Source organism: Centroberyx affinis, unplaced genomic scaffold, assembly GCF_046629955.1.
Source record: "Centroberyx affinis isolate AG114_WGS23_722 - 3 ecotype Tasmania unplaced genomic scaffold, CSIRO-AGI_Caff_v1 ptg004628l_1, whole genome shotgun sequence".
Lineage (NCBI taxonomy): Eukaryota > Metazoa > Chordata > Actinopteri > Beryciformes > Berycidae > Centroberyx > Centroberyx affinis.
Window position 1 is genome coordinate 50616 of NW_027282234.1, and position 71392 is coordinate 122007.

General features: G+C 42.8%; 3 protein-coding genes and 1 non-coding gene across 9 annotated transcripts in view; 3 read left to right on the top strand and 1 right to left on the bottom strand.

The window, feature by feature from the left end:
- Positions 1-2928: 2928 nt before the first annotated feature.
- On the top strand, positions 2929-55617 carry lsp1a (lymphocyte specific protein 1 a). 3 transcript variants are annotated; one of them, XM_071544673.1, is made up of 14 exons: positions 2929-3345; positions 18667-18813; positions 26631-27111; positions 27359-27495; positions 28141-28381; positions 30939-31076; positions 33124-33165; positions 37390-37433; positions 40542-40623; positions 42757-42891; positions 45323-45418; positions 46584-46670; positions 47432-47540; positions 54664-55617. In XM_071544673.1, exons 1-14 carry the CDS (start codon positions 3287-3289, stop codon positions 54681-54683), a joined length of 1818 nt encoding a protein of 605 aa, XP_071400774.1. In that variant the 5' UTR covers positions 2929-3286; the 3' UTR covers positions 54684-55617. The 3 variants fall into 3 exon arrangements, with proteins under 3 accessions (XP_071400774.1, XP_071400775.1, XP_071400776.1); XM_071544674.1 differs by having other exon boundaries at positions 28144-28381; XM_071544675.1 differs by lacking the exon at positions 33124-33165.
- On the top strand, positions 15618-15698 carry trnas-aga (transfer RNA serine (anticodon AGA)). The gene has a single exon. It is a non-coding gene; the product is annotated as a tRNA-Ser (tRNA).
- Positions 50392-53450, bottom strand: prr33 (proline rich 33). The gene has a single exon (XM_071544678.1). The coding sequence runs from the start codon at positions 53418-53420 to the stop codon at positions 50829-50831; it is 2592 nt and encodes an 863-aa protein (XP_071400779.1). The 5' UTR covers positions 53421-53450; the 3' UTR covers positions 50392-50828.
- A 6456-nt stretch (positions 55618-62073) lies between the features above and the next one.
- The window catches only part of LOC139665595 (troponin T, fast skeletal muscle isoforms-like), a 14258-nt gene continuing 4939 nt past the window's right edge, over positions 62074-71392 (top strand). The window contains exons 1-11 of one of the 4 annotated variants that reach the window (XM_071544666.1): positions 62074-62123; positions 64338-64378; positions 64502-64515; positions 65674-65682; positions 66303-66466; positions 68468-68483; positions 69464-69482; positions 69618-69663; positions 69775-69891; positions 70476-70553; positions 70914-71027. In XM_071544666.1, coding sequence (XP_071400767.1) covers positions 64359-64378; positions 64502-64515; positions 65674-65682; positions 66303-66466; positions 68468-68483; positions 69464-69482; positions 69618-69663; positions 69775-69891; positions 70476-70553; positions 70914-71027 — 597 coding nt within the window. In that variant the 5' untranslated portion in view covers positions 62074-62123; positions 64338-64358. Of the gene's footprint in view, positions 62124-64337; positions 64379-64501; positions 64516-65673; positions 65683-66302; positions 66467-66681; positions 66708-68465; positions 68484-69463; positions 69483-69617; positions 69664-69774; positions 69892-70475; positions 70554-70913; positions 71028-71392 lie in introns of those variants that run through there. The other 3 variants (XM_071544667.1, XM_071544668.1, XM_071544669.1) reach the window with 3 other exon arrangements.

Here is a 71392-nt window from a genome sequence, read left to right on the forward strand (position 1 = left end):
CAGTTTGTTCATCATTTGTCTTCCTGGATTTTTTGACAAAATCGCACGTGAAAGCAACGCTGTTTAGCAGCCGACTTGGAAGTCCTAGATGTTGGTTTTTCCTACCGGCACATGAACGCAACATAATAGTTATGGCTAAAAAACGATAATGGTCTCATGGTGGATCCAGATCATCATCTAATCAACTGATCTTTCCTGATCTGTCCATCCTAATCAGTTTGTTACCTTTTGAGAAATTTTGCTAACAAACGGACAAATAACTTCTTTCCATTTCTTTTCTGAGCCCAAAGACAGACTCTATGTTACACCAGTGTTTCTGAATGTGGGGTCCGGGGACCACCAGGGGTCCTTGAGGGGGTTCCAGGGGGTCCCCAGGCAAATTGATGAATTGCTAAACTTCACCATTATTTAATTTACAAGAAGTTAACACAATTAGAAAATGCAGAGGAATGACTGTTTTGATCATAGTTTCTCTGTTATCTCTCTACATACAATACAGACAGTCATGGAATTCTGGACAAAATCTGGACAATAAAAATATTTGCATATTTGCGTCCGAGACACAAAATCTCATCAAATGGGGGTCCGAGGCCCAAATATGGACTAAACTAGGGGTCCTTGATATGAAAAAGGTTGAGAATCACTGTGTTACACAACAGACAAACTAACGGAATTGTATCCAATTCCGGACACTCGGTCACTCGCGTAATTTCCGGTGTTTTTATACAGAGTTCCCAACCGAAAGCTAAGTCACGTAAATTCATACACATTTCAGAAGCTAGGTATCAAATTTCATAAATATCTATACACATTAAAGCATATAAAACACTAAGTTAAGAAATTAGTCACGAACAAGAAGCGGGAAGCCTTAAATCCCACTTTGGGCGAAAAGTTACTTCATGTAGAGAATCTGTATCGGCTGATAAATGGAAAAATAAGAGCTTTGAGTACAGAGCCTGCACTTCTTACAAGTCTCTGTAACATTGTGAAGGTACAGGAAGGTTAATAAAGGGTTAATATCGAGTATATGAATACACCGACACGGACAAAAGTAAGTGTCCGGAATTGGATACGAATTTTGAATCTCAAAAATAGGTGCGCTATCATCCATTTGCAGGGACTGGAAGAAAATCAATTACAAGTTCAGGTGAAAACGATATTAAACTTTAAAAAAGACAGATGGAGGATTGTTAATTTATGAGAAACTTCAGCGAAAACAGTACAGGATGAAATATATTTGTATATGATTGTGATTTTTTTGGTCATATGCTGTCCGGAATTGGATACCCTGATGTTATATATCCAGTGGTGGAAGAAGTACTCAGATCTTTTACTTCAGTAAAAGTAGAAATACCACAGTATAAAAATACTCTGTTACAAGTAAAAGTCCTGCATTCAAAATGTTACTTAAGTAAAAGTACAAAAGTATTAGCATCAAAATGTACTTAAAGCAACAAAAGTAAAAGTACTCATTATGCAGAATGGCCCATTTCAGAATAATACAGTATATATGATATTATTGAATTATAATTATTGATGCATTAATGTGTAAGCATCACTTTAATGTTGCAGCTGGAAAAGGTGGGGCTGATTTCCACTACTTTATATACTGCTGGGTAGCTTACAGTAATCTATAATAATACATCACAATTTATTAGTTGATTATATTTTGTATTAATAATCTGAATCTGCAAAGTAACTAGTAACTTAAGTTATCAAATAAAGGTAGTGGAGTAAAAAGTAGAATATTTCCCTCTGAAATGTAGTGGAGTGGAAGTATAAAGTAGCATAAAATGGTAATACTCAAGTAAAGTACAAGTACCTCAAAATTGTGCTTAAGTACAGTATTCGAGTAAATGTACTTAGTTACTTTCCACCTCTGGGCACAGATCTCATTTTGGAAAGAATCTCTTCATTTGGAGTTCAGATCTCACTGACTGTACACACACACACACACACACACACACACACACACCAGTAACAGCAGTGTAAAATCACCCAAAATGAGCTGAAATGAGCCGAGTGAGTGTTAAAGAGACGGTCAGTCTAGTGAAAAATGTTCATGTTTTTCTTTAGTATCACTTCTATGTTCATCATCCACCAGGAGCTGAGCGTTCCTAATATTCAATAACTGTAATAAAATGGAGCTTTTGGCTGCTGCGTTTCCTATAGTGATCCGGTTCAGAGAGCTGCAGGGTTTTCCCTCTGCTCCGGCTTTTCTCAGCAGAGAAAATGAGGAATTGCATAATTTAGTTAGCTGTCCCTTTAAAGGAATAGTTCGCCCAAAAATGAAAATTCTGTCATCATCTACTCATAAGTAGCATAAAATGGTAATACTCAAGTAAAGTACAAGTACCTCAAAATTGTACTTAAGTACAGCATTCGAGTAAATGTACTTAGTTACTTCCCACCTCTGTATATATCTGTGCATTAATATCCCAAACACAGAAGGCCCAGGACTGAAAAACCAAAACACTTGAGTCTGAGTATCAAACAGACTCCTGCTCTCTCCGGGCTTTTCCTGCTAATCTGCTGCTTTGGCAATCAGAGAGAGATTGAAATGTTGGGGAGGGGATGGGGGGTGTAGCGGGGGGGGGATTAGTAGATGTGGGGTAGGAGGGTGTATCGTCTTTCACCCCCCCCCTTAGCCCCCCCTCCACACCCCCTCGAGGGAAGACCACATGACCCAGCAGAAGGGAGAAAGGCAGCGAAAAGAAAAAAAAACAGAGATGTTGGGCCTCGCTCTGAGCACTCAATGAAAACCACATGTAGGACAGAGGGGGGGGTGAGGAGGAGGAGGAGAAAGGGGAGGTGGGATGGGGGAGGAGGAGGAGGAGGGGGGGGGGTGAAGTGACTAAAACCCAGCCTCCAGGAGAGAGAGAGAGAGAGAGAGTTAAAGAGAGGCTCTGAGCTCCGCTGACACTCACAACAGGCGTTGCAGGGGGGAAACTCTGCTGGGTCGAGAGGAAACTGTGTGTGTGATATAGAGGGTGTGTGTGTGTGTGTGTGTGACGGTCGGTCGATCTGAGGGCGTGTGTGTGTGTGTGTGTGTGAAACCAGAGGAGTGTTAACAGCATAACACACACACACAGAGACAGACACACAGAGAGAGAGAGAGAGAGCTTCAGGACGGCTGCGGGACAGAAAGCCTCCGCTGTTGAAGGGGAAAGAAAGAAAGAGAGAGAGAGAAGAAGAAGAGGAGTAACTGGAAAACGGCGTGATCTGTTTGCGTTCTGCCAGAGGGAGAGAAGAAGAAGAAGAAGAAGAAGAAGAAGAAGAGAGCGACATGTCGAGCGCGATCGTGAGGAGGAACTCCAGCAAGCAGGGTCTACAGAACCTGATGAGGTACGAACACACAGAGGGATTTATCTGTTTTCTTTTGTTCACACACCGAGCAGCAGCTCAGGTTAATGCTCACACACACACACACCTCAAACACATACACAGACACACAAACACACACACACACTCTCTCTCTCTACCACACACACACACACACACACACACAGCAGCAGTTTAACCCCGTGTCATCCTTCCTCTCACACTGTTTTGAGGATTTGAATCATTTTGCCTCGGAGGAGAAATCCAGAAAAGTTCTGCATGGATTTTTCTGAGATTTGGGAAATTACTGCATCATGTGAGTGTGTGTGTGTGTGTGTGGATAAATCTGTGTGTGTGTGTGTGTGTGTGTGGATGGATCTGTACATGTGTGAATTTCCCGAGATTTGGAAAATCACTGCTTCAAAAAGTCATCAGTCTGTATCTGTAGCCAAGTGGAGTGTTTTAAAATTTAAAGTGTGTGTGTGTTTGTATGTATGTGTGTGTGTGCATAAATGAGTATTTGTGTGTATTTTTGTCCGTGTTTGTGCAATGTGCATGTGTGTAAATGCGTGAATATGTGTGTGTGTGTGTGTGTATGCATGTATGTGCCCGTGCGTTGTGTGTGTCTGTTTGTGTTAATGCATGTTTGCTTACGTGTGTGTGTGTGTGTTTAATGTGTTAACACCTGTATGTGTGGGTTAATATGTGTGTATTTGTGTGTTTAAGTACATGTGGCTGTTTGTGCTTGTACTAATGCATTGTGTTTTTTTGCAGTGTGTTCATTGTGTGTGTGTGTGTGTGTGTGTGTGTGTGTGTGTGTGTGTGTGTGTGTGTGTGTGCGGTAAACATGTCAGTCTGATGGGAGCTGTGGGATTACTGGGTGTGTGTTTTGGGTCAGGCAGGGATTCAGGCTTTTCTGTCTCCATTACCGCTCTCTCTCTCTCTCTCTCTCTCTCTCTCTCTCTCTGCTGAACCCACTTAATACCAAGAATAACAATGAAATAATACAAAAAAATAACAAAATAACAAATCTTTGTTTCTATACCTTTCCAAACAGACAGAAAAAGTAATGAAAGTAAAGTAAGAAATAGAGCAAGACAAGACTGATGAATTTAAAGCATCAAAGGTCGTAAAAGGAGGTAAAAAACACAATTAATAAAAGATAATTACATTAAAGTAAATCTGTAAAAGTGACTTTTAGGAAGTGATTTAAAAGCCTCTTGTCTTTAAATCTATGTGCAGAAGCGCATGCCTTTTTATTTTTATTTGTATTGTATATAGTTTATTACATTTTTTACATTTTACATTTATTCTTATTAGATTTTATGTTGACACCTGCAGCAAGAGAAATTCCTTGTACATTGTATTTGGCGAATAAAGTTTTGATTCTGAGGGAGGGGGAGAGAGAGAGAGAGACCGACAGAGAGACACCGACAGAGAGAGAGAGAGAGACTAGTAGGGAGAGAGACACCGACAGAGAGAGAGAGGTAGGGAGAGAGACACTGACAGAGAGAGGAGAAAGAGGTAGGGAGAGAGACACCGACAGAGAGCTGGACGCCCGAGGCTCCCCTGTTTGAATCAGAGGGAAGTCGGGTCGCTGACCTGTGTCAGAGGTCAAAGGTCACATGAGCTGCTCTTTTGTTTCCTGGCGGCTCGCGGGCGGCGGCTCGTCCGTCTCATGTGACTTCTTCCCCTCACTCTTTCTGTTCGTTTCTGTTCATTCTTTACATGTTCTGTCAGGTTTCTACAGAGGCTTCCAGAGGTTGGACTCGAGTCACATGACCTGGACTCAAGTCACAGTTTTAATTTCTTGAGACTGGACTTGGGTTCTGGTGACTTGGGACTTGACTCTGACTTGTACTCTGATGACTTGAAAAGGTTTCTAAAGTCTTGACTTGAGATCTTGTGTTTGTGTAAATGACTTAGATTGAAAGTGATGAGATTTGTTCCAGCAGACGACTGAATTTAAATTCTGTTTTCTGAATTTGTATGGAATGATTGAATTTATTGAAGTTGAAACTGATTATAGAAATCAAACTCATGATGCTCTTACCGAGTTTTTATCCTATTAAAACCATATTGCATTGAAAAGTCCTAGATATTTAGTTTTCTTTAAGATATTAAATTGATACTGGACTCTTGATTTGTTCTGACTTGCTGTTCTACATTTAGACTTGAGACTTGACTTTAATGACATGGACTTGACATTTAGACATTTAGACTTGAGACTTGACTGAGACTTGTGCCTCAAGACTTGAGACCGACTTGGGACTCGAGCGAAGTTGACTTGGTCATTCCTCTGGCAGTTTATAATGTTGGCTCTCGAACCTCAAAGCCAAACTGTTGCCCCACATTTGCACTGACTCTGTTTACATGGACAGCAATAATCTGAGTATTGTCCTTATTCTAAATCAGACAGTATTCAGATGAATGTGTCTCCATGTGTTGCTTATAGAACTGTTCCATTCATGTTCCTGTCTCCAGCTGCGGAGCAAAGTCCGGTCAGCAGGACAGAGGAGGATCACCGGAGACTCAGACAGTTTCAGACTTTACCGAAAACTTCATGATCTCCGTTTCCCTCTAAATCCTGAGCATGCTCAGTTTCAGCCTCTCCTTCTGCTGTCAGTCTCTTTCTCCTCTGAAACCAGTTCAGCCTCTGGAAGGCAGAGGAGCGTCAGGCGGTCCAGAGAGAGTCCTGGTTGGATTTAGGTGTTTAGAGTCTGAACCGCTTCAATAATGAGACTGAAACCAGAATACTGCACATGTCTTAATGAGAGTCTGCTTACTGACTATGAGCTTATTCAGGTTCAGGGGATCAGAAAATGCTGTTTACATGGCAGTTTCTTATTCAGACTGTTGTCTTAATCAGGTTCATATTGGATTATTGGTGTCCAGGTAAACATAACTACAGTCAAACACGGGCCTCAGCACTCTGATTGGTCCGGGACTGTACCGAGTGTGTCTTGGTCCTGTGTATCACTCTCCCTGAGGTGTGAGGAGGGATGAGCTCAGTGTGGATCTGAGTGAGTTTTGGCGTGAGTCACAGGGAGAGAGGAGGGAAGTGCCGTGAGTTTAGGAAGCAGATAACAGCTGGAGGAGCCGGCGTCCGGCTGGAACCCGCTCCGCTGAGCTGATGTCATGTCGCTGAGCGGGCGATGACATCACCAGCCGACTGACGCTCCTCCAGCCCCAGAACTGCTGCGTGAGTCGCGTTGCGTCAGCGTCTTCTTGCCTCACACGTCCGTCATCCTGTGAGTCACAGCTGACAGCAGACTGATGATACTCATGATTCATTTTTCACTGTTAGCTGATGCTTTTGTCCACAGCGACTTCTTAATGAGAGAAATGAGAGAGTCTATGGCAAGCCGTTTTAACATTTAATAGCTAGACTGGATATTAGGGCTGTCCAGAATACCATTTTTTGGGCTTCGGAGCTTCGGTAGTAATCAACAGCGAATATTCGAAGCTTCGGCCGCGGGCGGGGGGGTGGGGGGGGGGGGGGGGGGGGGGGTCGTGTTAAGAGTCACGCACCTTCAAACTGCTTTGGCTTTTCCATACACGGGCAACAGTTCACCCGACAAAGTTCACACATAGTCACAGTTCCTCCTCACAAAAACACAGCACTGAAAACATACTTAACATACATATAACTTCAATTGATAGCGGTAGTAGCGAGAATGCCGGTGAATCAGAGAAATAAAACGTTATTTTCTGATTGTTTCACAGCAGTTACGAGAGAGAGAGAGAGAGAGAGAGAGGGAGAGGGAGAGAGAGCCCCGTATCAAAATACCGGTAGCCTACCTTAGAAAAAAGATTTTTAAAAAAAAGATCAACAGAGAAATGTCTTGCTGCTGCTTCTCCTGAGTTTCAGTAACACTTGAGGGTTTGACTAATACCTGGAACAATCATTACCATCCCATAAGGTTCTTATGCAACGGAAACGTTGTTCACTCCTCCAGTAAATAGGACGAACCTTAGATAGGACTTGGCAGCAGGAGATATTTCTAGTCCACTCAGCTCATAGAAGCCTTTGGCTCAGCTAGGAGCCAGAAAGCTAACGTTATGCTAGCAACATTCAGAGTCAATAACAAACAGTAAATATAATCTGACAGTATGTTTAACAACAAGACTAGCTAGCTATCAGCCATGTCATTGTCCCCAAATCGATATCAAGATTTTCACGAACATACAAATTGTAAACGGAGGCTTTGACTGCGTCCCTGTTGCTATGGTTACTCATTTTAGATCCAGGCTGATGCTACGTAGCCAGCGCATTAATTTAGAACGGTGAACAGACAGTTTCACTGGAACTACTTAGTAGGTGTCCATTATCAGGAATTAATGGACACCCTGCAGCCAATCAGAATCGAGTATTCACCCAGACCATGGTATAAAGTCAAATATACCTGTGTCACTCTTACAGTAGTTGGGAAACTTCACACCAACAGTCGACACAAACTAAACACAAAACGATCAGAAAGTATGGCACAAATCTCTTCTGCGGCCGGTCGGCTCGAGCCCAGAACAAGTTTTCATCAGATCGTCTGCCAGTCAGCGCGGCGGGTCGAGGCCGGCGTGCGGGCCGGTCTGTTTCCAATCAGCACTGCGAGGGAGAGAGAGAGAGAGAGAGAGAGAGAGAGAGAGCTTTTCCCCGCTGACGTCGTCCGGCTCGCGCTGATGATGTCATGCGGGAGGCATCCAGGTACAGGCAGCGGCGTGGGAAGAGCGGAGCGCCGTTCGACTCCGCTAACCGGCATCAAAAAACACACTGCTGACCCCTGAACCCCCCCCCACGCCTGAGCGGGGGAGGGGGGGGTCTCTGTTTACGATACAAGGAGATAAGGCACTGAGGAATGCTGGGAGGAGGAGAGGCGGGGCGGGGGGGGGGGGTTAGCGCTGAGTGAAGGGGGCACTGAACTCTCCCTCCGCTCCCTCCCACCAGGTTTTTACCAAAGGTCGCCTGCATTAGGAGAACAGGGGAAAGTAAACAGTGTGGAGTTTCCTGTTTCCAAGGGTCAAACCACTGATCTCAGAGCAGCAGGAGAGAGACCGACCGCCGTTTATCTCTCTCACCTCGGTCAGTTAAGTGGCAGCAACACTGATCCATCAGAAAACAGACAGAGTTATTGCTGATAGATGTGTGTGTGTGTGTGTGTGTGTGTGTGTGTGTTGGTTTGTTCTGAGCGTCAACATGGCGGCAAGGCAGAAGAACAGGAAGCTTTGCTCATAAAGAAGAAACAGACTCTACAGTATAAACTCAATCAGAAACTGATCTGGAAAACCTCCAGTCATTATTTATTTATTTATTTATTTATTTTATTTTACATTTATTTTACCAGGAAGTCCCATTGAGATCAAAAATCTCTTTTACAAGAGAGACCTGGCGAAGGTAGCAGCCGTACAGAATCACAACATATTAAAATGCAGCATATACAACATGATATACAAAAATCCACAATAAAACAGAAGAACAGCTGTTCAAACACAGCGGCCTCTCCAGAAAAACAACTGCATGTCTCCATCACCACATTCTTTATGATGCCCTTAAATTCATCAATGGATATAAATGTGTCTAGAGATCGTTCATTAGATCATTTTGTAGATTATTCCATGCCCAAGGTGCATAGTAGGAAAATGCAGTTTTCCCCAGATCTGTCAAAACCCGGGGTACATTAAAAAGCAAACACTTGGAGGAGCGTAGCTGGTAGCTACCAGTTCTGAGACAGAAGGTACAGAGGTAAGCTGGAAGTTTACCCAGTATCGCTTTATAGATCAAAATAAACCAATGCTGTTGTCTACGGGTGGACAGTGACCCACCAAATCATCCCAACGCTCCACCAGGCTTTCTCTGGTTTCTCTTTGTTTCGGTCGGACCGTCGGCTCTGTGTTCGCCGCTAGCTTCTACAGAACAAACATCGGCGAATCCGTCTGTCCAGAAAAAGTTCAGCTGGTTGAACTTCCTGATGCAAATCTGACAGAGGGAGCGTCATCAGTCTGTCTGACAACACATAGTTCAGATCAGTGATGACATGTGATGACATGAAGGCCGATGGGATCTGAAGAGCAGTGACTCTCCTCTCTCTCTCTCTGACATGATGGTTCCACGGTCGCAGGAAAACCTTCAGGGCTTTAAGACTCTGACCTTTCCGTCTCCTTATTTTTGTTTGCTTGTAATTTTTGGACGATCTTGAAGAGGAACTGAAGCTTATGGGGTTCAGTCAGACCTGGAGTTTGTTTTCTTTGGTCCAAACTATAGTGGAAATTTTGACTTTGTTGCATTTTTGTATTTGGTTCGTTTAGGTTCACACCGACCAATCACAAGGGAACCAGGGCTTGAAAACAAAAGTCACATGACTCAGAAGTAGCTTGTTTACTGGAGAGAGGGTGTGTGTGTGTGTGTGTGTGTGTGTGTGTGTGTGTGTGTGTGTGTGGGCATGAAGCTGAATATGAGCATCAGTTCAGACTTCATTTTGTGCTGCATGAGGAACTGCATCTGTAACCTTCTACCCATAATCCCTTGCGTTTCGAGGTGGTTTCCTTTAGTTGGTTGGATTAACGAACTGCACCACAGTTCTACCGAGACTCTTGGTGCCGTTATTTGGTGCCACCAGAGTTCAAAGGTCACCAGCTGAAGGACAAAACACTGCAGAGTTCATAGTGGGCTATAAGGACACATGGTGGGCTATAAGGACACATGGTGGGCTATAAGGACACATGGTGGGCTATAAGGATAGATAGTGGGCTATAAGGACACATGCAGTAGTGGGTTATATGGATATATTCAAACTACGATACAAATTCCCACAGTCCAACAGCTTTCATTTGGTTGGATTTTGTCAAATAATCTATGAAATAATTCCAATTTAACTACAGTGTTCAATCCCTCGGTCCTGGCTGGTGAGCTGCTGACAGAAACTTGTTCATCAGGTCGTTCAGCTGTTGGAAAATAACATTTCACCTCCCAGACTCAGACTGAAAACCCAAAAGCAAATAAACCTGCGAGGCCCCGGGTTCCAGACTTTTGGCACTTTAGGAAATGAGCTGCGGCCCATTTGTGCTTACCCAAAGAAATGTATATATTACTCATTCCTCCTTGGTAATTAGTTACTCCAATTAGTAACTCTACTCGTTATATTACTTCTCCATTCCTCCTCCTCCTCCTCTTCTTCTAAACTCAGATCAGTCAGCTTCCTCTCCTGAACGATCAGGAACTCAAACGGCGTCGGTGTCCGATGTTCCTGTCGTCCTTTACCTGGACGAAATCAAAGCAGAGGGAAAACAAATTGAAAATGGGGGTGTGATTTAGTTTTTGGATCGTTCAACTTGATCAATCTGATTTAGAGGGGGTAATAAAGAAAGTTTTCAAAAACATTTTGATCGGTAACTAATATTTTGTAATTGAAAATTAGTTTGGTGTAATTCGTTACACCACATGTTACTGGGAAAAGTAATAACTACTGAAATATGTTTCTACTCAACGCTGCATGGAGCAATGTAAAAGTGACAGGCCATTTTGGAAAAACACTGGATGATGAGTTTTACAAGCGGAGGTCGTGTTTCTAAAGCGCAGTAAAACAAGACAAATAGGAGACAAAGACGAGGAGCAGTTCCACTTTACAGGCTTGTGTGTTTTTTTTAAATCTCAGTTCAGGTTCTCGGCAGACTTTCCTCGGAGCCTGTTTGGTGGCTGTCGTGTCTGTTCTGGGAAGTCGTCGGAGTGATTCAGTGCCCTCCGCTGTCCCGACACGTCTCAACACAACAATGACTTCATCCCTCAAACGTCTTCCCACCATCTCCTCCTCGCCCCGTCCCACAGAGCCTGGCGGGCTTTCAGCCGCTAAAGGAAACCATGTTATTATTGTGTCATTCAACCGAGTCATCCAGCTGATGACAGCGTGTGTTTTCTCACAAAGAAAAACTCTCTGAGGGCTTAATGCTTTTAACCTTTCTCCTCCTGACAGCGAATCCTTCTTTCACTCTCTTTCCGGCGAAACGTTGCCGGACGACAATAAAGCGAAGCCCGGACAAGTGCAGACAGAGAGACGAACAATATGAGGTTTAGTGGCTCTGCTGGCAGGTGCTGCTGGTAGAAATGTTGTTTGGCTTGTGGGTATGTGTGTTGTGTTACTGTATACGTTGGTTGCTGTTGGTTGCTTGTAATGTTGGTGATCAAAGAATTGAAGCTTATTTCACTGTAGAGGCTTTGCAGTTGCATCACAAATCACCTGTAAACCAGCTGAGTCTCCATGATGGAGGAACACTGTAGAACTGTGTGTTATGTGTATGAAGCAGCTAGAAGCAGAGAGCAGCTGATGCAGCTTGTTGTGGTGTGGCTGTAGATCCGGAGTCATTCCTATGTTCCCCAGTTCTAGGGTTAGGGTTAGGTTGGTTGTGTGTAGATGTTTACCCAGAGCTCTGACCACAACTGTTTCAAAGAACAGAAGGGCTTTTTGTCAGAGCTATCCAGGTTAGGCACTGGCCATCCACCGTTATTTGATTGCACTTCTGATCCTTCTGACTTTTGAGTAGAAAGTAGTATTACCCCAATATGGGATGAGGAGAACTTAGCGAGAAGAACCCCCTGGGCATTGGGTTAGGGTTAGAGACCTTCAAAATCAAATAAAATGATAACCATTGCTTTTGTTGTGTTTATATAGCTGTTTTGAAGCCATGTTCCAATAAAAAAAACTGGATAATATTTATGAAATATTTTAACTTGAAACGGGTCAAATTTGACCCGAACACAATAGGAGGGTTAATGTGTATTAACAGAATATTGAACTGGGGAACATAGGACCCTGGGAACATAGATACGCTCCCGTAGATCCATTCAGTAACGTTCTCAGTAAAAGTGAATAGTGTGATAAGGTGGATTTGTTTCCAAATGTAGGTTACTGTGACACAGTAAACTGTCTTGTCTTTAGCCCTAGTCTCTACTCCAAAACATGAAGAGTTGGAGCTTGAGAAGAGTCAGCTCAGTTAACCTGAACAAACTGTTAGCTAGCTAACTAGCCAGCAAACAGCTAACTGATGTTAATGTTAGCATGCTAACGCTAGCTGCTACTAGATACGTTAGCTAGTGTGCTAATCAGATGTGTTAACAACAAGACAGTGATGGTTAGCTGACCAGATGCTATGGTTAGCTAGCTAACAAGCTGACATTATCTAAACACTAAATCAATCAGATGGATCAGTGATGAAATGATCAGTTCAGTCAGAAACAGACAGAAATTAACCGTCTGTTCAATTCTGTTGAGACGACAGAAACACAGTCAGCTGTTCACAGAGCTGAGGACCTCCAACATGGCCGCCAGAGGGAGGATTAAGTCACCTGAAAGCGCTCTATTGTCCTCATTACACTCTCAATAAAGATTTCAGCTAAATGCCTAAAATGTAAAATGGTGTGTGTGTGAGAGTGACAGCCTCCAAACAGAAGGAGTGACTCATTCTGTTTGAGCAGAAGTTTCCCCTGTGGCAGGAAACCTGTTGGGCCCTCTGCCTCAGACGTGCCGCTGGGGTCAGAGGTCATGTGTTTTCCTGTCCTCCCATGATGCCTTGGTGTGCAGCTTCGCTCTTTAACATCCAGGTGTTGAAATTAACAAGGGAGTCTCCTGCATTCACTGGAAAAACATTCAGCACTTCCACAGTTGTGGGTCGAAGGTCGTAATGTCGATAACGATGATGAAGTGATTCCACTGTTCAGGTGAAATTAATTTGGTAACACTTTACAATAAGGGTCACTAAGTTAGGGGTTAGATGCTTAATAAGGGTTAGTTAATGCTTATTTAGCATTAACTAACCCTTAATTAACAGTTAACTAATGTGTAATTTACTAATGGTGTTCATGTTAACTAAGGTATTAATTTATACATTATTTAATAGTTTATAAAGATGACTATTAAATAATGGGTAACACTTTATAATAACCATCATTAATAAATGGTAAACTGATAGTTAATTAAACTTTAGTTAATAGTTATTTTACTGTTAACAAACAATGAAATGATCATTAATAATGTTTACTAATTATTAGTAATGCCATAATTTATGTTATTTTATCATTCGTTTGTATAATATAAAATCATTTGTTTATAAATTATATATTGTATCATAGCTGATAAGAGACGGTAAAAAGGGTAAAAATCTATGATACAATATATAATTTATAAACAAATGATTTTATATTACACAAACGAATGATGAAATAACATAAATTATAGCATTACTAATAATTAGTAAACATTATTAATGATCATTTCATTGTTTGTTAACAGTAAAATAACTATACTACAGAATGTATAAATGAATACCTTAGTTAACATGAACACCATTAGTAAATAATTACCAGACATATTAGTTAACTGTTAATTAAGGGTTAGTTAACTAACCCTTAACTTAGTGACCCTTATTGTAAAGTGTTACCAACGGACCTGATGATGACATGAGGGAGAGAAAATGAGCTGCTTTTTATCCTCGATGCAGATCATATAAAACGCTACAGATCATATAAAACTCTGCAGACGAAGAGAGAGCGAAGCCGTTTGTAATCCCGGTAATTTAAAATCTCTCTGATGGAGATTAATCACTCGTCTGAATCAGAGGTTTGACTGCTGCCAGCGATGAGAGAATCCCACAAGGCCGACTGAAGAAAGAGAAACTAATGAGAGGGCAGAGGAGGTAAAGTTTGCTGAAATAGCCTTGAATCCTTCTCTCGCTTTACGAGCTGGATGGGACGGGAGGGGAGGGATGGGATGGGATGGGACGGGACGGGACGGGACGGGACGGGACGGGACGGGACGGCACGGGACGGGACGGGACGGGACGGGACGGGACGAGAGGGGAGGGACGGGACGGGACGGGACGGCCCGATCGCCCAGTGCTTTTCTTAGTGACTTCTTTTAAATCACTTCTTAAAACCCATTTTTTATAGACTTGCTTTTATGTGATGTCATCTTTTTATCATCTTTTTATCTTTTATCAGCTTTTTATCATCTTTCTAGTGTCTTTTTACATCTTTTATCTCAACTCTATCTTGATTTTATCTTACTTTTATTCTATTGTATTTATTTTAGTTTTCATCCTATGATTATACCACTTTTTACTTGAATGTTTGCTCTTTTCCACCTCTGTCCTCCTATGAATTTAATCCCTGTTTATTAATGTTTTATTGCCTTTTAAATTCATAATTTGACTATTCTGCTTTTATGTTGTCTGTCAAAGCACTTTGTAAAGTCTGTTTTTAAAGGTGCTATATAAATAAAGTTATTATTAGTATCATTATTTTCATCAGAGAACAAACCAGTGACCCCAGAACCAGTCACACCAGTTACTGTCTGCCAGCCATGCCTCACATAGGATTTGCAAATAATTATTTGTGTTTCAACTAGGGTTCGACTGATATGGATTATTACTGAAGCTGCCAGTAGCTGATATATTGTGTCAATATATAATCTTTAAATTTCTTGGTTTTCATGCCAAAAAAAAAACACCCAAAGTATTAGGTGTTTCCCCAGAATTTTCTTCTTCAACCCTCTGAAACAGAATTTAGAGCATCATGGGACACTAAAACTCTCCACTGAAACTCTGGGATACATTACCGCCTTCAAATGAGGAATTAATTGACAAAAAACAGAGCTGAACAATTCAATTATTAAATAAACTGTGTAAAACGTCTGGTTTTCCAGTCTGTTTTTCTGCAGTTTTATTTCAGGAGGAGCCTGCATCATACCAGAAGAGATGATATCTGATATTTAATAAAAGGTTGTTATTGTCCCGCAGCAGATTGGTAGGACAAGACAGTGAAAGCCAGAAATATTTGCTAATGTAAGAGAACTTTTCCTGTCGTCACCGTCCCACCTGACCTGAACTGTCCCGCGGCAGGAAGCTCCGCCTATCTGCTATCTGCTGGGTTCAAAACAAACGCTGTAAATTATCTGAAAATACCCGATCGCCCCGGAGTCGCCCCGGAGTCGCCCTGTTGGTCAGCCGGTCTCTCACCAGCTGACAGACCAGTGACCCACATCCAGCTGCACGCCGGCCTCTTCACCTCCGTCCCTTCCTTCTCTTCCTCCCTCCTCGTCTCGTCCCGACCCTCCCCACCCGCCCCGCCCGAGTTTTGACCTCATGCTGCACCGGTAGCCATAAATATAAATTCCAACCAATAAAACATCACAGGTTTTTGAACAGTCCCGCCCCTAATAAAACCGCCTTTCTCTCCCACCCTGACTGATATCCCATTGGTTTAGACTTTTGAACAACATGAAATACATCAAATCGGGGGAGTGAAGTTGTGAGATGTGTCGCGGCCGAGCGGTTAAGGCGATGGAGTAGAAATCCATTGGGGTTTCCCCGCGCAGGTTCGAATCCTGCCGACAACGTGGAGCTGGTACGATAATGATGTCATGTGTGGAGAGCAGGAACACAAGTGCTAACCAAAGGAAATGCTGCTGTGTTGATGGAGTGACAACAAAACAGCAGATTCTGTTGTTTTCCCTGGGAAATACAGAGAATATCCAATTACTCTGCACTTAAATGTTTCCTGAATCTCCACCGGGGGATCAATAAAGTGCAGTCTGATCTTATCTTAAAGATGCTGTTTCATTAAATTGAAACAGGAAGTTGGGGCGGGACATAACGCGAGCGGGGATCATTCAGTAGTGCAAACCAATAGGAGATCAGTTAGAAACACAGTTTTATTTAATGGGAGGACTGTTTGAATCTTATGTTTAGTTGGTTGGACTGGTTGGTTATTGGTTAGTTTCTTTTGCTGATGGAGAGACACAAAGTCTGTCCTCTGTAACGGATTGGGATCTAGAATGTAGTGAAGTACAATACTTCAGTAACAATGTACTTCAGTGAAATGACTGACTTTAAAAAATACACAAGTACACAAAAAATCACAGAAACATGAGTAAATGTAATCCCACTACTATAATTGGAGAGCGGTTTGTGTGTTTGTGTGTCCCACCATGGAGGAGAGGAGATAAGAAGAGGAGAGGAGACAAGGAGAGAGGAGACAAGGAGAGAGGAGAGGAGACAAGGAGAAGAGAGGAGACAAGGAGAGGAGAGTAGAGGAGAGGGGAGAGGAGATGAAGAGAGGAGGAGAGGAGACAAGGAGAGGAGGCGGTTATAAATTCTAGTTAGTTAATAATACTCTTGGCAGTAATAACAATGAATCAGAGGTCATAATAAAACATTGCAGGGGAATGAAATGCAAAGAAATAGATGACAAAGCAGACAAAACAGTAGCCAGCAGTTTACAGACGACCAGGTGGCAGAGAGGCTCAGGTGCTAATTAATGGACTGCAGGTTTTATTGAAAACAGATTGAGGTGTTGTGGTTTGTTCTGTGCTGATGTATCCACTGATAAGACCATACCACTGCTGTATATAGAAGTCTGGTTTTTGTTTTTCCAGTCATTTTTTGGCCAGAACAAAAAGGATCCAGTGTTTGTTCTCATCGCAACTGGTGGGCTAACTCTCCGATGAGAAGGCAGGAAAGGAAGAGAGAGTAAAAGTTGGAGGAAGAGCCGGGGCTGCGGCTCGTTACGGCTCAGAACTTTCCCTGAAACTCTGCCGGGATTAAAGGTCTGATGCTGCTGATGCTCGGGGTCAGAGGTCGCGGGCCGTCCCACCTGCACTGATCCTTTAAGAGCCGGCTGTAAAGAAAGCGGAGAGAGTGGGGGAAGCAGATGGGAGTGGTGTGTGGGGGTGGGGGGGGGGGGTAACGCTCCATCTGGGAGCCATTAGAGATCTATTAGTGACCCGGGACGCTTTAATTGGCCCAGAAGCTAAATGTGAGTGTAGTAACCCGACACCTCGACGCCCACCTGGAGCCGCCGACCGCCAGGCTCAAACACACTGGAGTACAGACAAAACTAAATGTCAAAGGAGTTTTCATTTCATTTGAGTTTTGGCAATTGAGCTGAACAATTAATAAAAAAAAAAACATCAAAATTGCAATATGAACTTGTGCAATTTCCAAATCTCAGAGGCTGCAATTCATTTCTTCAGAGAGAGTTTGGTCCAAACTGGATTTGTGAACAAAGAGTTTTAGAGCTGCAGGTAATCTTTGGTCCATGAATCAAAACCTTTCATCAGACTCAAACTCAGTAAATCCTGCCCACTGACATCTAGTTCATCTAGTTAATCACTTTTCATTAAACAATTTTAAAGTTCTAAAAATCTATGACCAGAAAAACTTGAATGAACGTAATTGTAATATTCTGTCAAATAATCGTAGTTAGATGTTTTTGTCAGTTTCGTTCAGCCCTGTTTGGCAGCAGCAATGCATTTTCCAACATGGAAATGAAAATTGGATTATTTCATTTTAATTTTGTCGTACATTATGCGCACATATATTCAATTATGTATATTTAATTTAATGATTTCAATTGAATATTGTCACATCTGGACTTCCATACAACACAGGCTTACAGGGGAATAATACATATTTGGCTCAAAGTGTTCTGATGTATTGAATATTTGTGAATTCATTTTGGCATTAACGTTCCAAAACAGCAACATTAAAGGAGAACAGCAGCGTGATTTAGAGTTACAGAACATTTTCTTCTGTCTACGTCTAGTTTACGTTTCCCACAATCATTCTGCAATGCATGCTGGATGGAATTTGATTTGAAAACATTCAACTCAACTCAAGGAAATAAGGAGAAAAGAGAAATTTTTGCTTACTGGACAAGAATGAATGAAAGAGGAAAACGAGCGCTGATATCTGAACTATGCTGACTGTGTGCAGAAACCATCTCTCTCTCTTTCCTGTCTCTCTAAATTTTGAACTGTTTAAAAGCTGAACTTCATTACCCAGAAATCCTGTGTGGTGACATCAGTAAACCAGTATCAGACTGTGGTTGTACTGGTCGGCTCCCAGTGTGAATGTGTTGAACTGTGTGAATGTGAAGCAGGGCGTTGTTGAGCAAGAGAATGCGTGCTTAGCAAACCTTCCCCGGATAAATAAAGGTCAGCAAGTGGTTTTAAGTGTTTGTAATAAATATAGTGATGTCATGCTAACACGGGCTGAAGTGTGTGTGTGTGTGTGTGTGTGTGTGTGTGTGTGTGCGCGGTGTGTTTATCATGGAGATAAACAGCAGGGAGGATGCGGCTCATCTCTCATCCGAGGCGCAGCAGATGTTCTGCTGGCCGGATCTCAGCGTCTTCGCGAATTAACGGCCTCTTTGTTTAGAACCGGCTTCTTGGGAGAGGCGAGGAGGAGGAGGAGGAGGAGGAGGAGGAGGAGGATGAGTCAGGGAGTCTGCGTCTGTAACAGATGAGTCTTCATGAAAACAGTTTTGTCATTTGTGTTTTCCGCCGTGTGTTCCCGCCTCCCCAGGGTGACGGCCCAGCGGAGCATCGAGGACGCGGAGGAGGCGGAGAGGGAGCGGCGGCGCCGGGCGCGAGAAGCTTTCCGCCGGACCGACAGCGGCTCGGCGCCCGGAGAGCCGGGCCAGGAGGACGGGAGTCTGGCACAGGACGGCCTGTAAGTACCAGCAGGGCAGGAAACCCACCGGACACAAGCTCAAGTCAACGAACGGATAAAATGAAGCATGAGACGTAAAACACTTAAAACACACAGAACACAAAGTAAGACATGAGACAGAAGCAAATAGAAATACCGGTAACACTTTACAATAAGGGTCACTAAGTTAAGGGTGAGTTAATGCTTAATAAGCATTAACTCACCCTTAATTAACTGTGTCTGATAATCATTTACTAATGGTGTTCATGTTAACTAAGGTATTAATTTATACATTATTTAATAGTCATCTTTATAAACTATTAAATAATGTATAAATTAATACACACATTAGTTAACTGTTAATTAAGGGTTAGTTAATGCTTATTAAGCATTAACTAACCCTTAACTTAGTGACCCTTACAGTAAAGTGTTACCAACATACTGTATGTACCAGAGGGATAAAAACAGACACTGACAAACCTCAGCAGCATTTGGTGATTTCCAATCCTGAGCACAACTCTGATACGACTCAAAATGATGAAGTTCACGTTTCCCTCGGGCCTCGTAAATCCTCAAAAGTGTGTCGAACTGAGAAAAACAAAATAAGTCCTTTCAGTCCTTTTTTGAAAATGAATTGTTGGCCTTGAAAGTTCCCAAACTCTCCAGTCTGCCTCGGCTCTCTGGATCAACACTGTGGGATTTCTTGACTTGACAACATCAACATCATAACTAAGTACATTTACTCAAGTACTGTACTTCAGTACAATTTTGAGGTACTTGTACTTTACTTGAGTATTTCCATTTTATGCTACTTTGTACTTATACTCCACTACATTTTAAAGGGAAATATTGTTCTTTCTACTCCATTACATTTATTTCACAGCTATAGTCACTAGTTACTTTTCAGATCAATATTTTATATTTATCATTTTATTTATTTATTTATTTATCATCAACATTTGATCATCTTTATAAAATAATTATAAAATAGCATTGTTATAGATTAGACTACCCAAAAGTATAGCTAAATTGTTAAGATTAGCTTCACGTTGACAACTTTAAAATGCTGCTTACATGTACATGTATGTCAATAAATCAGTATTAATATTCCAATAATTTATGAAAAATATAACTCTCTAAATGGGGACAGTTTGCATAATGAGTACGTTTACTTTGATACTCTAAGTACATTTTGCTGCCAATACTTATGTACTTTTACTTAAGTAAGATTTTGAATGCAGGACTTTTACTTGTAATGGAGTATCTTTACATTGTTGTATTGATACTTTTACTTCAGTAAAACATCTCAGTACTTCTTCCACCACTGCTGTAGATGCTGCTGGTTGTTCCTGTGTGTTTCGTCTGGTCATAACTTCGTGTTTAAACGGCTCCTGTCTTGTTTCCCAGCTGTGAAGTCGAAGCGACAGTTTTGCTGCTTTATGGGTCTGTGCAGCCTGAGCTCACGGACGCCTGGTTACATAAAACTAATGTTTCCATTGGGAAAAGCTGCACACCCTCCTCCTCCTCCTCCTCCTCCTCCTCCTCCTCCTCCTCCTTCTTCTTCTTCTTCTTCTTCTTCTTCTCTCTGTATGTGAAGAAGGACGCACAGCTGCCTTCTCATTACACAATCTCCCAAGAATGTTTACTACAAAGTGTCTCGGGGAAACTACCACCGTGTCGTCGCCCGTGGCGTTCGCCCGCTCTTTTCATTTCAGACGTTTAATTACGGCCTGCCTCTCCGACACCTTCTCCCCGTGCGTAGAGACCCGAACCGAACGGCAGGCTTCCAGTCTGCGGTGACTCGACATGAGGTAACGCCGCCGCGGACGGTAATTGAAGGGTTTAGTTTCCAAGACGGCGGCGATAATATGAAGCTTTTTTTTAATCGCCGTAGGTTCGCCTGCTCTGTGATTTCCCTCCTCCAGGCAGGTCAGAGGTCAGGCTCTGCAGCTGGGAGGGTTTCTGTGTTTTGCTCAGTGACACTTCAGCAGGATGGAGGGTTTGAACCCACGGTCTCTCTAAGGAAAATGCAACAGAGCCCTTCAAGTGGGAAATCTACATAAGAAACTTTGCTTTTTTATGCTTTGTACATAAAAAAATCTCACCTAGTGCAGATTTAAGATGCCTCCTAACTTTCATAGCAACCTGTAATGTGATTAACTGTCATTTTGCCAGAGTAGGGGTCTTTTTTTTTTGGTGGAGATTTCATTGTGGAATGAACCTCTTCAGTTGGTATAAGAATAAAATAAAGAGGCTTGGGAAAATATGTATATAATGTTTCTGCAGAGTCTGGGGAGCAAAGGGCTTTAAAGGTCAGAGGATCAAACGTGAAATGCTGTCATCGCCTCAGTGGGAGGGGTGGGGGGGGGGGGGGGATCATGACATTTACACTCTGTCAACAATGCTATATATACATCAACATTTCAGGAATTTAACTGATGCTCTTATCCAGAGACACTGACAGAATAAACTTCAGTTCCTTCATCATGAACATTACAAGCAACAATAAGATCAGATCAGATGAAAGTTTGGTTGGGAAATTGTGTTGAAATTGTGTCACTGCATCAGCAAATAATAATAAGAATAATAGGATACAGCAAAGACAAATGTATACAAAATAACTGGCAGAGGTTGGGGGGGTATTGACGACTATTGATTATTGATGACTATGGAGGTTTTGTTTCAGTCAAACCTTTCAAATGTTTCAGTCAAACTTTTCAGATGTTTCAGTCAAACTTTTCAGATGTTTCAGTCAAACTTTTCAAATGTTTCAAACTGCGTTACAGGTGCAATGAATTATGGTCGCTGTAGTTCATAACATGCATTTAGTGCTTGGCAGCGTTAAATCTTGATCGTACGAAAACTACAGCGATGAGAACCGCCTGCTTCATGCCCCACCCCCAAAATAACTTGGTATAATTTGCCTCTTGACGCTGAACAGCATGCAAAATAACAGCAGCAGAACAAAATGGGACAAAGAAAAACTGAATGAAAGGCCGGAGCCACAGTGAGCAGAGCAGGATCCTATTAGAGGAGAGAAGACAAGAGAAAGGGTTTGTTCAGAGGAATCAGAGTTCAGGTGAAGCTCTGGGATTCAGCCTGTCACGACCATGTCACGACCACAGCTGGAACAAACCACAGCTGGAGCATTCCTCCCAGGCCTCCAGGTGTCCAGTTTACAGCCTGAAGCAGCAGCTGTGACAGAAGCAGCATGAGGCGATGCGGAGCTGAACAGGACCGGGACCGGGACCGGGACCCAAACACACCGCAGTCACATCCAGCCTTGTTACGACCAATCAGCTGCTGGGAGGTTCAGGATCTGGGGAACGCCGGAGGAATTCCTCTCTGCTGCTGGGAAACACTTTCATACCGTTAATGAGCGGAGGAAAGCCAGAGACGCTGCACTAATTGTTAAAGAAAGTGTTTGCTTGAAACGGCCAATAAAAAGAACTTTAGTTACACTCGGCATTTCACACTAGGAATTTAATGATAATGATAATAAAAATGCTACTAATATTAATATTACTAAAACTACTACTAATAAATTTCATATGTATACAGATTTTAAAAAGTGCTTTAACAACCAAACATACATGAAACATGAAACCAAACATAAATTAATACAAGGAAACAAGAGGGCACTAAAAGATGAAAAGGATAAGAACAGAGAGAAAAACAATTTAACAGTTTAATAATATCATAATATAATAATTTAAGCCTCATTGTGAGTCGCTCTGAATATTGAAGTATTAGTTAAATACCTATAATTGTAGGCACAAATGCACAATCATACTGCATAAGCATTTAATGAAATGTAGAGTTTCATTAAAGTGGTAATGCTCAAAGGTTGTTTTTTTTAATTGTATTCAGTCTCCATCTTTGTCCCTCAGCCTCACTGTGGTGTTTCTGCACTGCTCTTCCCACAGATCACCTGTCAATCAAACAGTGTGGGCGGAGCTTAGATTTCCTGTTGATGCAGTTTGAGTTTCTGTTCAGCCATGGTGGCTATCACTGCTCATGCTAACTACCCAGTTCTTCTTCTTCCTCTTTCCTCTTCTATTCCGGAAACTTAAAACGCATCATTTTTAGAACAGACAGTGGAAAAGCTTTATGAACTGGATATAGGTTGGGTCACACAGAGAGAGAGAGAGAGAGAGAGAGGGAGAGAGAGGGAGGGAGGGAGAGAGAGAGAGAGAGAGAGAGAGAGAGAGAGAGAGAGAGAGGGAGGGAGAGGAGAACAGACAGTTATTTATGTTAGAATTTGGTGGATTATTGCTTTAGGCTCTTACATAGGACAGTCAACACACTGGAATAAGCTCATAGGTTAATAACTCTAGAATGAATCCATTGTAAAGTAAAGCTGCAGTGTGTGTGTGGGTGCAGGTGCAGCTGTTTGGGTGAACACAGCCAGACTGCTGTTAGGAGCACAGAGGAGGAGTGTGCAGTGTGTGGAGGGAGGCAGGAGGAGTGTGTGGAGGGAGGCAGGAAGAGTGTGTGGAGGGAGGCAGGAGGAGTGTGCAGTGTGTGGAGGGAGGCAGGAGGAGTGTGTGGAGGGAGGCAGGAGGAGGCAGGAGGAGTGTGCAGTGTGTGGAGGAGAGCAGGAGGAGTGTGCAGTGTGTGGAGGGAGAGCAGGAGGAGTGTACAGTGTGTGGAGGGAGGCAGGAGGAGTGGGCAGTATGTGGAGGGAGGGAGGAGGAGTGGAGGGAGGCAGGAAGAGGGAGGAGGAGTGGAGGGAGGCAGGAAGACTGTACAGTGTGTGTGGAGGGAGGCAGGAGGAGGGAAGAGGGAGGAGGAGTGGAGGGAGGCAGGAAGAGTGTACAGTGTGTGTGGAGGGAGGCAGGAGGAGGGAGGAGGGAGGAGGAGTGAGCAGTGTGTGTGGAGGAGCAGGTGTTTGGAGCAGAGCTGGAAAGGCTTCAGTGCTGACTGACAGTCACTCAACATGTCTGCTGTCTGGACCGCAGCAGGGTCAATATTGACCGACCCGAGGGAGCCGGCCCGCCTCCTCTGCCTCCTCTGCCTCCTCTGCCTCGCTCTGCCTCGCTCTGCCTCGCCCTGCCTCCTCTGCCTCCTCTGCCTCGCTCTGCCTCCTCTGCCTCCTCTGCCTCCTCTGCCTCCTCTGCCTCCTCTGCCTCGCTCTGCCTCCTCTGCCTCCTCTGCCTCCTCTGCCTCCTCTGCCTCGCTCTGCCTCCTCCGCCTCGCTCTGCCTCCTCTGCCTCCTCTGCCTCCTCTGCCTCCTCTGCCTCCTCTGCCTCGCTCTGCCTCCTCTGCCTCCTCTGCCTCCTCTGCCTCCTCTGCCTCGCTCTGCCTCCTCTGCCTCGCTCTGCCTCCTCCGCCTCCTCTGCCTCCTCTGCCTCCTCTGCCTCCTCTGCCTCTGATGGAGTCCAAATGATTCACACTCCAAACAGCCGGCGCCTGTGTGCTTTACAGAGGCCTGATCCCACTGTTTTCATTACTTCCCGCATGCAGGACCGTCATTACAAACAGGTTTCACAGCCGAGCTTCGTTCAAACCCACAGAACTTTATTTTAACTTCTAGTCAAGATCCCAAGGTTTCCAAATACACCAAACATGTCAGGCTGGATTACAGGGGAATGTGTATAAAGTGATGCATCTTTAAAGTGAAGATATCTAGGTTTTTTCCACTTGATGTACTGGTGCAGCCATAAAACAATAGCTGGTTTGATGGATTGATTGATTGATAATTTTTATTTTAAACATGTAAAAAATAAAAAAAAAACAGATAAAAACAAAACAAGAATAACAATAAGATGAAATAAACAATAAACCTATACAGCAAACTCAATAAACAAATTCTCATAAACAACACAAATTAAATATTACATGTTCGAAAAGGAGTAGGAAGAAGTATACACATTACAAAACATTGACATAACATACACTGGCATTATATATTGGTTGGATATTATTGGCCTATATTAGAGTGTCTTTTTCAATGAATATTTTTTTCCACATGCTGAGCCAGTGTCAGGTGCTAAATTCCAAACACATGTTTTTTAAGCAATTTCCATTTCCTATTGTCACTATTCCTCATCACAGCTGTGCTGCATGTTCTCAGTTCATCTGTCAGCTGGGCTGTGCTGCTAACAGCTCTCTGATTACAAAAGGTAATCAAAGCAGAGAGTTATTACCCTGCTGTTTACTCTGCATAAGCTTTTCCACTTGGTGAAGTGACGTGTTTGGATTCACAGCTTCCCTCGACTCGCTGCAGCTGCTGACTGACAGAACATTTTAGGTTAAAGGAGCCTCAGAGTCACAATGAAACATTTTGAGAGCATCTTGCTTCCGTAATTTGACGTATTTCTGGTTGAAACAGGATGCTGGAGCGGGACATAACGCAGGAAGGTTTCATTCAGAAGTGTAAAACAATGGGATTTCCGTTGGAGAGAGAAAGGCAACAAGAAAAAAATATGTGGTGTTCCTTATCCCTGTGATTCCAGACTTTTCGGACCGCCTGTCCCGTGCCAGGCTCCAGGCCGGTCTGGACGGTCTCAGCGCTGAACACCCTGCTGTCAGTCTGAGCCTCTGTTTACTCTGCACTGAAACCCTCGTTACAAAAATCACTTAATGCTGTTTGACGGACAGAGAGCTAAGTCCTGTAATCCAGACTGGACCTGCAGTCAGGAGCAGGACAACCCACTGACATGAAGTCAACCCACTGTCCCACAGTGGGTTGACTTAGTTCAGGACTGAGACAATTTTACCTGCTCGTCCCATTCGATTTTTAAATGTAAATGAACAGAAGTTAAAGGGTAACACTTTACAATAAGGGTCACTAAGTTAAGGGTTAGTTAATGCTTAATAAGCATTAACTAACCCTTAATTAACAGTTAACTAATGTGTAATTTACTAATGGTGTTCATGTTAACTAAGGTATTAATTTATACATTATTTAATAGTTTATGAAGATGACTAAATAATGTATAAATTAATACCTTAGTTAACATGAACACCATTAGTAAATGATTACCAGACACATTAGTTAACTGTTAGTTAAGGGTTAGTTAATGCTTATTAAGCATTAACTAACCCTTAACTTAGTGACCCTTATTGTAAAGTCTTACTAAAGCTGCACTATGGAAGATTTGTGTGTAAACCTGCAGAAATCTGAACAAATCTCATCACTTTCAATCTAAGTCATTTACACAAACACAAGATTAGACTCAGATTAGTCCCAAGTCAAGTCTCAAGCAATTCAACTTGTGACTGGAGTCCAAGTCATGTGACTCAAGTCCCCACCTCTGGTAGTCAGTAATGATACTGTACCATAGCCAATATGCCTGGTTTGGGTACAGAATGGAACTGCTGTAGAATTCAAATACTGGGTGTTTAAACGAGGGTTCGACTGATATTTTGAGCTGATACTGGTGTTTTATTTTTTTTTTGTGACCACATTTTTATTGGTTTTTCTTTTTACTTTCATTATGGAGGAGACATTACATATCGTAATCAAGTAACTGAAATATTGTGTTGCCATTGCATAACACATCTACATCTATATACTAAGGTAATCACATATGCATTATAAATGTAGGGTACATACATTTACATTCACATAGTAAGATTAAATGAAATACAAAAATAAATGATGTGAATAATACAGCAAAAGAATGTGTATCCAGGAGAACCCAAGATAAACACGTTGGTGTGCTATGCCCTAGCCAAAATTTCAAATATAATTTGATCGCAATTTATTATCATACTGGTGTTTTATTAAACATCAGCTATGGGTCGAACCCCGGCTGAACACCTACAGCTGTTTCACTTCAGATGAACCCAGCTGATAATCCGTCCCGTCTCTCCCTGGCGTTCCTCCTCAGGTTCGACGGCGGCCTGAAGCCGAGCTCCTCCCCGTCGCTGGAGGAGGACGAAGGCTTCAGCGACGGGACGCAGCGCCGGGAGAGACGCAGGCAGCAGCGCCTGCAGGAGCTCAGCCAGGGAGCCGAGGAGGAGGAGGAGGAGGAGGAGGAGAAACATACGAACGCGATGAACGGAGCTGTTCCCGACAAGAGCGTCCTGGCCTCGGCCTCCTGCTCCTCCTCCTCCTCCTCCTCCTCCGCTCGCCTCCACAGGCAGCAGCAGGTGGAAGCAGACAAGGCCAGGACGGCGGCTGAGAGGAGGAAGGAGCGCGAGGAGGAGGAGGAGGCGCTCCGAGCCGACAGGGCGAGGAGGGAGGAGGAGAGGAAGGAGGAGGAGCAGAAGAAGAGGGCGGAGCAGAAGAAGAGGGAGGAGCAGAAGAAGAGGGAGGAGCAGATGAGGACGGCCAACAGGAGGGAGGAGATCCGAATGCCAGATGAGGAGGTGAGAGTTCCTCCCCGAACAAAAACCAGACCCACCAGGATTTCACAAGTTTTTTCTGATTATTGCGGCCTAAAATGGGCTAAAAACAGCATTTCTCAAAAATTGCAATGTAATTTGCGATGTATTGTGTGTGTTTTTTTGCAATAAAATTGCAGGAATGGGCAAAAATAAAAAAAATAAAAATGTGATTTAAAAAAAAATTAATTCCTTTCTTCTTTGGACGATTTCCTCCATCTCTCCTTCTCAGGTGGAGAAAAGAAGAGAGGTGAAAGTCTCGTACACATCGAAGGTTTTCCTTCAACAGGAAGCGAAACACAGCAACACCAACGGAGACGCAGACGAGGAGGAAGTGACATCACATAATAAAACAAAAAGGTCTACCAGGTTTGTCTGGTTCTATTCATGATAATGGTGACACTGCATTAGACAAATGACTCTTTCCAGTCTTTAACTTATTTCTAATACAGAAGGAAGAAATGATGGAAAAGTAATAGTACTACTTTTTTTTTGGGTAATGCTAGCCAGCAAAGACACTAATGTTAATGTCAACATGCTAACGCTAGCTGCTACTAGCTACATTAGCTAGTGTGCTAATCAGATGTGTTAACAACAAGACAGTGATGGTTAGCTGACCAGATACTATGGTTAGCTAGCTAACAAGCTGACATTTTCTATTTACTTTTGTTTTTATTGTGTTTTCTTTGCCTGCTTTTTTTGTGTTTTATGTCTGTATGTATGTTTATGCTTTATTTCCTCTGCGAAGCACTTTGTGACGTCTCTGCTCTCGAAAGGTGCTATATAAATAAAGTTACTTACTTACATTATCTAAACACTAAATCAATCAGATGATCAGTGATGAAATGATCAGTTCAGTCAGAAACAGACAGAAATTAACAGTTAGAAATTTAGAAATGAAACCAGCTGTTCACAGCCATTGTTGCCTGAGAGCTGAGGACCTCCAATATGGCCGCCAGAGAGTGTGTTACCTCACTCGACAGCCTGTAATGAATAAGTCTCTGGTCTGGGCAGCAGAGCGGTGGACACGGAGGAGGCGGAGGCCATCTTGGAGACGGAGCAGCGGCTGGAGAAGATCCGGCGGAGCCACCAGCAGAAGGAGAGCCAGGAGCTGGAGCAGCTGAGGGTCCGGCAGGCGGAGGCCGAGCAGGAGCTGGAGGAGCTGAAGAGGAGGAGGGAGGAGAGACGCCGGGTCCGGGACGAAGAGGAGCGCCGGAGGGAGGAGGAGGAGCAGCAACGACTGGCCAAAGAGGAGGTGAGCAGTTATATTACACCGTCATGACCAGGCTGGGAGTTACACCAGCCACCAGAACAATGCTGCTTCATTTTGGTTGGAAAGTTAGTGTGCAGGGAACCATTACCAGTTGAAGTAATTATAATGAAGTAATTATACGCACATCACATAGGTGCAAGGCTATCAGAAAACTGTGTCAGTGAAAGAAGGATTAACACCTGCACACTTGCTCCATGCCACAAAAGTTTAATAGTGATCACGTTGCGATCCTACTTGGATCTTTGTCAGGTCAAAATGTTTGAAAAATGGAAACCACACCCATATTTATACATCATGCACACCCATAGGCTGACAAGCTCTATGATGGCAGGTGAGGTTAACCATCCAAACCGCCCAGGGTGATAAACATCCAAAAATAGTTAACAATTCAATAAAGTACATAGAAAACAGATACATAGAGAGAAAAACAGTAGTACAAAAGCCATACTTCAAAAATATCAAACATACATGTATATCTTATATATAAGCATAAACATAATATCAGATACAACATCCCATATATCAAAATCTATATCACCTACATTCAAAAATATTGTATTAAGTTAGAGGAAAAGAAGAAATCTTAAATTCATGTAAGAAATTGGGTCTTAACACCCTTCTATAAAAAGTCAGCTAGACAGGTAACCATTACCAACCTTCATCTGGAGATCATACTGATACCCACACACTGCCAGGATTTGGTCGGCTAGTGACAACTGAATTTATGAATGAGAGTGAATGTGCATACTGTCTGTCTGTCTGGATCACACTGGAGCAGAGCAGAGTAAAATGACTAGACTGCATGTAACAGGAGTCACTTCACTCCTCTGATCTCACGATGGCTGTAAATAATGTCTGTAACCATATCAATCAATCAATCAATCAAACTTTATTTATATAGCACCTTTCATACAGGTTATTGCAGTTCAAAGTGCTTCACAGATGACTGACAAGTGGACAATCAGACAGAACACGTGTAGACCGTAAAAACAATTTGAGACCAATGCAAAAATAAAAAATGATGACAATGCAATACAATAAAAATAGATTTAAAAACAAAAATATATAATAATATTAATAAAATAACAGATGAAATAAAATATAATAAAATTTGACAACATAAAAACAATAAAATAAGTGAATAAAATAAAGTAAATAAAGTCTATAAACCATTCTTAATCAAAAGCCAGGCTGAACAGGTAGGTTTTAAGTTTAAGTTTAAAGATTTCAACACTTCCAGCTGCTCTCAGATCCACAGGCAGACTGTTCCAGCGGCTCGGAGCATAAAAGCTAAAAGCTGCCTCACCTAAAGTTTTAGTCCATAGTAACGTTTTCTTCAGACTAACATGGCGGCTACCATCCTCTGTGTTTTCAGTTTACTTGACACCAGTAACACCAGTAACCAGAGGCGGCAGTTTATCCATAAGCTCTTAATAAACCGCCAATGACAGCGGCTTGATACTTTACATTTGGCTCCAAGACCGCAGAGCTGGTAGAGCAACCGCAATGTTGAGGAAAATTTGAGAATGTCTCACAACACTTAACGTCCGTCTCTTTCAAATTAAGAGTTGCACCTCAACAACCAGCTGTCCGGTTCTGGTTCTGGTTCACACTACTTGGACTAATCAAATCCGCTCTCAAATTCCATCGTGAGTTCAGCTGTAGTCGTCACTCTCCTTAAATAACTGAACTGTGTGTGAACTGACCAGGATGAAGCTGTAATGAAGACTAAGAACTGTATTTAGCTGCAGTGGGATGAAGCCACTAAAAATCTCTACTAAAAAATCTAGTTGGCTGGTAAAATAGTGAAAGTGGAGTTTATCAGCCACAGTGGCCTATTAACCGAAAAGTGAGTTTCCTGGCCTGATTTAAAACAATTTACTAAAAAACACGCTCAACCCTCAATTATTTATGTGGCTGCTGAATCCTCAAAAAATGTGTAATGAAATACTCCAGGACAGCACTCCAATTCATTCATTTCTATTAATTGCCGCACAGACGTTTGGGGCAAGACGGCCTTCTTCAGTTCGCTTTTTAGGCAAACAAACTGAATCGGTCAGTCGCAGGTGACTCTTATTGGTAATCAGGCTGACACAGCAGCTTCCAAAAAAAATCACAAATTAGTTATATCATTTTTTAGATGTACTAACAACAAACACTCAGAGGACATGAAACAACCTCTAGGCTATTCCAACAGTAAGCAAATATTTATGTAGTCCTATACATTGCAAAATAGCCTAATTAATTAATTTTCTTCATCCATGCGTAGCCTAAACATGATCTAGGTTAGGCATACCTACATGTTTTAACATAACAGAAAAATATCACAAAAAAACAAGAAAAAGACAACTCTTCATTGAGTCCCCTTGGCTCCAAGAAAATGTATCCAAAAACATTCCTGGCCTAATTATAACCATTAAAAGCAAGCTAACACACACATTGGGAACAAATTCTCCACTTATGACAATCAGACACATGTAGACAGATGCAGGTACTGTATGAATAGTCGTGATCCAACAATGTGTCTGAACCGATTCAGGAGGAGAGGAGGAGGATGAAGGAGGACATAGAGAGGAGGAGGATGGAGGCAGCAGAGAGGATGAAGAGCCTGAGTTCCTCCGGTGTGGAGGGAGACGAGACCTTCAGCCCCTTCAGTCCCAAAGCTCCCACCCACAAGGTAAACCCCCCCCCCCGGGTCCTCCGCCTGGTCTGGAAGCTGCAGGACGTTCACACTGTGAGCCGATTGGTCGATGAGTCGCTCCGTTCTGACTGACTGTGGGCGGGGCCAGAGGCAAAGTTTTGAACAGGCAATTCATGGATTTCTTGCCGCTTTGGTATTTCCTTTCATAACGTTATTTTAATGAACATAGCTTTAGCATAAGAGCATAAATAGGTCGCATTAATGGAAAATAAACAGAAAAAAAACTCAATAAAATGCCTTCAGAGCTTCCCATCGACCCAACAATGGATCTCCATGAATCGTTTCTTAGACATTTATTTATTCCTGTCATCTTTCAAATAAAAGTTGTAGAGATCAATCATTTTGCTCTTGCCAGCCAAAATTAACTAAATCACATCAGTAGGGAAACAAGGTAGCGAGGAAATCTGATTGGCTGTTGACGGGGTGATGACAGTGAAAAGTTCAGCTTGTTGAGCGTCCAATCATCAGCTGGGTTTCCCTGACCGGACTGGAGACCATGTTCCTCACAGTGTGACCTCACAGACAGCAGGATGAACTTAATGTCCCACAGTGGGTTGACTTGGTGAAACCATCAGTCATGTTAACATTAGGGCTGAACGATTTTGAAAAAATATCTAATTGTGATTATTTTGACTGATATTGCATTTGCGATATTAGAGGGAATGATCATTTTTACATCATTATTCTCATTTTCATTGAAAAACGTATTAAAATTATTACGGTATGATTTTTGCGGGGATCTGTACCAAACAAAGATGTTTTCTTAAGTCTGTAGAATATGATGTGTAGGCCAGGACATCTCTGCAGGACCACAATATTTACTTTAAAATGGTATTTTGACACATTTCACCTTTAACAAATATTGCGCCTCCTGCGATTTGAAAATTGATTTCAATAAAATTTGGATTAATTGTTCAGCCCTAGTTAACATGTTGATTTACTCATAATGAAGTCACTTTCAACCACAACGACAAGAACAATGACAAATAATTCTGCATTATCTTTACAGCCAATGAGTTCAGTTTCAGCTTGTAAGTTGCATGTGTGTGTCTGTGTGTGTGTGTGTGTGTGTGTGTGTGTATATGTGTGTGTTGGAAATGCCGGTGTGTCCCGGCCGCACCAGACAGCATGTCGTGTTATGAAGGAACTCACTGATGAATGGGTTTCTTGGTGTGTGTTTGTTTGAAATGTGAAACGTGAGACAGAAGTTGCTTTGGAGTCGACCAGCGTTCACTGTTACTGGAAATGCAACCACATCACCTTATGAGTTATGTGTTTATGTGTGTACGGTGTGTGAGATGAAGAGTTTGGTTCCAAAATGAGATATAATAAAATACAGTAGATGAGATGCAAAAGTGATAGATATTAAAGACACCAAAAACAAATTCTATTTTTTAAAGGATAGTAGGTAAATTTAGTCCTTGGTTGACTAAATGAGATCACTTTCACAGACTGGATCCTGTAGGTTTTAGAGATATTGAATGATAATCTTCAAGTAATTCTTTTTTCCTATAGTGGATATATAGCATTTTGGAAATTAACTTTTCAACTGTAATTAACAGCAGAGGGGGAAGAATACTTTCCACCAGTTTTTGGGAAAATAACAATCTATTCATGGATTGTTTATGACTTGAAACCTGTTCCCAAATTCTTTTTCCCAAATTCTTTTTCCCAAATTCCTTTTCCTTGTCACTGTTGGAAGTCACTGTGTGTCAGTACTACAGCGATGGTTCACAGAAGCAGTCGGGTCGTGTTGTCACAGCTTGTCTTGCATGGCACCGCATGCTCTTTGTGGTTTTCTCGTTCCTTTAATTTCCTTTATTTAAAGTTTATACAATGAGTTTCATGAGCTTTGTGCCCTTGTTGTGACAAAATTACTTTCCCCCGTCATTTTTACCCTCAACAAAAAAAACTACAGTATCGGTTACAGGAGGTAAAGCCCTGATTGGCTGTTTTACTGTAAAGGCTTTTTGTTTCCTGGGAGCGATCATCAGCTTCCCTCTGCCTGTGTGTTAAATTTCAGAGAGCGAATGAAGAAGGTTTGACGGCAGAAAGTGCGTATTCGGTGAGTCTGGGATTCAGGTCCAGGGTTTAAGCCTTGACACAAGGGATTCCTTTGTGTGTGTGTGTGTGTGTGTGTGTGTGTGTGCTGGGGGGAGTGGGGTGGTGGGGGGGGGCATGTGAGAGCCTGAGAGCATGCTGTGCCTACTTTGATGTTTGACCCCTTACGCCGGGTTCAGACCGCAAGCGTAAGCGCCGCGAAGCGCCGCGAAGCGTCAATTTCCGTGCGAGCAGGAGCCTGGCTGTTCACACCAGACGCGCATTTCTCCGCGCCGGTCACCAAGCGATTCTGCTCTACAGGAGGAGAAAACCCCGTGGAAACAGGCTGTAGCTGCTCACACTGTGTTCCAACAGCCACCAAAGCTTCATCTGTTCACTGCTGTCCTTGTAGAAACACTGCTGACAGCTCACTGTAGCTTTTCCACATCAGGGATGAACTTTATATTTTCCATCTTCTTAATTTCCCCCTTTCTTCACAAACTCCCTCATATCAAAGCTGTCACGTTTATTTGTTTGTTTTCTCAGCAAGAGTCGTGACTTGTGATCAGGCAATAATTAGGAAAGCCTAGGGGACCTAGATCTCTCCCTCTCCCCCTCTCTCTATCTCTTTAAATAATTAGCCTACATATATAAATTAAGTAGCCTGTAAATAAACAAACTTAAACATGTATCCTTGTTTACTTTTGTGGTAACAATAACAGACGCAATTTTCAAAAGACAAGTGATAATTCAAAACCAGATAGATCATCATCCTACAATGTGTTGCATTTAAAACTTGCATCAGTGCAGATTGATTCATCAACAACAACAACAGTGAAGACCCTGGTAAGTTGATCATTTAATATATTTGTGATTCTGTGGTGATATAATGGAGATATGACCATCTATAGTGTTTTCTATGGCGTTTTCCTGTGAAATGCGCGCCGCGGCTCGCGGAGAAAATAGACCAGACGCCGAAACTGGCGCTCCAGATCGCGAGCCGGCCGCGGAGCTCCGCGCCGAGGCGCGGCGCGGCGCGCCCGGTCTGAACGGTCAAATCGGTTAACATGGGCGCCGAAAGGAAACTGGCTCCGCTTCGCGGCGCTTCGCGGCGCTTACGCTTGCGGTCTGAACCCGGCGTTAGGCAGCCAAGGGCAGAGAAAATATTGAACCTGTCCTGAACCATAAGTCCTCTGCCAAGACAGAAGCTTCAAAGGATCAGGATCAGTTCGGCCATTTTGTTCCTATATATAACTCCTCTCTTCCTCCTGTAGCTGTTAGACCCACAGACAGTATTGTCTGTAGTTGTTGGACCCACAGACAGTATTGTCTGTAGCTGTTGGACCCACAGACAGTATTGTCTGTAGCTGTTGGACCCACAGACAGTATTGTCTGTAGCTGTTGGACCCACAGACAGTATTGTCTCCAGTCAGCTGTCAGTTGAAGCTCCGCTGCCTCTTGCTGCAACAATGAGTCCAAACTGTTTGTCAGAATATTCCAGAAAAGCCGTTTGTGAAAACGATACGGAGAGCGACCGACATATTTCTCTCCGCGGCCCTGAAAGCGCCGGCACCGACCGTTTCCCCTCGGTGGATCGTCTTCTACCGAACTCTACTGTTTACGATCTGACCTGACCGTCCAGAACTAGATCACTCCGCCAGGAACCGCCTTTCACCCCACAGCGGTCTGTGCTGCGGCAGAGAAAAATAGTTCTGTGATTTCCTGATTAGTGAAAGTTGGAACTGAGTCTGTTTCCTCTCGACTCTGTGGAGACACAAACGGCTTTTTAAAAAAAAAAAATGTATTTAACCTTTATTAAACCAGGTAAAAAGTCTCATTGAGATTTATAAACCTCTTTTACAAGAGAGACCTGGCCAAGAGGGCAGCATAATAAAAAACAGAAAAACAGACAAAACATCCAAGATATTCATAATAAAAAACAGAAAACCAACTGAGGTACATACAAGGACAACATAAAAGGCAAAACAGTCTATTCGAACAACAAGATAAGATAAATGCATGCAGATAAATATAATAAATATAATCAGATAAATATAATCCTGAAAGAGTCAAAGAGTCAATCAGTGTTCCATTCAGGTTCATTATAAGTGAGGTGAATTCAGCCAGAGGGATCAGATCAGTCAGTTTTAAGTCATTTTGTAAAGCATCCATGTGGAGGGGCAGAAAACCTAAAAGCTGTTTTGCCCAGCTGTGTCCTAACTCAGGGGACAACTGAGCATGTGAGCACAGACCTTCATGACTCTGCTTCTGGAGAGATCTTTACACATGCAGGAGGGAAGCAAGCCAAGAAGGGATTTGTAAATAAAACGCCTACGCACATGCAGAGACGGCAAGTCAGCTGTGGCATAAAGGAACAATGGAGTCACTGTTACAGCAAGAGGCAGCGGAGCTCCAGTCAGCTGCTTCAACTGACAGCTGACTGGAGACAATACTGTCTGTGGGTCCAAGAGCTACAGACAATACTGTCTGTTGGTCCAACAGCTACAGACAATACTGTCTGTTGGTCCAACAGCTACAGACAATACTGTCTGTGGGTCCAACAGCTACAGACAATACTGTCTGTGGGTCCAACAACTACAGACAATACTGTCTGTGGGTCCAAGAGCTACAGACAATACTTTCTGTTGGTCCAACAGCTACAGACAATACTGTCTGTGGGTCCAACAGCTACAGACAATACTGTCTGTGGGTCCAACAGCTACAGGAGGAAGAGACCATATAGGTCCAAAATCACATAACTTATCCTTAAAGGGACAAATACAAGATCCTGAACACAATGTTCTCCATCAAGACTGTAGTGATGCCTTAAAGCAATGGTTCTCAACATGGGGTCCAGGGACCACCAGGGGTCCTTGACAGAGTTCCAGGGGGTCCCCAGTAAATTGATGTATTGTTAAACTTCAGAATTATTTAATTTACAAGAAGTTAACACAGTTAGAGAATGTAGAAGAATGACTGTTCTGATCATAGTTTCTCTGTTATCTCTCTACCTGCAATACAGACAGTCATGGAGTTCTGGACAAAATCATATCTGACAATAAAAATATTCTCAGATTTAGATTTGAGAGACAAAATCTCATCAAATGGGGGTCTGTGGCTCTAATGTGGACTAAATTAGAGGTCCTTGATATGAAAAAGATTGAGAATCACTGCCTTAAAGAGCTGCTAACCGTTAATTATAATAGTTAATACATAATTTCATCAGTCTGGGTTTCAGTGGAGAGTTTTAGTGTCCCATGATGGTCTAAACGTTTCAGAGACTTTTCCACCCTGACAAGAAGAAACACTGAATACTTGGAATTTGTTGGTATGAAAATGTAAAAAATTAAGGATAATGAATATTGGCACAAAATATTGGCTATTGGCAGCTTCAAAAGCAAAATATTGGTATCAATATCCTTCAAAAACCCATATCAGTTGAACCCCACTTCTAGTCATACCAGTAGTGGTCTTGGATCTAACAGTGTAGCTTGAATGCTGTTGAAGCTGAGGTCGAGAATTTTTTTTATCTTTTCAAGAGAGACCCGAGAACAAAATATACCATTCATATAACTGTCAAAGACAATACACAATACGTTCCACCAGTCAAACAGTCAGCAACATAAAGGGACAAACTTTATAAACAACAACTGACAAATGCAGCTGACTTCAAAATCTCCCAGCATCCTCTTTCTTTTCAAAATCTTTTTATTGAGATTTTCAACAAAAGTTCCCAGGGTTTGGCAGGGGTATTCCACATTGTTATAAAATATACACCAATGTAGTATCATACAAAAATACAAAACAGTGATAATAGTGACAGTAATAAAGTAAGACGTCCCTACCCCCCCACCCCCTTGATTACCTAGAATAGGTACGAGGCACAGTATGTAGAAATAAAGAAATAAAACTAAAGATGTAGCTATTTACATGAAGTCAGGTGTTATTTTCGTGTCAAGGGCAGAACGCATGTCACATTATGTCTTTGGGTGTTATGAAAGTATGACAAAAAGGGTCCCAGGTCTTATTCCCAGCATCCTCTAATCATGGCAATAGTCGCCTTGGCTCGAGCTGAACTGATAAGGGCCGACAGTTCAGTCGTGGAGAAGCTTGATGAAGACCAGCAGACTCCTCTGTGTTTGAGTTGGAAGCCTTCCTCGCGGCCTGCGGCCAGACGCCGCTCTGCTCCACATGGAAAACCTCCTCTAATAACCTCAGACGGCTTCTTCTTCTTCTTCTTCTTTTCCAGATCACAGAGAGAACGGAGTCGCTGAACCGCTCACTGAAGAAAAGGTGAATACCCGTCCTGCATCCTAATCAATTTTCCAACTAACAGCAGCCGGTGTCCGAAATGAACCTGTGAAGAGCCGGTCCACTGAAGTGCAGAGCCATGGAGCGGCCACTGGGAGAGAAAAAAAGTTATATTGAGTCCACAATTTACTGTAACGAGATACAATTTGTTCCCTCGATTTCGTTAAACTGTGCAGTTTAGGAAAAAAATGCAACTCAAAAGAAACAATCGAGCCAATCAGAGCCTTTGTGGGCGGGGCTAAAGTTTGAACCGCTCCTGTGACGGTTTTTCATTGAGGTTTTGGCAGAACAGATTTGTTGATATCACCTCCTTAACCAACAGATTATCTTTGCTAAAACATAATTGGTAACACTTTACAATAAGGGTAAGTTAAGGGTTAGTTAATGCTTAATTAACAGTTAACTAATGTGTAATTTACTAATGGTGTTCATGTTAACTAAGGTATTCATTTATACATTATTTAATAGTTTATAAAGATGACTATTAAATAATGTATAAATTAATACCTTAGTTAACATGAACAGCATTAGTAAATTATTACCAGACACATTAGTTAACTGTTAATTAAGGGTTAGTTAATGTTTATTAAGCATTAACTAACACTTAATTAATGTACCCTTATTGTAAAGTGTTGAAATCACAAGGTTCCACACACACATGTCCTCGTTGCACGTCAAAAGACCAAAGACTGAACATAACTGAAGCCGGTCGTCCTTAATAACTTATCTGCCAATTTTTCCGGCATTTGCTGCTTGGCGGGGGGGGGGGATTTCGGTGCTTGCAGCTCACTCACTGAGGTTTCCCAGAATCCACTAGGGCCCTTCCTGTGCGGACTCAGAGAGGCAGATCTGCTGGTTAAATGGCTGAAAGTAAACACTGACAGAGAGGGCCGGCGGCGACCTCTCCACCTCTCCCAGTGCATCACCTCCCCCAGGCGTGATTTATGGCTCTGGGTAACTCCGACCAGATGCAGGGGGGGGGGGCTGCGTTTCCTCTGGTGGCCGGTGAAGCATCGCCGCGAGCCGCCGCACGGCTCCAGGCGGTCTGCTGCAGTCAGTTATCAGCACTAAGGAGCCTCTCAGCAGCCTCTCAGCAGAGCGTGTGTCTGCTGGTGGAAGCTTTTATCCCAGACGCCTTACTGTACCAGGAGTGCGTACATGTTTTTTTGGATTGGACCCCTGACCCCGGCGGCGTTAGTGCCTGGCTCCGCCCACTGAGCTGGACAGGAGCGCGCCGGTTTCTTACGGTGGCAGTGAGAAGGGGAGCCAGAGCTTTCATTTCAGTTCTCATTTATCCTTCATTTAAATAGGTACTTTCATTTATTTTTCACAATTTCTTTATTCAAGAGAGACCTGGACAGTTCTCCAACTTGCAAAGCAGCAGCCTCTGTAGTGGTTTATGCTTGTTTATCATGTTTTTTTGATTTTGTCTTTGGTTTGATTTTCCCACGAAATCCTACTATAAAATGAGGAAAACTCTGTCCTTCTGTCTGTCTGTCTGCATCTATTTTGCTCCTCAATGGTTTGGCCAATCAATCTGAAACTGCACATGGGCATTGAGCATTGGCATAGGCAGGGACTGATGAAGCTGATTTTTTAATTTTCCCAAATTTACGCTGTTTATGCGCATTTTTGGCAAGTCTGCACGGAGTTGTGGCGTGCACATCCCCGGGTATGGATTTAGCAGCCGACTTTGAAGTCCCGGATGTTGGATTTTCCCACCAGCACATGAACGCAGCATAATAGTTGGCGGCTATAAAATGAAAATCGCCTAATGGTGGAAATCCCAGAACCAGATCAACCCCAAAATCTAATCAGCTGATTCTTGGGCTGTGAGAGATCTGCCCACCAGGTTTCATCCAAATCTGTTTGTAATTTGTTTTTGCTAACAGACAAACAGACAGACAGACAGGAGTGAAAACATAGTTTCCTTCCAACTTTATCCAGTCACACGTTCCAGCAGTCAGACAGGCACGGACGTAATAAAAAGCAATAAAAAGCAAAAACATCTTAGAAATCTTGATCTCAATCCAAGTGTGTGAGATCAGCGACTCGTCTGATGTCATTTCAGGTGATATTTCCTTCAGTCAGTCATGACATCATCAGGTGTGAGGTGGGCGTCGCAGCCCGGCGGCGCCCAGACGTGTTGAAGCGAACGATCCAGATGATGAATGAGATATTTCTGCCCCTTTTTTACTTTTTACCATCCGCCCCCATAGAGAAGGCATGACATCACTCAGCGGGCCTCGCATCTCGAAACCCCCCAAATAAAGCAATGTGGGTCACGTTTATCACATTAAAACAGTCTCTGGCCAATGCCTGGAGAAGCTAGCTAACGTCCCGGGACTCTTTCTAATGACTCACACATGCCTTTCATCAGCAGAACGCTCTAATACAAATAATGTATAAAGTGAGAGAACGTCAAAACACAGGAATCGGGGTCAGCCTGTCCGGATAGGAGGCAGAGTTTGTTTTGGTGTTTGGGGAAGATGGCGGAGATTAGGCCGCCATGCGTTTGGACAGCTGGAGGGGAGCTATGACCCCCCCCCCCACCCCACCTCACCCCATCCCACCCTGCCCCCCCGGCTCTGGAGCTTTCTGTCAAATGTAAAAGAAGAAAGTATCAACATTCTAATTTTAAACAACAGATTACCAAAATAAAAAAATGAATGCATTAAATTACTACATAGTTACCACAAAAAAGTAATCTGACCATTGTAATGTGATCTGAACTCCCAAAATCGTCTCATACTCATCACACATAGAGGGAACAAACTCATACTCTCATTATATTTATTTAAGATAAGATAAGATAAGATAAAATAATCCTTTATGAATCCCACAACAGGGAAATTTACAGTGTTACAGCAGCAAAGGGGATAGTGCAAAAGCAAGTAAAAAAGGCATCAGTAAAAAGCAAGATATAATAAATAAATAAATAAATAAGTAAACAATAAACAGTTACAGTAAACGGTTGAATTCACATTATTGCACATAGGAAATATGGATATTGCACAGTTTGGTGTACAATGATATTGCACATGAGTAAATTTGTTTTAATCCGTCGTATGTCTTGTTGTGCTGAAACAGTAACAGCTTCAAGAAGACGCAGCCTCCTGTTCTGCTGTCCAAGATCGACGACAAGCTGGAGCAGTACACACACGCTGTGGAGGTCAGCACACACACACACACACACACACACACACACACACCTCGCCTCACCTCAAACCCCCACCATTTGCAACACAGACACACACACACACACACACAGAAGCCCCATTGATAAAGTTGACGAATGCTTTCATCACGGTGTCTATCCCTTCAGCTCCCCCTACATTCTTCAGTCATACCTGTTACACTCCTCAATCATACCTGTTACACTCCTCAGTCATACCTGTTACACTCCTCAGTCAATCATATCTGTTACACTCCTCAGTCATACCTGTTACACTCCTCAATCATATCTGTTACACTCCTCAGTCATACCTGTTACACTCCTCAATCATACCTATTACACTCCTCAGTCAATCACACCTGTTGCACTCCACAGTCATACCTGTTACACTCCTCAATCATACCTGTTATCAGTCATACCTGTTACACTCCTCAATCATACCTTTTATCAATCATACCTGTTACACTCCTCAGTCATACCTGTTACACTCCTCAATCATACCTGTTACACTCCTCAGTCATACCTGTTACACTCCTCAATCATACCTGTTACACCCCTCAATCATACCTGTTATCAATCATACCTGTTACACTCCTCAATCATACCTGTTACACTCCTCAGTCATACCTGTTACACTCCTCAATCATACCTGTTACACTCCTCAGCCATACCTGTTACACTCCTCAATCATACCTATTACACCACTCCTCAATCATACCTGTTACACTCCTCAGTCAATCATACCTGTTGCACTCCACAGTCATACCTGTTACACTCCTCAATCATACCTGTTATCAATCATACCTGTTACACTCCTCAATCATACCTGTTATCAATCATACCTGTTGCACTCTTCAACACACGAGTGAGGTTCAGTGAGGCCTCTGTTCTGCACCCAGGGGATGGAGGGTTCTTTGAGGGTTCTTTGGTTAGGGACGTGGTTCTTTTGTACCGCAGCACTGTGTTTTTAAGAGCCAAATGGGACAGGAGGCAGTTTGTTTTCATATTTGGGGAAGATGGCGGAGATTAGGCCGCCATGCGTTTGGACAGCTGGAGGAGCTGAGAGTCGGATCTCACCTAGTGACTCAGACAGACAAAACTGAACAAAATACAATAAAATGGCAAATGAAAATAAAAAAAATAAAAAAACAATCAGCAATCCTGCTGGTTTAGAACATTTCAGCCATTGTTAAAGTGTTCTCTACAGCACCATCTCCTATTTAGACCTATTTGAGCATGGTGCTATAGAGAACCTTTCTAAAAGCGGTTCTTTACAGCACCATACATGGTTCTGCTGTGGCACAAGTCTAAAGGAGGATTTCCTGGTACCCTGTATGTGAGTGTGCTGTAGCGCCTGGAGAATTACATCATACATGTTGTTTTATATCTGCGTGCCGGACAGATATACTGCAGGAACTTTCACAGCACTTTATTTTTAGCCTTCCCTTCCTTCTTTTCACACTTAACCTCAGGAGTTCCCATGTTGATTAACGGCCCGGTGTTAGACCTCGAGTCAAGTAAAATTTATTTTCGAGGCGCTTTTAACAAAAGGGGTTTGTCACAGAGTGCTTTTAGAGTAATGAAGGACAAGACAGATCAAAAAAAGAAACATTGCAAATTTCAATAGATGAGGCCACACTTTTCAAAACAGTTAACCCTAACCATACCATGTGCTTCACAATGAAAAAAAAAACAATTTGGACAATGAGCTCAGAAAGATCCATGAGGGGAAAAAAAAAACAGACCAGGCAACAAGAATAATGTGAATAAAAGCCAAAGATTACAGAAAGGCTTTATGATCAAATTAAGTTTTAAGAAGTGACTCCAGATTTGATGGAGAGCAGAGATTCAAGCAAACATCACCAAAAATCTACCCGGAAGCCATTTTAAAGAAAGAAATCAGGGAGCATTCAGGACCAAAGTTCCTCTAAGCTGACAGTTTATTGACCTACAGTATGTCTATTTATTTATCACAGTGACTTGCTCTAGAAATGTGCTGGATATCAGCGGGTCTGGAAGTTTTGTTGGTAAATGACATTAGCTGCAGGGACTTTGCCAGCTTAGGGTTTGTTGGTGTGAGTGGATTTGACAGCAGATGGATGGGACTAACCCAGACTTTGTGTTCTCCAGACTTCCCAGGAGGCGAAGGCAGCCAAGGCGGGGCCGGCGGACCTGCCCAGCTCTCCTGAAGTCGTCGCCTCCAAGAAGAACCTGTTTGAGGCCGGGGAAGCCTGGAGCCAGAGTCCCACCAAGGGTCCGACCAAGGCAAGGAAACACCGACACACACTCCTGCCTGCAGTGTGACTCCAGCATGGAGGAACACTGGAGAACTGGCTGTATGCAAATAAAGTCTAAATATGGAACAACCAGGCTAGAAACAGAGAGCCAGCTGAAAGAGCTTGTTGGGGTTGAAATTTCTGTCCGAAACGAAGGTAGACGGACAGACACAAGTTCAGTTCACATAGATTAAAATGAACTAGTTCACGTTCATAGTTCACAATTTTGAATTTTGAACTAAGTTCACAGTCCCAAAAATGAACTAGTTCACGTTCATCTTCCGTTTTTTTTTTTTTAAATGAGCTGCTCCGAGCTATTCTTTTTCAATAGAACCTCCTCCTACCCATCCATCCCCAGCCCCCCATCACTGCCACTGCCCACTTCCCAAACTAAATGCGTTCGTTGCCGATGTGGCTGACATTCAGACTTGTTTTTTCAGACCCGGCGGGCACAATTTGCAAAAAAATTTGACATTTTTTCCGTTGGAATCTGTACTGATTTGTTCATAAAACGCCTTCAAATATTCATATGAACTGGCTTCAGCAGGACCGGTAGCTGTGTATTGCCAGTTGCACTAGCTGTGCCGGGTGCCGTAAAACACAGTGCGGGAGCGTCGGTAACTCTCGCGGGAGTTAACGACGCTCACGTTCACGGTCATTAGTTGCAAACGGATACGTTCAGTTCACCGTTCACCAAAAACATGATTCATGCACAACAACGACAACACAACACAACAACAACGTTCATGCACAACACTGACAACGGGTCAGTGTGGCCGCCTTACTATTGGTTGTTTATATTGTTGGTGATCTAGGAATTGGAAGTTTATTCTAAGGTGTTCTGGATAAGAGTGTCGGCTAAATACCTCACATGTGAACACGGACCTGGCAGGCACAACCTGCCAAGAGCCTGGCCATGAGCTGTGTGTGTGATGATTAAAACACTCCATACATGTATATCCATCCCATTTCTATTTCAGATCTGTTGAGGTCATATTTGCTCCGGTGCTCCAACCTCACACCTCCATTTAAACTCCTCCGGTCTTGGCAGCGGCCCCGAGTCTCTCTCCCATGTGTTTAATTACTTAATCTGTTTCACCGGGGTTCTTCGAGGTAACCGAACGGGCGCGACTCCGACCGGGCCGAGAGCGGGAATAATGAGCTATGAGCTGAGAGAGCTGAGGCTTTCCTGGCCTCAGCTGATATTATTAATGGGTGGTTTTCTCTCTCAGTTGGATCCCAGGACACGCAGCGCTCCGGCTAACCTGCCTGCCGAAAGCTAAAATTTATGTTTCGGGCTTTGGGTTGAGGTGTCGTTTATTTGCAGACACAACTTTACAAAGAGAGAAGAAATATAAACGGTGTGGGTGAGCCAAAAGAAACTCCACGGGGTTTATAAAAACATTTCAACTATAACAAAAAAGGAAGACAGAAATATGACAAACAGAGACAGGGGTTTAAATGTAGGGGGAGATTGGCTTGTTGATTGTCTTGTCAGAAAGGTTAGGTGGGATTTCCGGTGAAAACACTAACTCACGTCCCTTCTGCCGCTGTACACAACTCATCCAAGATGGATCACTGCAGCTCTGACTCTTCTTCCTGCGATTACAAAAACATGTAACCATGATTCTGCAATCCAGTTCTGAAGAAACAACCAGAAAGTAGAAAAACCTTGGGGACAGATTTGTTAAAAGATATAAAAAGCTATAGCTAAAACATTAAAAAAAACATTAAAGGTCCCATATGGAGTAAAGCAGGACTCCCCTCTCCTCTGTGATGATAAAGGAGTTGGATGGTCTATCTAAACATGGTGAAAGTATCAAAACTAAATCCACACAATCCATATTAGTGCAGCGAGCCTCTAAACGAGCCGTTTGGACTTCCGTAACTTTGTGGCGTCACAAAGGTTCGCTCATTAGCATTTTTGTAAGAAATAATAGACTAACAAAGTGTTTTTTTCAAAGCGGTTGAGCGGTTGTCATTGTTTATTACCGGAGAGTTTTCCCTACCTGTAGCCGCCGGGCCGCGGCGTCTCACGTTTCACTCTGGAAACGGTTAGCCAATCGGAACGGAGGGGTCGTTAATATTAATGAGCCTTAAAGACACGGCGACAGAAACAGCCTGTTCTTGGTAAGGCTCAGAGAGATGCTGGAAAATGAACGTGGAGAAATGGATTGAGAGTGTTTTTGGTTCATGACACCACACACACAGCTTTGAATGGACAGAAAGACACAAAATAAAACTCTGGACAGTGGAGAATATGGAGCTTTAAGCAAGTGTGCAACTGGGCGACTCCCAGTGTGAATGTGTGGAACTGTGTGAATATAAAGCAGGTGATGCAGAGAAAGCCCGTGGGAACTCAGCAGAACTCTTCCCAGAACAAACCAAATGTCTGACACTGTTCGTCTCCTCTTCCTCAGGAGGCCGAGGGGCTGAAGGTGGGCGTGGCCGACCTCATCACCCACTGGGTGAAGGGAAGTCCTGACGGCAGCAGGCGGGCGGCCGCCAAACCCGCAGTAAGTCATCGCTCATAAAACCCAGGAGCCGAGGCCGAGTGAAGCTCTGTGTGTTCACGCTAACTGTTCTCCGGTCAGCCGTTATTAAAGCAACTCTCCACTTATTTCTCCTGTGGGGCCTCATTTATGCGAAGGTCCTGCACATAAATTTTAGGCGTTTACGACCGAACCCGAGCCAAAGTTATGATTCATGAAAAACTGATCTTGACGCCAAAACCAGAGGGTTGCCAGGATTTTCTTCAATTTTCTGTTACATATCAAAATTGTTTGTCATTATTCAAGGTATGAATGCCATGGATTAAGGAAGAAGGTTCATTCAGGGCAAAGCTTTGCCCTGATGAAGGTCTTGTGACCGAAAGCTTGGCACTTGATTTATTAAAGAAACTTGCATGGATCTAAGTGTGCAGAACCTTCTTCCTTAATTATGTTCTTTGGTCTTCTAGCACATTAGCGTATTCAATAGTCGTGAGTGCGGTGATCTTCTCAAAGACTGAATGCCATGGATATCATACTTGTTTTTTTAATATTATTTTCTTTGAAACGCTCGGAGGACAGAACCAAGGGCAAAGCCAGGGAACATTTTTTATGAACAAAGCTTCTGGTTCTCTCTGCATACCTCGCTTTAATGACAAACCCATCTGTAATAAAAAAAAAAAAGCTGATGGAGTCTCATCCAGCCTGCAGAGACTCAGCAGGGGAGCTGATAGTGACGATGGTGGAGCTGAGAGTCCTGAGACTTTGAGCCTTATGTGAGGTTTCCCCCTTGTGGAAGATCAAGATACAGCAACTGTTACAACAAATCCTCCTTTTCCTGGAGGATTTGAAGAATTCTTTTTACTTGGAAGAAATTTTATTCATGAAATTAAATGGATGGGAAGCAAGCCTCGGTCTAACTTGTTTCAAATTAATGACAGCGATATCTGGAAGTTAATGTTAGAGGAATATGGCTGTTCTTTTATTAAGAAATACCCCTATTGTTTATAATAATAAAAAACGTTTTCCCGCATTTTATTACACTTTTAAAAAGATGATAGGTATTGACAAAATGAAATCACTTACAGATCTTTTATATTTAAGAGATATTGAATGAGGAGCTTTATGTCCTGATTTTCTTGTCAGATTTTTGGTCTCCTTGACAACAGTTGCATGTGTTTTTATCTGTCAGGATGTGAAACCTGGAGATGTGATGCAGAAGAGAAACATGTGGGAGATCATTGGAGATTCATCTGGGAGGCCGGGGCAACGGGCCAGGGTGAGACACACACACACACACACACACACACACACACACACACACACACACACACACACACACACACTGGGCAGTATAAACCTTAAAAAAGTTTAAAAAAATAAAAAATGTGAGAACCCTGCTTTTAGCGAAGGAACAGTCTTGGGCAGCAAATGTTTTACTGCTTTTATTTATTTTATTTTCCCTCTCCTTTATGTTGTTATTCCTCTTTTACATTTATCTCTTAATTTAATTATTTTCATTTCGTATTTTAATTTCGCTTTTATTGTGAAGCGCATTGTATTGTGCTGGATTGTATGAAATGTGCTTAATGGATAAAGTTTGATTGATGTATTAAGTTAAATACATCATCATTAACATCATTAATTAAATTAAGTTTCACTCTCTTTTCAGCCATTGGAAGGTATTAGGAACAGTCTGGTAACTAGCTGCTTAAGAGACAGTTTTGTTGTAATTTGATCTAATATTTACTGTATAATATTAAAGAAAGGATTGTCTGCAGGATAAATACATGAAGGAGGACAAACACTACATACAGACCATGGGTTTACATCTTTTATTTATTTGTTTATTTGTCAGGAACAATGCTAATAGACATTGTTGCAGGTTAAAAACATGAAACACATGCATTGCTTGAGGGTTTCTAGCCAGAGCCTGTCCCTGGTTCGGCTTTTGAGGTAAAAAAAAAACAACAAAAAAACAAAAGGAGTTATATAATTTAAAACATGAAGTAATTGAACTTTCCTTTCATCTCTTGTCAGGGCTCGGCTTCTGGGAAAAGGTACAAATTCATTGTGACCGGTCATGGAAAATATGAGAAGATCCCCATCGACGATGAGAACGAAGACGAATTCACTGGTGGAAAATCTGGTAAGACTGTCAGTGACTGTTTGTTATTGAAATATTCTCTGCTCCGTAAATTCTGTCTGTAAAATCTGTAAATTAACCTTAGTTACATATTGGCACGCTTACTGTTTTAAGAGATATGAAAACAGTTTGAATGTGTGTGAGATCGACATATTAGTGTAACTTGAAAGTTTTGATGTTCAATTTCTCATTCCTCGGGTCCTGTGTAGCTCTGTAGGCGTTAACACTGTTCCCACAGTCAGTTGTTATTAGTAGAGTAGTCCAATAAATGATGAGTCATAATTTGTAGGCAAATGCCAACTTTTTATTCTGCTGGTCCTGTTGATCAAGATATTCTAAAAACAGGCACTGGCTTTAAAATCAAGTTATAAGATGCAGTTAATAATCCATCCTGCCATTTAACCATGCTTGTGTAAAATAACCAAGATCTATGACTTGGTATGGCTACACAAGTCATAGATCATCATCTTATTATCATCCTGTCATCTTAATATCATCACACTCCAATCCATTCTTTTGCTCAACTGAATTTTTATCCAATGAAATGACCAGTGTAATGTGATTTTTATCAAAAAAACAACAACAAAAAAACAACAAATATACAGTACTGTGCAGAAGTCTTAGGCACCCTAGATTTTTTTTAATACAAAATTTGGTCTTAGATGTTTATTTGTTTTCTACATTAGTGTGTCAGTAGACTGTTCTCTATAGTAATTGTTTTTATATATTTAGAAACTTTTCATTTTATTTTTTTGGAAAGCATCTTCACTTTATGGATTTGTTTTTTTACATTGTGCCTAAGACTTTTGCACAGTACTGTATATAGAAAAGAACACTTGCTTTAATGGTTTCACAGCATTTTGAGCGTAAACCTAGAAACGAGACATATTTATGCCAGAAAACAAGAAAATGCCAGAAAACATGAAGCACCCAGAGAGAAGCTGATAGGTTTTTTGGTTTCCATCGCTCTCCTGTTCCAAAACTCAACCCCCTCATGATCAGCTGCCTGTCGGTGAAGTGTTTGCATCAGATGCTGAAGCTGCAGAGCCGGTTATTTAGCGACCGTCTGTCCATAAATCATCTCATAAGTTCAGCCTGAAATCCGCTCTGCGCAGCACTTCCTGCAGAGTTTCCTCTTCCTCTTCCTCTTCCTCTGCTCTCTGAACCAAGCGACACTAAAACTCTCCACTGAAACCATCCCTGAGGAACTTATTTTAGTCGGGACGTCCCGCTCTGCATCACCGTCCGGGGTTTGAGGTCAAATCATGACTGAGCTCATCAACTCCAATTCAGCTGAGGAAACAGAATTGGAATTGAATTGGAATTTCAGGAAGTTTAATTTAATTCTGTGAAATTCCATGTTTTTTTTGTTTTTTCTCATCACATATCTGAGATTATATGTAGTGTTATATATTATCAATACTGAATATCATAAAATGTTAAAGGAACCTTTCAGCTGGTATTTGATGCAGAATATGTGATCGTAATCCATACATTATGATTGAATATATTTGATTTGTTGAACTGTCTTTTATTTGATTCTTAATGTTTGATTTATAATGTTTAGCGAGTCAAGACAAACTTTCTTAGAAGTGGAATTTCTTGGAATTTAATGGAATTCAGTTCTGTCTCCTGTCATTCCAATTCAATTCACATTCAGTTTCCTTACAGCTGGGAGACTTTCACACTCACACTGTAGGAACTGAATTAGAATTTACCGTGAATTCTCAATTCAGTTCATGTCACCGTCCTCTGACCTCTGACCTCTGACCCCTCTGTCCTCCTGTCTTTCACCCAGCAGAGTCCGGCTGGCCTCTCTCTTGGCAGTGGAGGCTGCAGACTTTAACTCTCACCTTCCTCACCTCTAATCTAACTTTCTAACTTTCACAAGCTTTTAGCTCAGCGGCCATCTTTAAAGTCACAATGAAATGAAAAATGACTTCTTCACCTCGGCAGCTAATTTTCTGTGTCAGAGTATTCGCATACATGGAATGTACAAAATATTAGGGACACTTACCCTTTTCATGAAGTACGCTGATGAGGTGAATCCAGGTAAAAGCCATTATCCCTTATTGATTTCCCTTATTAAATCTATACCAATCACAAAGGAGGAGATGTAGAAGAGAAACAGAAGGATTTTTAAGCTTTGAGGCAACTGAGATGAGATGAGATTGTGCAGCAAGGGGCTGCAACTCAATATCAGGAAGCTGTCCCGAATATTTTGTACATTATTTAACAATAAATGGCAAAAAAAATTACAATTTACTTCCTGGACAACAGCATATTTTTAATCCCATCCCATCAAATAAAACTGCGTTTTTCTCCCTAACTGATCTCCCATTGGTTTACACTTTTGAGTGATCCCTCCCTGAGTTATGTCCCGCCCCAACATCCTGTTTCAACAGGAAATACATCAAATTACGGAAGCGAGATGCTTCAAAATGACGTTTCATTGTGACTTCAAGAAAATTGCATTAGCAAAACATTACCATCTACACCCAGCTCAAACAAATATTTCAGGAAAATATGTTACTCTACCTATGTATCTGCTATCTAGTTAAAGGTCTTGCACTGATGCAAGTAGCACCATTTTGAATAACATGGGGTGGATATTTAAAGAATCATTAAAGAGAAAGAAAATTACACTCTAATATCGCAAGCTATTTGTCTTAAAATCATTGATTTTATGAAACACTTATATACTCGAGTCAACTACACGCTATAAATACATTTTGTATTCTACATATTGACTTTTAGCAGTTAAGTATGAATAATCTAAATCCTCAGTGAGCGCTTATGAACAGCAATTGTATATTTGAGTAATCACATTTCTTTTAAAAATCCTCACATATTTTAGAGTCCGTAGCTTAACGATCTGAACTTGTCATTTCACATGTGAGAAAAGTTTCCACACTGGACAAAAGAGAAGCTCTGAAATTACTTAAAACATAACGCTTTAATCTGCTGCGTCGTCTGAATGACTTTAAGACAAATGTAGCTCTCTCTATCATGGTAATCCACAGATACACATCTATAACAGCCAGACAACCAGTCATACAGTCAGCACTCCAAATGCAACACAATGCATTTGTCAAGTATAAAGTTCAGACCAAATTCTCTATGATACTGCCACACATTTCATCCTATTGAACACAGAGACTAAAACACCAGACCTGTACATCATTTTCGTTGCTAAGATTTCTGCACCTGTACATAAAACATATATATTAACTTTTTTTTTTTTGTCTTTTTACATTTTCATCTTGGCACATCAGTCACAGTTGACAGCGCTTAAGAAGCAGCGAACCCTCTTGCTGTTCTATTAAAGTCTTTTGGTTCCTCGTCTTTACCTTTGCGCCCTATCAGACCCATTTCAAACACCGTGGAGATTTTAGTGAGCGGCCTTGACGCTGCCTCCTTCAGCTTTTTGGCGTCAAACTTTGGACTAAACAGCAGCACGGGCAGCCGGTGAGCAAATGTAGGGATTTCTTTTGATTCGTCCTTTTCCTCATGCTTTTTCCCCTCCTCGCCTTTGCTTAACTCAATCTGGTGCATGACGTTTTCTTTAGTGGAAAACATTTGGAAGAGGACAGCGTCCCACATCATTGTTGCCTTGGGAGCGTCTTTGCTTTGTTTCTCATCCTGAGCGCCAGAGTTTTCGCTGGCCTTCTCCTCCTCCTTTTTTGCCTCGCTCTCACCCTGCCCAGTTTCTTCCTTCTGGGAGCCCAACTCTGGAAACTTGGGCTCCTCTTGCTCCACCACCATATGCTTCTTGAGGCGGGACCAACCGCTCAGTTTAGATTTCATTCCCTTTGGCTTTTTAATAACTTTAAGAAGGGGCTCAGCTGCAGGGAGGGAGTCGTCGCCTTCCTTTTTCTCAGATGCAGATTTGGCAGGTTCTGCTTTCTCATCTTTTCCTTTGTCCTTAGCGCCTGTCGACTCAGCAGGCGCCTTAACGGGGAAAGCAGGCTTTGCAGGACCTGAGACCTCAGCCGGTGGAGCTGCAGTACTCGGCTTTGAGCCTTCAGCCTTGGTCTTGGTGGCAACTGAAGGCTGCGCTGGCTCTTTTTGTTCTGAGATGACAGTTTTTGCCTCAGTTACTGCTACTTGCTCTGCAGCCTGGATTGTATCTTTGGCTACAAGTTTTGTTATTGCCATCAGAGGTACTTGGCTCACTGTGGTGGGCAGGGGACGCTTGGCTTCAGGAGTTCTTGTCTTTGGTTTGGGGATTTCTTGAACTGGTGTTTTCACCCTCTCTTTCTCAGGAGTTTTGACCTCTGCTGTTGGAGGTTTAACCTTTGGTGTTTCTTGCATCACAGTTTGTTCTTGTGTTGCTGCAACATGGCTGACCATCTTAACTGTCTCATGTGATGATAACGTTTTTCCTGAGATGTCCGATGCTTGTGAAACAACAATAGTGGGAACCACAACTATGGGAGTGGCGGAGACTCTCTTTTCTTCTCTCAGATGGGGTTTATCTACCTCTTTAGGGGTTTCTTCAACTTTAAACACATCAGCCAAAGACTGTGTTTTCACAGGCGATTCTTGGCTGGGTGTTTTACATTCTGCGGACAGCTCTTGAGTGGTTTTAACCTCTTCTTGAGTTGGCGTCTTAGGCCTAGACAAACCAAATGCCGGTGCGTAACTTTGGATTCCACCGTGAGCAACATATTCGGCCGGTGTCAATCCACGATATGTTGATGTTTTTGGTTTCTGGGCCACATGGGTTGGGGTTTTAGGTCTTGCTACAGGTGAAGCTGTGGGTGATGTTCCATATGTAGGTGTCTTTGGTCTTGGATACCCAGTTCCTGTTGTCATAAGTCGGGACGCCTCATATGTTGGCGTCTTAGGCCTCTGGTAGCCATAGGAAGTCACCGCTGGTTTTGTTGGCTCAGATGTGGGAGTTTTAGGCCTTTGATAGCCAAGTGGATCCATTAGGGTCTTTTCTCTCGTCAGCTCAGGCTCAGATTGTGATTTTGAAATACTTTCTTGGTTTGATGTAGCTGCAGATGTCTTTGCTGGTGTTATGTCTGCATGAATGTCCCCATTTAGAGCACATTTATCATTTGATATTGTCTTGGCAAGCTTAGCCTCAATAGTCTTCACACTTTGGGAAGTAGACAAACTGACAGCAGTGGAAACCGTTGTTGGTGTTTTTGACCTCTCTGGCTCTACTGTGATTGGTGACACTGCGAATAAAAGAGGGTTGGCTTTTGAGATTTCAAAGACAGGCGTTGTAGCCCGGGTCACATGATATGACGGTGTTTTAGACCGACCAGATGGAGTTCTTGATGTTGGAAACTCATAAGTTGGTGTTTTAGCTCTTTTGATCTCAGATGTTGGAGTTGCGACTCTATTCATCTCTCCTGTAGGTGTTCCTCTTTTGATTTCTGAAGTAGGTGTTCTTCTCTGGGGATCTGTGCCCAACAAAGGAGTCTGGCCCGTCGGTGTCGAACCTCGTTTGATTTCTGATGTCGGAGTCAAACCTCTTTTCACCTCAGATGTTGGTGTCAGGCCTCGTTTTATTTCTGATGTAGGTGTTTTATTTTGAGGTAGCGTACTGCCAATAGCGGTTAATCCAGCTGTGTCATACACCGGTGGGGTCCTGGATGTCTCGTAATATGACGTGTTTGCAGTGTACATCCTAATTTGAGGGACATCAAACATTGGTTTGGGTGATCTGGAGGTTTCGGTTGCTCTAAACATTGGACGAGGGCTTTTCGCTTTGACGAGCGGGGTCAACACCGTGAGAGGTCTCGTCATAGCTTGACCTGCTGTCGCTGTAAAAGGAGTTGGACCTGGACTTCGAGGTTTTGGCGGTGGGGCTGCAGGCCCCACAGCCAAACCAACATAAGTTTCAGCAACTGAGCTGTGAGCTACCATTGTCACTTCTGCAGCTGGTATTGACGCCTCAGGCACAGATATTTTCGGTACCGTTGCCTGTGTGACCGGCCCCCGAGCTGGCGAGACTCCACCCGGGCGAGCCGGCGCTGGATAAGGAGAAACCGGGGTCACATGTTGTGGGAAGGAGTATGATGGAGCTGCCACCGTCTGAGGCGAGAACCTCGCCACTCTGCCGTACGCTACGCGGTGCGGGTAAGGGGACGCCACATGCTGATACAGCGGCCGGACGGTGAATCGAGGGTGTTGCGGTGCTCTGTAGAGAGGCGTCTCCGGCGTCCTGGGCGGGGTGAAGTGGTCGCTGTGCTCCAGGTCGGGACTCGCCTCGTTCACGGGGGAAAGGCTGGAGCGGAACGGCGCGGCGGACTGCGACGCCTGAGTGGAGGCCTTTTTCTTGGCGCTTTTCTTGAGGAGTTTCTGAAGCCGGGCATTGTCCTTTCCGGGCTTGGGCAGCAGGGGCGGAGGGTACTGCTGGGAAAGCAGGCCGGGCTGGGCGACGCTGCTGTAGGCGACAGCCATGAGCACTTCAGCCCCCTGCGGAGACAAGGCACAGAACTGTGAGGCAGGTTTTTAGAGTAAGGGAGATTCACAGCAAGTTACTACATTGCTTAGTTAGTTCTGCCTGAAAGTGTCAAAACCTAAAACTGTCTATAACCTACACTGCACTGAACTGTATGATAGGAAAGAAGGCTGCATTACTGTGCTGATGCCAGATGTGAACAAGAGAGAACTTATTTTATATATTATGTCATTTTATTATTGTTTTTTCTTTCTTTTTTGTTTTAACCCCTTTGAATGCCCACCCCCCTTTTTTTCATTTACATGCCTCATTATTATTTATTATTAATAATAATAATAATAATAATAATAATACCTTTATTTATATAGCGCTTTTCAAAACAAGTTACAAAGCACTTTACGTACAATTAGAAAAAAGGCAATGGGCCTTTATTATAATAAAATACAACAAAAGATAATAAAACAAACAGTAGAATAAAAAAAAACAGTAAAATCAATAAAAAGCAAGTCTAAAATAGTGAGGTTTTTAGAAGTGACTTAAAAGAAGAATTTGTCTATTTGTATGTACATGCTATAAAGTTTGAAAATTCAATAAAATATAAATCATTAAAAAAAACTGTCTATAACCAAACAGGGTGAATATTGATAGTTCAGTCACTGAGGAGCACACTGCATATTTAACATTTTCGTTTTTTCTCTTTTTCAGACTTGTGTGATGATTACTGAGGCGCTGCTGCTGCTGCCAAAGAGTTATCTTCTCTTCAAATGGTTTAGACCTTCACATCACAAAACATCTGCTGGCTATAAAGACATCTAACAGAAGCAGCTCTTATAAGACAATATTTCACGCATATTCAATAAATCACTTTTTCTGACACGCTCAGTTGGACGCATAGAAACTCAACAGACAGCTCAAGCCCAAACAATCTTATCATAAAATTTCTATTTTTGTTCAGTTTCCTCTTTCCGTTTTTATATTTTCTGACTTGTCAACGTATTTCAAATGTTATGTGTATATCTGACTGTGACGTTTCTTCTCTGTTTACTATTTCTGTATTTTATTCCACTACAGTGTTTAGGTGAATGCATTGAAAATGTCTTTTTTGTCATTGTATGATGGCGTGTAAGGAAACGACGAAACGGATAATCTCTTTTAAACAGAAAAGTTTACATTTGCCAATCATGTAGGATTAATCTCTCTGATTGCCGCACTCAAATATCATGCAAAGTATATGTTCTGTTATCTGTTCTGCACTTACACTTTGGTTATAGAACAATCTCAAGTAGTCGCCCTGTGGGTTGGGGAAGGGAGACGTGTATTTTTTGACAAATTGTAAAAATCTCAGAGTTTATAATGAGTATAATGATTACATTTCTGCAAATATGACAGCTTAGTAGATCATCTGTCCTTTCACTTCACTTGTAGTGATAAAACACAGACCTGCTTAATACTCTGTGGTACCTGAGTAGCCAAAATGGAGAATAATGCTTAGATATCTGTTCCATCACATAATCCCACACTCTAACATGTACGCTGAATCCATAACCCTCTGACTCTGTGTCTTGTCTTCAGTGCCTTCAGCTCTATTTATACTACTAATGCAGACATTTTTCACCTTAAATACTCACTTATTGAGATTTCTGCTTGTATGTTTTCATAACCCTTTTTCTTAAATAAATTAAAATCATTTTCTACTTCAGTTGTGCCTTCTTTGTTTTAGTGTTTTCAGTGTGTGCGTTTGGTTTTTTGTGAATTAACTAACTACTGCACTAGAAACACAACACATCACTGTCAGGTGAAAACCTTTTATCCCCAAAATGTTACGTTTTCAGGAACGAATAAAAACAGCCTTGTTTTTAGCTCTGTGAAGATGCATTTTTGATGTTTTTCAAAAATCACAAAAAAAATTGTAGTTACAACAACAACAGCAACATGTTAATACCATGTTGCATCAGTGTGTTGCTATTGACATACTGTGGCTGTCAGGTGAAAACCTCATAACTCCAAAATGTCAAATTTTCAGGAAATCAGAAAAACAGCCTGACCACCAAGCATGTTGAGATAATCTGTTGGGTTTTGAAAGGGTTTCATCAGCTTTAGAAGACGGTGAATTTCCTCAACCCACAGAGGAACATGTAATCCTTCAATTTAAGTGAAAGCATGAACATCACCAAAATTTGGGTTTTACAAAGCTTTCACAGGACAACAGCGACATGTTTAAAAAACTTGTGTTGTCCTGAACTCGACACACAGATGTGTTGAAAACCACTCATCCTTTTTTGTGAGTTCTGTTTAGAAAAGACGAGCGCTGCAGACTGAGATCAGGCCTGCAGGCTGGAGCGTGAAATAAGAGTCAAGTCGAACTCTCCTGCAGAACGCCGCCGCCTCACAGCTGATCCTGGAAGCTTCCTTGGCCTAATTTTAGTCTGAAGGCTGAGAGAGGAGGCCAGCCAATCACCTGCTTCCCTTTTTTAAGACCCCCTTTTTTTTTTTTTTTTTAACAGGCTGCATCGCTTTCCCAAAACAATAAATCAGTGGGCCGGGATGCAGATCAGATGCAGCCCATCAGAGACAGCAGCCTCTACATTTACAGCTGCCTCTAGAGTATCACAACCTGAGAAGTTACCAAACTAACAAGAACACTTTGTAAGATGAAGGAATCAAGAGTGAGATTACATTTCAGCACTGACTCCAGCTGGATAAAGTTCTTATATGAGAGCGGCCTCCCTGTCTTTGCAGGCCAATACTTCTGGTATTTTCCTACTGAAGCTCCTCTGGTCTGTTGTGTTTTACATGTCAGATACTCAGTCCTTTAAACCTGTTTTGGTGCAAAGACAGCAGAATATTTTGGTTCTGTGATGGTTCTCTTGTGTAGTTCACTGAATAGAGCAAGGCACTATCACTGTCAGGGTTACAGGTTCCATTCCAAATGAATGCACTCATACTGGAAGGTGCTTTGGATTAAAGTCTCCACCAAGTGGTAGAAAAATGGCATTACATGAGCTTGGAATTATGAGGTTCTATCTGACTTTTTTGTTTTGGTTTTTGTTTTGGTATTTTTTTTAATCAAAATTTAGTTATCCACATATCATGATCGACATATGATGATTGAATGTTACTTTATGCTTGTGTGGTGTTATTTATTCATTTTTTTAAAGAATAAATATTTAAAAAGATCGAAAGTACATTACAGTTTTGCCAGTTAAATCCGATGCTCAGTATCTCAAATCTGCAGATAGAAACTTACAACTCCAAACTCACAATTTATAGATTGAGTTTTATGTTCATGGCCACAGTGCAGTTGTAGACCTGGGATATAGCTGTGTCCCAGGTCTCCTGCTATATATAAATATATGTATATATATGCTTAAGACCTGCTGAAGGGTGAAAGTGAATGCAGAGCATCTGACCTCATGACATCACAGCCCACTCTCACTGGAGAAGGCTTCAGATTCACAAGTAAATATATCAATTTGTAACTGAAACTAGCCACTGCATGAGAAACCAGCAATTTAAAATAAATTGATGATGGAAAAGTCAAATAAATCGTGAGCTTGGAGTTATGAGGATCTGTCTGGTAGAGCAGTTCTGAGAGATTTGATGCCGTTATGTACTTACTATCTTTTTAAATATTTAACCTAAAAAGGTTCTTTATTAAAAAAGAACATTACACAAACATCCAGAGATCATAAATATGTGGATAACTCAATTTTGTGAGATAAGCTCACAATATGACTAAATGTGACCCAGAAAGTTTGGTCCGCACAATGTTTTGCAAGTGTAAGACACCTGACATCATATAATCCGTATAAAAACAAGCAGTTAATATCCTCAGTTTACTATGTGTGTCACCTCAGTGAAATGTAGGCCAGTGCTGGTTGTGTTTTAAAGCCCCTCCCCCCCCACAGTAACAGAGGCTGAACTTGCTGCCTGACATATGAGAGGCCGTCCATCCTTTTAAGGCTCTGGTAGGTTAGGTATTTGGAGCTCCTCCAGGATGCAAGTTCAAAAGAGGAAAGGGTAATAATAGCCGTCTAATAAAACCAGTTGGTCCACAATGGCCGCTGGTGTCCACCTTAAGTAACTGAATCCACCCCAAAAGACATTCACCTGCAGTTCTGTTATGAAGCTAAAAACACACACACACCACACAGTGACCTTTTGATTGAATATGGAGGGACTTACCAGGTAAAAAACTTGTTGCTGATGCTAGAAGCACTGCGGACAGGTTCCCCTTCACAGAACAGAGAGAACATTGACTTTAACTCAAACTCAAAACAATAAAACAACACAACAAATAGGAAAACATTCTTGTGCTTTTCCACTATAAAATTATAGTCAAGACAAAAATATATATTTATCATTTACTTTGTTATGATGCCTCATTGCAGCTAGGACAGAGACATGACTGGCCTGAATGTGTTGAAGCCACAGGCAGAGTTTTAGCAGTAATCTCAGCTCTGGTTGATGCTTTAAACGTTGCACTGCTAAAAACCCTCAGCTTTCCAAACACATGTCAAATCCCCGGCCGGTGGGGGGGCAGCCTGCCGCAGCAGCTGCCCGCCCGCCCGCCGCTCCCTGCCTCCCTGCCAACAGCATTAACACGCTCTGTCTGGAGAATAAAAGGTGAATTGTGCCGTGTTTACCTGTGCGACTGCTGCTTGGGGGGCGGCCGGCTGCTGCCTGCTTGTCCCAGCCCGGAGTGTCAGAGCGGCAGGTTCATGTTGAGCCCAACTCGACCCCCCTTCCTACAAATGGAAGGAACAGACTCCATGGCAGTCCAAAAATAAATCCTGAACCCCTCTGCTCAGAATGACAGCGTCGTGACAGCGGAGCACAGCGCAGCCTGGCCGCAGCACCTTAGGTTTCACCACCTCAGGGCAGGGGCTCTCAAAGTGGGGTCCGAGGGCCCCCAGGGGTCCCTAAATTGGGTTCCAGGGGGGTCAGTGGGGGGGGTTCCAGGGGGCCTTGATGGAGGTCTAGGGAGTACCCAGCAAAATGAGGAATAGTTTAATTTCACTGTAATTTAATTCACTTAAAATTATCCCAATTAGAGTGTAGTCCGGGTTCCTTTATGTGGTCCCAAGGCTCCTTAAGGTGGGTTCCAGGGGTGCTTGATAGAGTTTCAGGGAATGCCCATCAAAATGAGGGATAGTTTTATTGGAATATTTTCTTGTGAATTAAGATATAGTGGAGTCTGGGGAACACCAGGGGTTCTTTAAGGAGTCCCAGGACTCCTTCAGGAGGTTCCAGGAGTTCTTGAGGAGGTTCAAGGAGTTCTTGAGGAGGTTCCAGGAGTTCTTAAGGAGGTTCCAGGAGTCCTTGGGGAGGTTCCATGGGTCCTTGAAGGAGTTCTAGGGCTCCTTAAGGGGATCCAAGGGACCATTGAGGGGGTCCCAGGTCTTTGGGAGCCCTGGGGGGACAGGAGCCCTTTAGGGGGTTCCAGGAGTACCAAGCAAAATGAGGAACAGTTTGATTGGAATATTTTCTTGTGAATTAAGATATAGTGGGGTCTGGGGAACACCAAAGGTCCTTTAAGCGGTCCCAGGGGTTCTTGAGGAGGTTCCCAGGGACCTTAGGGGGGTTCCAGGAAGTACCCAGCAAAATGAGGAATTTTAATTCACTAGAAATTATACCAATTAGGGTGGAGTCCAGGGAACACCAGGGGTTCTTTAAGGAGTCCCAGGGCTCCTTCAGGAGGTTCCAGGAGTTCTTGAGGAGGTTCCAGGAGTCCTTGAGGAGGTTCCAGGAGTTCTTGAGGAGGTTCCAGAGATGCTTTAGGGGTTCTAGGTGCTACCCAGAAAAATTAGGAATAGTTTAATTTCACTGTATTTTAATTCACTAAAAATTATCCCAATTAGAGTGAGGCCTGGGGCCCCCTAGGGGTCCTTGAGGAGATTCCATGGGTCCTTGAGGGAGTTCTAGGGCTCCTTAAGGGGATCCCAGGGGTCATTGAGGCGGACCCAGGGCTCCTTGGAAGGAGGTGGGCAGGGGCCCTTTAGGGGGTTCCAGGAGCACACAGCAAAATGAGGAATAGTTGCATGTCAATTAAGTTTAACTCACTAGAAATGATCCCAATTTAAGTAGGGTCCAGGAATCCCCAGGAATCCTTGAAGGGGTTTGAAGGTCCTTGAAGGTGCTTGAGCAGGTTCCAGGGGTTCCGGTGGTCATTGATGAGGTTCCAGGAGGTAACCAGCAAAATGAGGAATATTTTAATTGCACTGAATTTGAATTCACTACAAATTATCCCAATTTCAGTGGAGTCCAGGAAACCCCAGGGATCTTTGGAGGCATTCCAGGGGTCCATGGCTGGTTCTAGGGGTCCTTGAGGGGGTTTTATGGGTCCTTGAGAGGGATCTAGGGGTCCTTTGAGGACCAGGAAATGAGGAATAGTGTAATTTCACTATATTCTAATTCACTAGAAATTATCCCAATTAGAGTGTGGTGTGGGGAACACCAGGGATCCTTGAGGGGGTTCTATGGGATCTTGAAGAGGTGCCACAGTGTACCCAGCAAAATGAGGAATAACTTAATTTGTAATTCACTAGAGTACATCCCAATTAGAGAATTATAAGAATGAATATTGTAATCCCCACCTATAATGTAGACAGTTTAATACTAAATCAGCAACAATAAAATCATATGGGTCTCCCTGGGGAAAACGTTACCAAATGGGGGTCTGTGGCCTGAAGTTTGTCTATTTGTGGGTCCATGACATGAAAACGTTTCAGATCCATTGCCTCAGGGTGACCAACAGTCTCTGTTCTGGACTCTGTCGGTGTGGCGCCCCCCGGAGGCAACCTTAAGCTTGCTCAAGATTCCTGAGACAGTCGAGACCCAGCTGCTGTGAGTATGAAAGGTCTTCCTGATGAATTAATCCCTTCAAACCCTTTCAACACTGGAAACTGAAGTGTGTGCGGAACGATTCGTGCCGCAGCTCAGTCGGACTCACAATACAAGAAGAAAAAGTGGAAGTCATTGCTAACAGGGACAGCTGACAGTCCTGCAGAGCGTTGGGTGTCTGACTGCAATTACATTAGAAACACAGACAAACACATACAATCACTCATCTATTGTCAGACTGCTCAATTAAATTCAATACAGTACAATTTAAAATGACCCTAACCCCAACCCTAAATGGGACATTTTAAAGGATCGCATGGAAGGTACAAACAATATTTAAACAGCAGACATCCAACACATATCCCACAAGAGAAAGGTCAGATTAACACTTGTCCATTTGCATATTTGTGCTATTTAAGTCCAGCGTGCCGACAGAGTTCAGCAGTCAAATGCATACTGTAGGCCTATATCTGAAATTCTAAGTTTACAATTGTCTAGTGTTGGAAACCTCACGATTCTTATTTGAAATTTTGATTGCTTCTGGTACAAAGGTGTTTTCTCTTTGATTTCCCTTCTGATGTGTCTTACTGTGGAACCAGACAGCGCCTGCCTGATGGGAGGAGGGGAAATTCATTGTGTCGCCTGTTGGCTTGTCATCTAATATTGCCCGGGCCCTTCAGGACCTGCTGGAAGCAAAACTCTCTGACAGGTAATCCAGTGATTTTGCAGCATGTACTGACAATGCCAGAGAGCCTATTTCTGCCCTTCTGACTGAGACTTGCAAACCAGGTGCTAAGAGAAAAAGATCATTTTGATGGTAGAGGCAAGTTCAAAGGCCTGAGAGCTACGAGTTAAGTCAACAGGGTGGATTTACAGCTGGGTTAGAGGGACTTTTCGGGTTCTCGTCCTCCTTTGACCATGGTATACATTATGTTTATGTGTCCTACACTTCTGAGAGAGGTTCAGGAACAGCCATCTGCCTTTCCTCCCCTGCCGTTCGTGTCTTGTCTCACTCTCAGATGAAATTTGCTTGCCTAATGCCGCGGCCCAGAATAGCAGCAGGGGCGTCTTGGCTGGCCCTCTCCAAACTTGAGCCTCCCTCCTTAGCACTCGACCCGTCCATCTCCTTATTGAGCGTCGGTGGGGGCGAAGACGTCGACCTGCCCCCCGCGGCCTCGCCTCCGGCCGGCTCCTCGGCCAATGGGGAGGCCGGCTGGATCGAGTGTCACTATAACAGAAGGACATAATCAGCGCGGTAAGTTTGCAGAACCTTACAGCCAGTCTCGGCCAGCAGGGAGCTCACTTCTTTCAGCTTTTCTGAGGTAAGAGAGGGAGAGAGTGTGAGAGTGAGAGAGTGACTGAAGGAGAAAAAGCTCAAGTGCAATGTTAAGAGTCCCCTGCCCCCCCACAACCAAGCCAAGCTAAGAACAGCTGAATCCACATGTGTTAAAAACCACTGCCACGGCTAGCAGAGGCCACGCTGTAGAGCTGCGGAGGTCAGGGGTGAGATGGCAGCAGTTGTACTGAAATATTGGACTGACAGCGGATCACAGGGGGAACAGGCCTCTTCTAAAGGCTCCCGTTTAACCATAGACAGTGCCATGCTTTTCTGTTTGTGCTCAGTAGTGAGGAAAATTGGTCCATGCTGGTGTTTGAGTGAATCTGTGTGCCTGAGAAGCTGCAAAGCGCTGACTTTTTGACACCTTTGGCATTGCGTTGCTGTTCTGTGGAAACCTTGTATCTCCAAAATGTCAACTTCCCAGGAGCTAAGAAAACCAGGCTTGTTTTCAGCTTGACCAACCATGCATTTTTTAGTTTACCCAGTGGGGTCTGAAAGGGGATTCATAAGACCAAAGGTGGTACAATGTTCTCAACCCATAGAGGAGCATGCGATCCTAAAATCCACCAAACCCTAACCACCAAGATTTGGAGAAGTTATGAGGTTTTTACAAGACAGCAGCCGTTGCCTTAAAGGAATTGCGTGTTGTTTTGGCGGCTCGGTCAGACTCTGGCCGGCCGGCGGCGGCTCATACCTGTGGGATTTACAGACGACTTAAAGCTTCCGTGGCAGCGTCCCACTTCGGCAGGGTGAAGATAAGACTCTGTTATTGAATTATGTGACAGCTGAGAGCAGCAGCGCTCTGCTAATCAACTCTTTTGGCAGATTCAGTTGTTTTGGAAAGATTGTTTTTAGGTTTTTAGTTTATTAATGTATTTATTTCGATGATGTCTGCTGGTGACCTGTGAATGGGCGGGGCATGCTAGCACATTAAAGCTGACATAGCTTGAGGATAAACAAATACGCACTTACTTAACATCTGGAACAGGAGCCAAGAAACTCTAAACTGGATAGAAAGGAATCTTCTAAATGTTTTGTTTTTTCCCTAACTACCAATGTTACATAAAGGTGTAATCATGACACAATCATGACATTTGAGTACTATACAATTTAAAAGATTTGAAGAACAATCATAAGGAGGCAGGACTTTAAACCTTTTAATCTTCACGAGTCCCTCTCGGTGTTTATTTTAATTCTCGTGAAGCCGGTTCAGAGGGTCAGAGGGAGATGATTGAAGGAACCATGTGAGAGAGACGGCCAGATAAGGAAAAGGAGTGGAATTATGGGAACTATTCCAGGGGAAAGAACCCGATCTGCAGCATCGCCTCCCCTGAAACTGGATCCGGGATCGTTTCTCAGAGACATTTGCAGCTGTCTGTTTTGAAATAGTTGTGATGTCGGATGCCTTCATGGTGGCCTTGCCGTAATGAGACTAATGGGCAACTAATGCAAGAGCTAATCATTTCTAAATATATTCAGGGTCATGTATGTTTACCAATTCGGACTTTTGCATCAGATACGACATTGATACATTTCCATCACAGCAAAAGTTAATAAATATAATTGAATGCAATAAGGTCACATGCTAAAAATGACTGTAGAAGTGACAGAATCTGTTATAAAGTGTGAAGAGCTGAAGCAATGTGTTTCTAAAGATAAAAAGTCTTTAACACCTTGACAAATGGATCCAAGTGGCTGGGAAAGGCCTGGAGTCTGACCTTTACCAAGACCCCTGTTTTCTTTTTTTTTTTTTTTTTCTTTTTTTTTTTTATCTCTCACCCAGAGGTAGAAAAAAGACCATTGGCATAAATCTATGTTTGGCTCCCTTCTCACTTATCATTGCAGAAGCAGATTCAAGACAGGGGTTCGAATTTCAGTCCAGTCTGTGACGCTAATTATAAACTCAAAGATGTTGTTTTGATCTGACAAATTCGGGAACATTTCGAATCCAGGACCGCCCGCCTGCCCCTAAAAATATTTCAAAAGATGAGAAAAAAAAGCCTCTCTAGATGAAGCTACATCATGGTTTTTTTTTTAGGGCGTGCAGGGTGGGGTCTGGGCAGGGTGGGGCCACAGGAGACATTCAAGACATCTGCAACTTAATCCTGAGCTATAAATACAGCAAAGGCAGCGGACAGAAGCTGCTTGCAGAGAGACTTACAGTTCCTCTCTCTCCTCTCTTTCCTTCTCTCTCCAGGTCGAAAAGTCCACTGTCACCATGTCTGACACAGAGGAAGTGTAAGTACCGGACACTTCATATTTTCATTCAAACATCCAGAAGCCAAACATTCCCTCTCTGTCCTGCTGGTGAGTAGTTTTGACTGTTGAATCTGAATCTTTCGTTTCCCTTCTGTCTTGCAGTGATCAGGTCGAGGGTAAGTAACTCCACCTGCTCCACCCAAACATACCAAAACTGTACATTAGGTTCACTTTCCACCCAGAGGAAAGCAACATCCCAAACAAGAACCCCTCTTCCTTTTATTTCCCTCTCCTAGACATACAGCTGATGAGTTTCATTTGAAATCAGCGTGACTTTTTGACCGTTTTCTCATAAAACTTGATCGTTTCTTAGCTCTTTCACTGAGCTCTTACATTTTGTTTCTCTTATCTTAATACACGTTCATCTTCTTCTGAGTCTCTAATGTGTCAGTAAGGTGAAACATCTCAGAAATCTGTCAGCAATCTGTGAGTGTAGCATCTATAATTGAGATACATTCTTCTTACATTTAATGCAGATGTAAATTCTCATGTGCAGCATCTTCCTAAGGGGGGTCAGGAGAGAGAATTCTGATATCATTGATCCTAAATTAATATTGAGATATGTTATATTTCTCCAGAGACAAAGAAAAGGTGAGGTTAAGCCACAGATCTTTCCTATGGACAGGCACAATCCCAGTCCCGTGCTAAAATCCCAGTATTATTTCTGAACACTGCCTAACTGGTTTTCCGTTCCCTGTAGAATGGTTAATTGCACTGGACAGATATGTTTGCAGGTTTGGCTTGACTCCTTGAGATTCAAGTTATGCAACGATGCTCTCTCTTTGTACTCCTGCGGTACTGCACATACTGTATAATGATCCTGTCTGTTGATTGGATGCGAGAGGCCCTGACTCGCTGTCGCATGGTTGCAGGCACCGACGTTGACAACAGCACAGTGTCACGGTTGATTTGAGTTTCAAAGTGAAACAAGTCACACAATCAGGCGTTCAATTGGGAAGTTTAGTACGCAAACAGAAGCACGCACTGATCTGTTGGCAACGGTCCTGCAACTCTGCATGAAGATCTGCAACTGTGCGGTCCTGCTGAGCCGAGCCGAGCGCGCCCCGCGAACTTTCAGATCAACGAATGTTTCCGGAAGTTAAAGCGACTCTGAGCTCCGATTGGCCCAGCAGGACCGTGTTGTGTATGCTCAGCATGGATCCCCACTGTACCCACATTTGCACTCGTATTCCACCAGTTTCTATCAAATTGGGTACAGGTGGGATCTTTTCATAATACTGTTCTGCTCCTTTCTTTCTCGGATGACCATGAAGATTACGATGGTAAGATGCAGCCTGCAGACTCCATATGATAAGTCTCATGTCATTGATACTAATTCGTCAGTCACTTCTTTCATCGCTGTGATTGGAGACGTGTGCTCATCTCCACAAACACTCATGTTCCTTGTGGCATGCTGGTTAACACTAACGCTATATTCTTTCGTTTAAGACCGCTCGAATTACAAAACAGGTGTAAATAGAGAGCTACAGGCTAGAGTCTCTGTCTCTCCTGCATACGGCCAGTTGATGTTACGATCCTGCCATCTTTAAAGACAAATTCATCTTTTCTTTTTTACCACATCAAGCTGCATTTCCAGGTTTCTGCACAAAGGAATCAATCACATTTTGTCCATCAATAACTGACCTTTTCCCTTTTCCTATATAACTGCTTGCTATCTCACCTGCTTCAGTGCCGCCCGGTGGTCGTTCCCATGAACTGCACCACCACCAAAAACCTCCTCATATCTCACAGCTTTCTCCCCTTTTCATTCCACTGACTTTCCACTGACTCACCTCCACCTCCACTTCCACCTCCACCTTTCCTTTACTTTTACTTTCTCCTGCATCTATTAACCCTTTCATCGCCCTTCCTCTCCCTGGTTACTTGCTGCATGTTTGTGTAGCCGTAGAAGAGGAGGTAGTAGAGGAAGTAGAGGTGGCCCCTGAGGCGGCCCCTGAGCCAGAACCAGAGCCAGAACCAGAACCAGAGCCAGAGCCAGAACCAGTGGTAGAACCAGAACCAGAACCAGAGCCTGAGCCTGAGCCTGAGCCAGAGGCAGAGGAAGAGGTGCATGAAGGTATGTGGCATGGGGGGTATTCTCTCATCCTTTCCCAGGCGGCGCGCTCCACCGGTTACAGACAGACAGACCCCCCCCCCCCCCCTCCTCCTCCTCCCCCTGCTAATCTAATCTCATCCACTCCCCTGTTCATCATGTCTACTAATCAGCCTTCCCTTCACCTCTGGCCGAAGGTCAAAGATGGCCGGTTATCTGTAGCACTCAGAGGGCCCAAGTTAGAATATGATGAGAGTCCGTAAAAAGGTCCCTAGCTAGTGGATGCTTTTACACAAGGCATCTTACAGTTAGGGTTCGACCGATATGGGTTTTTAAAGGCCGATAGTGATATTTTTGTATTGAAATTGCCCATAGCTGATATTTTATGCCGATTTGTGCCAGCGTCTTTAAATTTGAGAATTTTTATGCCCAAGTATTCAGTGTCTCCTCCACTTGTCTGCCTCTCAGACAGCATTTAGACCATCATGGGACACTAAAACTCTCCATTGAAACCCAGACTAATCAAATTCTTTTAGTGTTAGCAGCTCTTTAAGGCAGGCCCACCCCCATCCCACCCCCTCTATCGAATGGTAACTATCCATCTAATGAAACTCTGGGATTCATTAAGAACTCATGAGGAACCTCCATCATATCAGAGGTGGACGATATCTGATATTTTAATAAAAGGCCAATATCGGCACCATATATCGGTCTAACCCTACTCACAGGACCATGAGTGCATGGACGGCCCCAGTGGGAACCGAAGCCCTAACCTGACAGAGTTATCTCCATGTCAGATACACAGGAGAACTGACTGCTGATAATGCAAACTGCTAACTCAACAAGCCTTGGACTGCCGACATCTAAACCATTTTAAACACAGCAGTGATCATGTTTGTGACCTACGACAGCCAATCAGGATGTAAACATCTCTATGAGTTTCTGTCATATGTCTAAAGCCCCAGTGTGAAGCCCCAATCTGGGATTTTGAGTAAGAAATGCAGCTTGTGCATCCCAACTCAAAATTCATGTCTGTTATATGGCAACGTTTATGAGCAATACGAATGTAAACAAATCACATGCAGTAAAAGATTCATGTTCGGCTCTCACCAACTGTCTGTCATTTTATTAAGAAGATTAACATTTTATTAACGTATTTATTAATTTGTTGGAAAAAAAAAACAGCGATAAGGCTTCCATTTTGTTTACATTCGGATTGAGGATTGGGGCTTTAAAGAGACAAACATGCTTGATATAAATGAATCTGATGCCACTTGTTTTTTTTTTTCTTCTTCACTGTTGCTTTGATATCTGATGAAGGTAAACATCAGGTTGTCAAAATATGGTAGATGTATTTTGGATTGTTGCTGTTTCTCTAAAGTCCTGCTATGCTTTGCCGGAGCATGAAAATCAATCTTGTTGATAGAAAATAGAAAAAAAAAGATGGCTTCTGGGATTTCATCTTTTTACTCACTGATAGAAATAGAAATAGAAATAGAAATGTCCGGTTTTATGCCACGTTCATGTGCCGGAGGGAAAGTCAGACATCTGGGACTTCCAAGCCTGCTGCTTAACAGCGTTGCTTTCATGTGTGATTTTATCAGACAATCAGGCGATAAACAAACATGGACGCCTTGCAGCTTAAGGAAAAACTTAACTCGGGTAGCAAAATTTTCTCAAACTTTCTGACTTCATCATCCAACTTTGAATGGCGTTCATGTGAAAATTTCCAAGTAGAAAATCTGATTTTCTGTGACGTATCTGGAAGCATGTGAAAGCAGAAAGATGATACTTTGTTGAGCTTTTGAAAGGTGAAAATGTGGCCTCTGAAAGCCAATAATTAATTTAGCTTAATTTAATAAAACAGTACTTCTCACCTTTTATTCCCAGTGTTTAATTCAACAAAGTATCATGTCTGACAAAGAGCTGCAGTAGATTGTTTTGAACGTACGCACCACTGCGCTTGCTAACGCTCTCTATTTTGCTCTTGTTTTCGATGCTTGCTGCATGCAGAGGCCGTTGAAGAGGAAGGTATGTTGATGAAAACTTGATGAATCTGATCTGTCATTCTGGTTTTGGAAGGACTGCAGAGTCCAGGTCTGAAGTCTAGCTGTGCTGGGGGAACGCCTGCCTTTCTGGTCACAAAATGTCGTCCAAATTTTACTGTCTGTCAAATCCAGGAGCACTGCCACATTGGCAGAAGTCTGAAAACCTACATGAACAACATAGGATTTTAAATGCATATTTTAATTTAAAAAATTCTAGTGGAGAAAAAGGGTGAAAGAATATGAAATGCTAACATTTGCTTCACTGCGCAGCGACCCCACTGTTAAACTCCTGCTGTGCCACTCGTCATCTGCATGGCATGGTGCCGCCAAACTCAATCCAAGATGAAAAAAAAAAAACTGAGAAAATGGGTTTTGTCTTGCTTGTGTAAAATGGTTTTGGGGTCAAGCCAAAAAAAACATAACACAGATTTACAGTAGCTTTTCATTTTTAAAGCAAATCTTTGCTTTCAGCAGTGACACTCACCATTAAAACCAAATCACATGACTATCAGCGACTTTTAGACAGAAGAGACGAGCACACTAAGCTTTATGAACTGATCACAGTGTTTGTTTTTGTAATGTTTTGTAGATTACACCACAGTTCAGATTTACTGTAACTGCACTCACAGCAAGATGTTCTTTTGATATTCACAAAACTTAATATTTCCCTGTGTAAAACTGTTTGTCAAGTCTTAATATATGAAGTTCATTTGTTTGTTGTTATTTACCTGTTGGTTTTTTTCTAACCCTAACTTCAAACTGAAAGCAAGGCGACAATTTGGAGTATTTTTAAACTTACCAATTCATTTTACATTCCATATAGAGTTAAAAACCTAGAGTTTAATCCATGTAATGCCTGAGACGTTTTGCCTTGGAAATGAAATAATTTGCTTCAAACAGACTAGTGTGCATTTCTAACCCGATGACATGTACTTGTCCCCTTCTTCATTCCTTAACATGCAGAGGAGAAGCCAAAGTTCAAGTAAGTTTCCTCGATTGATTGAAATGATTTCTCTACACATTTCAGTCTGAGCCATTTATCATTACCGTTCACTGAAAACCACGATGAGCCCCGAGGTGAACCCAGACACCCTGATCTCTCTCTCTCTCCCCGCAGGCCCAGCGCACCAAAAATCCCCGATGGTGAGAAAGTGGACTTTGATGTGAGTAGAACTGAAACTACGTCATGAAGGATTCCTGTTATTTTGTAAGACTTGTGTCTGTTTCTCTGTGGCTGAACGTTCTTCTTCTTCTTCTCCTCCCCGGTCCTGCAGGACATCCAGAAGAAACGTCAGAACAAGGATCTGGTGGAGCTGCAGGGGCTGATCGATGCTCACTTTGAGCACAGGAAGAAGGAGGAGGAGGAGCTGATTGCCCTCAAGGAGAGAATCGTGAGTCTCGGTCACATCAGATCAGATCAGATCTGATTAAATCAACCTTATTGATCCTTGTTGAGACCTGGGGCCGGATTCACCAGTGTGTTCTTAAGATAGATCTTAAGAAATGACATAAGAGGACATTTTAGGAAGTTCTTAAGAAGGCTCTTAAGTTCCTCTCCTCTCCTCTCTCCTCTCTCCTCCTCTCCTCTCCTCTCCTCTCCTCTCCTCCTCTCCTTGTCTCCTCTCCTCTCCTCTCCTTTCCTCTCCTCCTCTCCTCTCCTCCTCTCTTCTCCTCTCCTCTCCTCTCCTCTCCTCTCCTCTCCTCTCCTCTCCTTGTCTCCTCTCCTCTCCTCTCCTCTCCTTGTTTCCTCTCCTCTCCTCTCCTCTCCTTGTCTCCTCTCCTCTCCTCTCCTCCTCTCCTCTCCTTGTCTCCTCTCCTCTCCTCTCCTCTCCTCTCCTCTCCTCTCCCAAACACACAAACTCGCTCTCCTCTTATAGCAGTGGGATATGAGTAAATGTAATAGGTTGCTTGGTCTCAGTTCAGTCTCCTGTTGGTCTCCCTCTAAGCTGAAGTGTGTTTTCTTGTCTCTCTGCAGGAGAAGCGCCGCGCTGAGAGAGCCGAGCAGCAGAGGGTCCGAGCTGAGAAGGACAAGGAGCGCCAGGCCAGACGTGAGGTTCGTCCCCGCCGCCTCTTTCTGCTTTTCTTCTCCTGCTTTTATTCAACTTTTAATTTTTTTTTTTTCTCCTTTTAATTACGAGTCCATTACATTAAAGTCCCCATGAAATGAAAACTCCCATTAATTTTCCTTCCGGGAAAAACAGAGTGTCTTTAATGGTGACATCGTGCTGCATCAGGAGGGGGAAATATAAACTCCATCCAATAAAACATCACAGATTTTTGAACATAATTAGTTGTACAATTCCCTGCATGGCGGTGACTTGTCTGTGTTGATGCTGATGTGGATCTGACCTGAGCCTGTGTTGATGCTGATGTGGATCTGATCTGATCTGACCTGAGCCTGCTGTCTGAACAGGAGGAGAGGCTGAAGAGGGAGGAGGCTGATGCCAAGAAGAAGGCAGAAGAAGAGGCGAAGAAGAAGTCAGCACTGTCCAGCATGGGCTCCAACTACAGCAGCCACCTGCAGAGGGTCAGCACACACACACACACACACACACACACACACACACACACACACACACACACACACACACACACACACACACACACACACGCACACACACACAGACACACACACACACACACACAGAGACATAGAGAGATTTGTTTAGAGATTTCCTATTTATTCTTCATTGACAGTTTGATTACTGTCATTTGAATTTGAATTTGTTAACTTTGCCAATAAAGCAGCTTGAATTGAATTGAGAGACATACAGAGACACAGAGACATAGGGAATATACTATATTACTGTTAATTGTTTTGTTCCTTTTATTTTACAGCCCTTTGTTTTTTCTTAAGAAAATGTTATAAATCCATATAATTGTTATTATTAT

Coding starts and splice junctions, on each gene's coding strand:
- lsp1a (XM_071544673.1), top strand. CDS start 3,287: ATGTCGAGCGCGATCGTGAGGAGGAACTCCAGCAAGCAGGGTCTACAG. Junction 45,419..46,583: donor GGGCGGCCGCCAAACCCGCA/GTAAGTCATCGC, acceptor TTTATCTGTCAG/GATGTGAAACCTGGAGATGT. Junction 46,671..47,431: donor GGCCGGGGCAACGGGCCAGG/GTGAGACACACA, acceptor ATCTCTTGTCAG/GGCTCGGCTTCTGGGAAAAG.
- prr33 (XM_071544678.1), bottom strand. CDS start 53,420: ATGGTAGCTCACAGCTCAGTTGCTGAAACTTATGTTGGTTTGGCTGTG.